Genomic DNA, 72,089 nt, shown 5'->3' on the forward strand with positions numbered 1-72,089 from the left:
CGCCGTTCCCCATGGCAACGCCAAAGAGGTTTTTTTTCATGAATCAAACAGAAACGAACAAGCAGCATTTTATTACGTCTCTTGATGCACGGAAGGTTCTTTTTTATTGCAGCTAGCTTGATTACTAGTGAATAATTGTAGTTGGACGCTCTCACGTCATCGGGATCATTTCCAAGATGCCCCACTTGTGGTTTGTACATGTTGATTGATTTGTACATGTTAATCAACTCCAGAGCTTTGATGCGTGGCTTGGTTTGGCTTAAGCCTAAGAATGCATGCTCAATAAAAGAAAGCAATTTGTGAGCCTTCTTTGGGTATTCAATATTAAATACCGAAAATGCAGCGAAAAGGCATGCCACTGCTGCAAGGGCGCAGGAAGCTTAGAACATGAGGTGGCGATCGACATACAAGAAGTGCGCACTGCCAGTAACCGTTACACAAAAAGTCAGTGGCATATCTGTCTGCTGAATCATTAAAATAAAACGAGGCAAAATGCATGGAATGAGTACATGCAGCTTCAAACATTTTCACCACTACACGTATGCAATAAATTCTACAACTTGCTTACTTTAGTGAAAATCGTATTGAAGTCTTCTCCACAGCCAGAAGCCGCGAGCTGCAATAGACATTGCACGTAGTCTCCTGCAAAATATCGATGTATTCGGAAAAGGCAGAAGCAAAGCAGAATGTATAAAGACAATTTTGCATCAAGCACTGGTTTTCAAATTAGAATTATTGCAGACACTTCTGAACTGCCAGTGCCTAGTAAAGTAGGGACTAGAGTGTAGTGACAAGGCTAAGTATGTAATCAGAAAAAGAAGTTTCTGACTGATATCAGCTTTTCCCATCTTGCACTGGTGAAATTATGTTCCTTTATAGTAAGCTTTCTCCTCCCTCGTTATTGTATTTATTGGCAGGGAAAGCTTCCCATGTTCAGTGAAATCGCGTGCTTACAGGGACAATAAAGAGAAAAACAATTATTCCTCATATTAGTGAATTACTTTTTTGTAATTTCAAAAAAAAATCACCATGCTTGCTGTGAGAAGGTGCTTGATAAGCAACGAAACACGCAAAAATAAATTGCGAGTGGCGATGCCACCTTGAAGTCAACGCACCAGTGACTGTGACGTCATAGATTCTGATAGCATCTACTAGGGCCTACGCAGTTTCTAATTGGCAAAAATGAAGTGCACTTTCTTGTGAGGCAGCCAGAGATTTAACATATCAAGTTTCAGAAAATTGCATTGAGCCAGTGTGGCCAGAATAGGAAAAAATTCTTGATGCCGAAGCACATCAACTGTCAGCATTATTCACATTTTGTTTTGCAGTAATGCTCATGACTCATGCGGAAAGTCTATGTACTGGTTTAATAATGCAAAATATTTACGAGCTTGTCAACACCTGGTTCAAAGAACTTTAATACTTATCAATTAATGGAAGTTCCGTTCACTACACCTGAAGTCTCAATTTTAGTTTGAATTCTCATATTACACATTATGTGAATTTTTAATATTTAGCATACACACTGGGCCAACTATTTGTTGGCCCAGTGTGGACCCTCAAATATAATATTTGCTAACGGATTACTTAAATTAACTTCTTACACTTCGTAAAAATTCCTGCAGCGTCAGGAGTGACAACCAAGAATTAGCTTTGTTAGTAAAAAAGTGCAGACTGCTACAATGACTATATATATTGAGAATAATTGTGCAACAGTACACAGTAGACTCTCGTTAAACAGAACCTGATGGGACCAGGAAAATATGTTCCATTTAACAGGAGTTTCATTTACTCTGAGATGAAGAGGGTTGCATTATTCAGATACGAAAGCAATCGTAGTAGGAGCAGTTCCATTTAAGCAGCAACGCCGTTTAAGAGATTTCCGTTTACTGAAACTCTACTGCAAGCTATTCTGAAAGCGCTCCAGACTATGCACCTTCTGCAAAGTGATAGGATATGGAAGACTCATGAATTATGTTGCAAGTTTTGATGCAATACTGATGGCCATTAATGACGAGAAACTGCGGTGCTGTATTATTGCTACTGCAAACTGTGCAAAATATTTTTGCCAGCACCTGGACTACCACACCATTTTCAGTTTTATTCATTTCCTTATATTAAATTCTTGGCAATCCATTGCACAGGACACGATCTTTATTTTGAGGATATGAAACTCTATAACGAAATTTTGGCATGCTGCATAAGTGCAGCAGCTTCCATGTAAAGGGGCAATAAAGTAAAACAACACGTCTGTTTAGATTGATACATTGTACTCAGAAAACTCTAATGGCGTTAATTTCACCATCGTATGTCTAATAATAAAGAAGAAAGTCAAGTTCAAAATTTTATTAAATTTCACACCGAAACCTAGGCGCGTGACATCACGGATTTCAGCGTATTTTTCGTATTTTGACGACATTGGTTCAACAAAATTTGCTGAAACTTGGTATGTGAAATCTCTGGCCCCTTCAGATGACAATGGACTTCATTTTTACCGATTAGGAACTACGCAGTCCTTAGCAAACGACATCAAAATCTGTGACATCACGGTGATTTGTGCGGAAATTTCAAGCTGGTATCACCAGCCGCTTTTTCTTTCTGCGCGTTGTCTCACTTAGCAAGAGTCTTCTCATGGCAAGTGTGATCTCAAGGTAGCGTGAAAGAGTGATTTCCTAATATGAGAAAAATCGTTTCTTTTTAGTGTCCCCTTAAGAAGTGCTTCCTGCATACCTTTCACTAAATTCATATTTTATAGAATTTTCCTGTAATGATCAAAACTGCAAAGTCAAATGAGGTTAATTAGAATATTTGCACGAGGACATAAAAGCATAAATTTACCTGACAGTGATGACAATGCAGCCGTTTCCTTTTCTGACCCATTATCGATGAAGATGGTCAACAAGTGGGCAAATTCAGTGTCCATGCTGTTTACAATTTTGCACTTGAACAAGATGTCGAACTCCATAAGCAGCTGTAAGTACCAAGTTAACATTAGTTCATGTATGTCATAAAAACCAAATCTCAGCTTACCGATGGCTCTGCTGACAAAAATGGGATAAGCACCAATGCTTCCGGTTGCCAGAAGCCGCGGTCGCAGCTCTGCATCATCAGCTATCTGTGCACACTTCTTTAGCCAGTCCATGTGTCTTGCCACCGACTCTGCCGTCTCCACAAGTACAAGGTGGCGAGAATCCTGTAACATGTTAAGCAATACAGCCAACCCTAAGCATGTGCAGTCAAGTTCTTTCAGCTTAAGAACAAACCACTTAAGACATAGCAATCATATCACTGGTTTAATACATTTTTTACCAACCCAAAAACTCTTCACACTCTCTTGTTTTGTTTTTACACACCTGTATTGGCCCCTCAAGATGAACATATTAAGTGGGATGGGGCTGTCACTTGCACATCTTTGCTGCTTTTTAGAAAACTTGTGTGCAAGTATGGCAGTGAATTTTGCTCAGTGGAACATGGGGAAATAAATTTAAAGTTGCAGCAACAAACTCAATTGAATAACGTACGCTTCAATTTTGGGCTGTGTAAAATGCAGGCAGCAAAAGATCTCATAGACAGTCAAGTTACTGCCTGCTGCTATAACAGTAACTGCAGACTAAACTGTAATCACAGAAACAGGTAAGTCAAATCATGCTTTTTTTTGGATGACTTTCGAAACACTGCAGTTCACATAAAAACTCACAGACAAGCCAGAGGTCCTTTTGGTTCTGCCTTCCCCAGAGCTTGACGTCCCGCTTGGCAACTTGTGTGAGTACGTCCGCCTGATTTCCTCCATGCCTTCTGTACAATATTCAGTCTTTTTTCTCGTGTTTTTAAACTTGTTCCGCAAGGCCAGTACCAAAGAATCCTGTCATACAAAATAAAGTCCACAGTACATGAGGAACTAGGCATAGCATTGTTATAGTTAAATAAAACACAATCATGCAACAATCACCGTTTATAATCCTTCCAAAACCTTGCTATAAAGAGTTCTGTGCATGAGGCACTCATGCTCAGACAGGCGAACAATGATTTAATAAGAGACCCTTCGTTTCTTAGCCAGTCATAACAAAATTGGTTCACTTTTATTAAATCAAGCTTCTTGCTAGTAAATTGTTTCTATGCTTTGAGTAGACTTTGAGGTCAGTCTTTCTGGTAATGATAATAATATTTGCCGGTGTATTATGTGGCAAAACCACAATATGCGTATCAGGCACACATCTACAAAGGATGAAAAGTAGAGCATAAAAGTTGACGAAGAATAGACTCGACTGACTAAACTAAATATTGCACTTTCATAAACACATGTATATATACATACGCCCGCATGATCAAAAACTGCCAAATCACACTTGCCAAGATTAAATGACAACTTGACCTGTGAAGAGCACCAATATATCAGCAAGGCTATTACACCAGGTGCATGGGATGATGCACCTTGCAAATCTGTGCTGAAACTTTTCGTACATTAGAAACTTCAATTTTGTTTATTTGCAAGTGTACTTTGGCAGGTCAGTTTCTATCATGTGGACATAAATATAAACGGATGGGAAGAACATATTTTTACATATAAGAAATGCCTGTGCATGTCACATAAAGTTTATTATTATACAAATAGACTCACAATGCCACTGCTTTGCTCGATTCTGTCCATCAGGTGAGGATATTTGTTTACAAGCTGATGTGTTGCGCCTCTGTAAAGCTGCCTCGATGGATACCTGTGGGGAAAAAAAGACACGTTGGTAGCCCACAAACAATTACAGTGTAACTGTACAGCTATGACTAATCTGAGCTTGCTGGTATTTCATGATGTCTCCCTTTAACTGTGTGAATTAACTTTCAAAATAATATTTAAAAGATCTGGCTTGGGGTATACTCTGCAAAATGCACTGCACACTGCAAGTGTGTCACTTAAAGTCTGACTGAAAAAAATGAACTATGGTCACAACTGCATGATTTGCTGACATCTTCATCATTGATCATACTTTAGTGAAAGTAACTGTACAAATGAACATATGCACTCTAACAGAGAATGTTTAGGTGCATTATAAATTAGGTTGAATATATTATGCACTTTCCTTTCAAATTTAGAGGAAGTTCACAACCAGGATAGGCATGTAAGGTTTTTGGTCAGATATGAAACAAAGCTCAGATAGCACGAAATGAAAACTTGTGCCTGTAATGCCGTGGCATATGCAATGCACTTAATGCTCCTACCAGTTAGCAATGCCATTAAAAATATAATGCTTGGTGTGGAAAAATCGTACCATGCGATTCTGTAGCACTCCTGGAAAAGCTTGTCAATAATATAGCCCCAAGCGCACTGCTTATCGGAATTCCTTTTTCAAGTACCTTCTTCAAGTCCTTTTTCAAGTGTCCTGATCCTATCCGGCCTTTGGTTAATAACTGTGTCGAGAAGAAACTCAGGCCAGTAATTTCAGATAAGGAAGGGCATTTTATAATTATGCTGGACAGTTTGTTCTCAAAAAAAGCACTAACAGCCATAAAAAAAGAATTTTAGGACGGTAAAACTTAAACCATCGGTAGTTAAGCAACGGGCTGTCGACCTTTTGTTAAGACATAACCTTGAGAGAATAGCTTGTAATGTCAAAAAGGCTAAATCACTTACTTTAGAATTGTTTTTTTAGCCAAAACACATAAGAACGAGATTCCGTTTCGAGCAATCGTTTCAGAGCAAGGCACCTGGCAAGTCGCTGTATCTAGTTATTTGCAGAACTGATTAACCTCCTTGAGTTTCAGTTCCTCTCAGAGGAGAATCCCGGCTGTTGTAAAGCTTTTAGTATGGTTATTACTCTTTGATGCATGATGACTTGTTAAAATTTGTTAATGAATGTATTAACGAACAAAGGCACGAGACGGTTTTCACCGATAAATGTGGTGTTTCTACCGGGGCTTTTCTAGAAATTCTTTCCATGTATTTAAAGTCCACGCTGGTGGGTATGAAGGAAGGCGTTTATGTGCAGAAATCAGGGATATGTACTTGTTGTAAGGTTGCTCCGGTTCTTAGTGATTTACACCTTAGCAAGATTGTCAGACTTTTGGAAGGCGCCTCAGGTAATTTGGTTATTAAGGTTTTTCGTTATGTGGACGATTACTTGATTTTTTGTAGTGGGGAGGACTTAGAAACGCTGGTAACCTCAGTAAGCGAAAAAATTGAATTAAATGGAGGTGGGCTGAGGTTTACTAAAGAGGTGCCTCAATATAATGGATTACAGTTTCTAGACATTTCCTTAACGTTTCAGAAGAACCACGTGTGCTGGCAGTATTCTCCTAGATCTTCGAAACCGCTGTTAAATTGTTCGTCGAAGCACTCGAAGGTTGTAAAAAACGGCATCGCCATGTCTTGCCTTAAGTCAGCCCTCACCAAGTCGTGTGAGCACAAAATGAGCGATAGCTTTTCTCTTTTAGATGTAGGGTATCCTCGTGATGGAGTGGCCACTGTCGCTGAACGTTTAAAGAAGTACATTATGTTAAGTCCGAGCATGGTTGCAGAAAGCGATAGGAAGAAACGTGTCGCAGGTATACCGTACATTCATTGCGTATCTCACAGGCTAAACCAAGTAGGAAGTAGATACGGCGTTAATGTTGTTTTCACGGCTGCCAATAAGCTAGGTAAGATTTGTGCCGCTGTGCAGAGAAAGAATGAGCGAGTAAAAGACAAGAAGCGGACCGATATTTGTTTCGTAAACTACACCAACAAATTCACTGATTGCCGTACAAGTGGGGCGTACAAGGTCCCTTTCAGCTGCGGCCGCTTCTACGGAGGGCAGATGGGCCGATGCATTAACCAGAGATTGTTGGAACATAAGTGATCGCTAACAGGAGGCTCACCTTCTAATCTATCTTTCCATTGTCGAGATTGTAAGTTCACGCCAAAGTTCGATGAATGCGTGGTGCAGTACCGGCATAGAAATGAAGAAACGCGCCTGATGATTCAAGCATAGCATATCGAGAACACTGTTAGCCCATGCGTGAGGCAGCCGTCGATTAACTCGCATAAAGATGAAATCAAATGCCTTAACAGTTATCTTCCACGTAGACTCCCACGCGTGCCGGATTGATAGGTTCGCCTGTTGCATGGGCGTGCGCAGATAATTTTTCGTGCCTTCTTTCTTTTCCGCCGTTGTGCGTCTCTTCAGTTAGTCGGCGTTTGTGGTGTCCTGACTTCTTGTGTCCATGTTTGCACGCCGTGTCTGTTTAGAATGAATATTTACCAACTAGCTCAGCTCTCTGTTATTCTAAGATAGAGCACTGCGCGGGTTCGGGCCTACCCGAACACCCGGGCCCGGGCTAGGCTCGGGTCTGAAGCTCCGGGCTTAGGCCCGGGTCCGGGTTTCAGGTGGCGGGCTCGTGTCGGGCCGGACTTGGAATCTGCTCAGTTCTTAAAGGGGCACTAAAGTGATACAATGAATCGGTTTAGACTGATACAGTGTACTCTGAAAACTCGAATGTAAATAGTTTCACCATCATAAGGAGAAAGTCAAGGGCAAAGTTCCATTCCTCAGCTAACGGGCTGCATTCACGAAAATTTACTTTCGCAAGGGCCAGGACAGTGACGAAGGTAGGAGTAGGGGGGGGGGATATGTTCTACCAGATGTCAGTTAACGTTGCCATTTGAAAGACCTTTTTAAGATTTCATATATGGGTCATTTCTGAAGGGCATTTGGCGGCAAGTTCAGTATATCGATACCTATCTCCAAAATGACTAAGCTCTGGACGCCAGTTCTGAAACACAGAGTTTTGTTTCACAGTTATGTATCAGCGCATGGTGGCTGCAGGTGTTGCCTGACGAAACAAATTACACCATCTCCCGCTAAAGGGACCATGAGGCGATGCGAAGCCGGAGCACTTGCACGATCGCGTTCCGTTGGCGTTCGCTGGGCATGCTACCGACCTCGCGTCGTGGAAAGCGAAGAGGAACACAACGCGCGTCGTGTCTTCCCTCCAGCCTGGCTGTTAATTCCCACAGGGCGGGCTTGGAACGCCGAATGGCGCGCGAGAAAGAGGCAGCGTAGGAGAGGAGTGAGAGGGGGAAGAGATGCGCATGCGCTGGCCCTCATCGCAGCGCTGCGCAGGAGAGAATTTCGGCATGTCGAGCCCGCATTTCAGAGGAGCCAACCGAGACAAGCGCTGGACTGAACGCGCGCAGCGCTCTACTATTTGAAGGAGAGGAGACTAGAGGAGGAGAGTAGCGTATGCGCCGTGAGAGCAGAAGCGAGAACGCAGGAGAAGCGCAAGCAGGTGCTGGTAGAGAAGTGGAGAGAGTAACGCGCAGCTGTTGGAGAGAGGGAAGGGGGAGAGTCGCGCATGCGTAGTGTGAGTGCGGGCAACAACGCTGCGTGCGGATTACGACGCCGCCTTACATACCCCCGAGCAAGAAATACTTCGCATCTAAAAAATGCTTTAGACCTGTTATGCCTGTGTAGCTCAAGAACGTATTTATAAAGTAAAAGAAATAAAAATGGAACTAAGACAGGCATGAGCGGGCGGCAGGCCGCTAGCCAGAGGTTCGCGGGCCGCGTGTTTGAGAACCCTGCAATTATAGTGCGAAAGCTACATGATGCTGCCACAGCAGTGCTGGAATGTGCAGGAATAGCATCGGTCCAATAAACATATATAATCATGTTTAAAGGCAAAATATATGAGCTTGACGAAATATCTGGCTTGAAATAAGACTCACGAATTGCACGCCGGGGGATGTCCCCTTACCTCGAATCATATGCATCCAATGAGTAAGCGTCGAGAACCTTATTCGCGCCATACTGGAATGAACCATACTGGAATGAACCCCGAAAATAGATCGCAATTTCGTGCACCTATTGCCATTCCTACTAGTGTAGTCTTACCAGCGTAGGCCACCTTTTACCGGTACAACATCGTTACGAAGTCATGCACCATTATACTACGAAAAAAAAAGAGCCCTGTGGAAGCCGTGCATAACAAACACTGCTGAAAAGTGCAGGGAGAAGCCCTCAGAGGCATTTATAGATTATATTGAAAAGTGGCACAACGTTCGAGAACGAGAGAAATGAAGAGATCAGCTGGACAGCTATTTTCATTCTGCAGATGTTCAAAAAGACGTCCTAAATTTCCTCCAGTGGTGGAAGTTAAGAAATATGACTGCCGACGCCTTCAAATTTCTCAAGGCAGATGTGCGCCCCTGCGGCTGGAGCAAGCAGTGCAAGAAACTTTAGTGCGGCAGGACATATGATGCAACGGCGCATGGTGTGCTTATATTAGAATCTCTTTAGAATTTGATTTTTTGTACAATAACATGCGAACAAATAAACTATCAGCTTTGCCACAAAAACTTATAGACTGTATATAATACCAGTGGTGTGATATATGACAAAAATGCTATGACAAATAGATGCCTTTTTCTATTCGGCTTCTTATACGTATTTCCAAAGCGCACGTGGTGCGCGCGGTTTGTCAAAATTTTTATCTACGTCATATGGCTTAGCAGAGACTTTGTCTGGGCAAGTTGGTGCCACATTGCAAGTGCCACATCAGCACTCGTCCTGTGGTTTTTGTGTCTTCAGTCCCGTCCCTTGTGCTGTTATATTTTTGCTATCTACGTCAGTGTATCTACAACAAATGTAATCAGTTTGACTTTTCACCTCCACTTCTCTTGATGTGGCAAGGTGCTACTATGATGAAGATTATGTGCTACATACCCAGAAGAGGGCACTTTGTCGTTACTGCATGCTTTAGAAGGGCACCAAAGGACGAAACGATTTGTTTCGTATTAGCAAATCACTCTTTCACAATCCCAAAATGACCACGCCTGCGGCGAGAAGACGCATGGGAAGTGCGAAAACACGCAAAAAGAAATTACGGCTGGTGACGCCACTTTGAAATTCCCGCATCAAACGCGTCATAGATTTTTACGGCGTCTGCTAGATCCTGCGCAGTTACTAATCGGTAAAAATGAAGTGCATTGTCTTTCGAGGGGGGCCATACACTTAACATAAGAAGCTTCAGGAAATTTCGACAAGCCAAAGTCACCAAAATGCGAGAAATACGCTTTGAAATCCATGTTGTCGCGCGTGGAGATTTTGGCCCGAAATTTAAAAATGAAACATTGACCTTGATTTTCTCTTTTATTAATGAATCTCCTGTTGGTGAAACAAACGACATTAGATTTCTCAGAGTACAATTTATCAACCTAAGCCGATTCGTTGTTTCACTTTCGTGACCATTTATATTTCAATGGAGAGCGCAATAAAAACAAAGTGAAGAGAGCGTTCTGTTCTCTGTCCCCTCTGTTTTTATTGCGCTCCTTATCAAAACAGGGCTCATGCTGGAAATCAATTTCCTTTCTACAATATCTTCTACAAAGCGCTCTTGATGATCCCGATTGCATTCCTAGAGAATTGCGTACAGTATTCGTGGGTTCGAAACAGCGCGTAAAGTACGAGTACACAGAAAGTAAGATAGGACCAGGTGCTGAACTGCCAACAATGCTTTTTATTCGTGCGAACACGAATAATAGCTTTTCACATGAGAGGAGGGGGAGTGATATTGAAAAAGGCATGCGCCCTACCCTATACAACGCATGAAATTAACGGTGCAGATAGCTAATCTCTGTCTGTTAACGCTATCGAAGGTGAACTGACACATGCTGACCCGACGTTATGCATTTCGTAGGCTTCATAGATTTCTCGGGCTCGGGAATCTCGGTGACTGCGAACGATGCGCGTTTGCTGAAAATCGGGGCTACACCCGCACCTAGCTCAATGGATTGCCAAGTTGCTGCCGGTCTTCGCTCCAAGATTGCTGGCGTGTTCTCGTAGGCGGTCATTCACACACCGGCCGGTCTGACCGATGTACAATCCTCCACAGGACGTCGGCATCTCGTACACCACTCCTGTTTTGCAGGGAACAAACCGAGTTGCATGTTTCTTCTGGCACGCGGGTTTCTCAGAGCTTGCCGTATTCACTCGCTTGCAGAGAGAGCTTAGTTTTATAGGCGCCGAGTAAACCACTCTTACTCCCGCTCGCGCAGCCACTTTTTTCACCCGGTGGGATACGCCATACAGGTAGGGGATGACGGAAACTTTGGCCTTGTCAACTTGCGGTGGGGCTTCTTTTCTTTGCGACCTAGACTCGCGTAGCGCCACTTCTGCCAGTCCTGCCAGGAACGGTTCTGGAAAGCCAGCCCTTGCCAACCTATCCACTTGAAGGGCGAAACATGAAGCGACTTGATGGGGACAGGAATGACCTAGGACATTCCTCATGGCGGTCAAGGCGATGGCGCGTTTAACGAGCTTCGAATGATGAGATGGAAATGGCAGTAGGTCTTTCTTCGATCGCGGGGTATAAATCCAGCAAGTATGCCGGTCGTCCAGGTGAATCGTGAGGTCAAGGAAGCGTAGTTTTTTGCCTTCAGGCAGCTCCTTAGTGAAGGAATGTCCAGGGAAGTTAGTGCAGAAACTGCTGTAAATCTTGTCTGCCGTGATGCTGGCTTCGTCAGGCGTCGCGTCGAATAAAACAAGGATGTCATCAACAAAGCGAAAAATCTTTACCCACCGGATTATCGTTAGGCTCTCCTCCAAGCGTCTGTCGTACCTTGCCAAGAGCAAGTCGCTTAGGATGGGAGCAATACACGATCCTATGCACACGCCCTCTTTTTGCACATAGTATCGCCCTTCCTGTCTTACGACCGTGTTGCTGAGGTAAAAGAATAGAAGTTCTAAAAACCTGGTTACATTGGTGCCGACGGCGTTTTGAAAACGTACTGGACCGTGGTTTAGGGTACAGTACACCACTGCCGAACAAACGTTCATCGTATCCAGTATGTCCACTCAACTGTTTCCACGGTGAGCCAGCCCCTTTTTACAAGAAAGTACCGTACTTGGTAGCGAAGCATGCGCCAAGCATGCGTAGATATTTGCCGCTCGAAACGCCCTTGCGGTCGATTCTATCTATCTTCGGGCAACACCACCTAGATTATTGGCTCGGGCCTGTGCCGGGCCCGATCTGTGGTCGGGCCGGGCCGGGCCGGGTAGGCAAAACTTTTTCTCGGGTTCGGGTCGGGCCCGGGTCTCTGTTTAAGTCGCCGGGCCGGGCCCGGGCCCGGGCGAGCATTACGGCCCGTGCAGATCTCTATTCTAAGAGAAAGATCAGTACAATGAAGTGCCTTTGAATACATGTTCCGCTGCATTTCACACACACACACACACACACACACACACACACACACGCACGCACACACACACACACGCACACACACACACACACACACACACACACACACACACACGCACGCACACACACGCACGCACACAGAGGTCATTTAAGCTTGCATATCAGAATATGTCAAGACTAATATTATGTAATTAGCCGACTTTATCACTGCAGTAACATGTTTGACTGCCACTGTTCTTGTTGCATATTGTTTCAACTATGTTGAACAAGATTACAAAAGGCCAGGAAGGAAATCCTAAAATTGCAGAGAATGACCCAAGCACACAAAATTCTGTGTAATTGAAAAATATTTGTTTTCAATATTCACTGCACCTTTCCGATGCTAAAAACTAGACTAAAGCATTAGCATAATTCGATATCTTGCCAAAGTACTTGGGCTGTATGTATTGCAAAGCATTTGAAACATCATTTTATTACGATAGCAATTATATGGACAGTCTCGGCTGGAAAATGTCCGTCCCCGTCGCCGTCATTCACCGTATATGTATAAGTATGTATATATATAGAAAAGCCATAAAGAAAAATAATTAAGAAATTCTTTCCGACGCGCGGAATCGAACGGGCGACCTCTCGATTTGCAGCCCGCCGCATTAGACGTTAGGCCACGACAGCGCCGTCTTTCAGCCTGCTAACGGCACGCTATTTATATACAACCCGTAATTCAGCATGCTTTCTTAGTGGCTACATAGATGGCGCGACGTGCGCGCGCCACTCCTGCGATCGCCGTTGCTCTTCGCTCTACAGGGCATGGTCGCTTTCGTGCGCTTATCTCGAGGAAAGAAGGGGTGGCCGGTGGGGTGCTTCGCTTCGCTCGCTGCAGCGGCCGCGTTTGCGAAAGGAGCGCGCTGTTCAAACAGAAATAAGTAACAACTGTGACAATTAGTTCGCGCTCGTCTTGTGTGTACCTGTTCGTTCGTTTCGTGCGTCCTGCTTTATGTTTGAGCAGTGTGATTCAAAGTGTCGAGCTGTGACGCATTAGTTCACGCTCGTCCTGTGTGCGTTCTTTTCGTGCGTCCTTTGGGCTCGAGCGACGCGCTGGCAATTTCGAGCTGCTTTCCATTCTTCGCGTTACATTACAATTTATTGCTATCGCATTCATTGCTTCGCCGTTGCGGCGAAACTGTGACTTTTTTATATATACTCAGACTTTATACCAAAATGCCAGTTCTATAAAATATGTCGGCTCATCAATAGTGCATTTTCAGTAACAGGACATCAAAGACAACAGAATAATTTAAGCATCTCTGATGATTACGTTCATACTGCTATTGAAATCGATTTCCTTTTTTTTTTAAATACAGTTATAGGAGACAAGGGTGCATGTATAGAGAGCTAAGCTGTTGGGATATCAGGGGCTTGGGACACTCCAATTTTTTGTGACAAAATGTACAGAGTTCAAGACCACACCAAGAAAATGAAGGCTCAAGCAACATCCTGCTTTCGATGCACTGTACCAAAATCAATAGGAGAACGATCAGGCACTTACCCCAAACTTGAAGAGCCACTTGACAGGTCAAGGGAGAGTGCAGTGACTGAGCTTGCACCCTGCAACTTTCGGAGAAAAAAAAATAAAAATCGGCACAATGGTGTTTTTACTCAGACTTGCTATTGTGCGTGTCAAACACAATCAAAAGTAACGAACGCATGCGAATGAATAAGCGCGGCCGCAATGCAACCATATATAATACCGATGTCACACGGTGGACTGATTTCATGCTTGGTGCCTAGTAATCACGAGCAAGAAATTCGCTCCGGATAAAGACACATCATGATCATTAGTAACTGTGCGACATCGGTATAATTGAACTCCTTCCGCTTAAGAGACCTGACCTAACTATATAAAGCAGGCAAACATTATAGAAATACGATTGCACAGATAGATCCTGATAAGCTTGGCGCAAAGTACTCACATCGGTCGCCGCTTTTCTAGTCACTTTCAATTTTGCTTTGTCGGGCACAGTCGTTTCTCCGAAGTCGATGAAGTATTCAAACTCTTCATCGTGTATCTGGATCTGAAAAAGAGTTATTTTTGTGTATTTTTGCTGGAGGCCGTCATACTAAACATAAAAACGGCTCGCTGCCGGTGTGCTGATGCAAATAGGTATCGCACAGATAACCAAAGCCATTTTTTTTCCTCCGTGAATCATAGCTGTAAAAAGGACGGCGAGCTCATTTGTCAGCTGCCTAGAGGTAGGCCGATATTGCAGCACACGAGCTAAAATGTTGACACTTACAGCAATTATACAGTTTTTTTCCGACACTTAGTCACCCTAATATATGTTCTGACACAGACGAATAGAAGTAGCTATGAAGCGGGTAATTTTGTTGATTTGTTAATACGCGAGGCGAAAATTGTCTCCAGAAGACAGGGGCGAGATTCATATTAGCATGAGCACCTCAGGGGCGCTTCCGTAAAGTACCAGGTTTGAAATTTCGGCTGTATTTTGCTTGCTCTTCGCGTAATATACTTCTATGATTTTTTTTAATGCAAGAAGAATTTAATATATTCTTCTGAGGAATCAAATTTGAGAACCACTCACCAGCGTCTTGTCGTCGACCGCTGTGAATTTTCCCAGAGCACTGACGATCTCGCTGTAGGCTCCGGTTCGCAGTGAAAGCTTCTTCCTATCCCCCTGGTCTAAAATTGCTAAGCATGCCACCGGGTCTTCCATCTTGGTATTTCTCGGAATAGCAACGAATGCCTGATTCAGGTCCGCCAACTTCAATGCTGGCGTCTTCAATGAAAGCGCGAGTGCGCGCGCGCGCAACAAAGGCAAAGTTTCGCTTTCGTGTTGAGCTAAACATCGCGGTAAAAGTCCAATCGCGCACTCTCCGTCCTTTGTTGCGACGCTGGCTTTTATAGCTTTTGTGGGTATCTCGTGCAGCGCCATTAAAAATATATGAAAGCGCGTCTCTGAGACAGAATTTTTATTTATTTATCGTCCTCTTTACGTATAATCACATAAGCCATGGTTTAGAAGCCTGTATCATAGTAGCAATGTACCTTTTTTCCTTCTATATTTCTGCGTTGTACTGCTTTGAGGTGAAGCTCCTACCGCACGCGAAGGGGAGCAAAAATAACAAGTGTAGAACTTATTCGTCTGGACGCTATATATCTAATCTTTCTTAAATGTTTCTTAGCACATTTTAGTACACAGCTCTTCCAATTGAATTTTTATGTCAGTAAAGCGTCGGAGCTAATGTTACAGTGTAGTATATAGTGTCTTTTTCACACGGACATACAGCATAGTGACATCAGTGGGCCCAGATATATTGCGTTTTGTGGACAATGTGAGCATTGTTTTGGATGATCTTATTGTTCATACACAAGCTCTCATTGTACATGGCCTGAGGGCCTAATATACACATCCCGGAGACACTCTCTCTCTTTTCTTTTGTTGTTATCGCTCTGCCTGCATTCGAGGCAACATTTCTTAGCTTCAGCCTTCACGAGTGGGCTTACAAATAGATCGGCCTATAGGTTCGAGTAAATACGATGTTCCACCCAGTAGCAAAATGTCAGGGCTTGCTTATGAGACGTCAGTGGCTTCCAGCAATGCCTAATTGCTTGACTTATAAGCATCAGTAATCTGTTTTTCTAATTGTTCTGAGAAAAAATGTCATTTACTAAGGGCATGTACTAGTATATAATATCATTGCCCACTGGTGCCTAACTGGTATAGATCACCTCATAAGAGCCTTTCCACTAAGAAAAAAAGAAAAGCAAATAGCAAAAAAGCGCAATTGACACTCATTGGCAATTCTATTGGTTTCAATTGGCTCCAGTTGGTTGACTCATTGTCCAACAGGCTCGAAATAGATGATCTGAAATATCCAATTGCAATGCTAACCCGTTGACTCTACCCCTGTCAAATGGTTCTCCAGTTATGCTGAAAGGGACTTTGCTTGGTCTGAGGTTATGACCCCACAGTCGAGTTTTCCTTTTCTTCTTAAACAGAACCATAATTTAATTATTCAGGGTGCAACAAATTTCAAGTAACTTTGCTAAATCTTACTTCAGATTTTTCTGGAACAATGTTGGGTGGGATAATTAAAATATATATGCTACCTGTATTTGGCAATGTTCATAGCTCATATTATAAAGGTTTCCTGAGTAGATATCCTCCTCACTTCAATGAAGAGTTATTTGAAAAATAGCAAGTGACGGCAGTGTGGTCAACTATAAAGATGAAGGAAGGCATAGATACAACATATGTGCTGCATGTTATCTGTATGAGGCATAGTCAAATTGGAGCAGATGGGTACAGGAAAGTGTGTACAAGATTGGTAATACACAAGGAGCCCCAAAGTTAGAAACTGTCAGGGGGGCTCCCATACATGATGTTAACGGGAGAAGAAACAAAATATACGTCATTCAGTGGTTACGGTATCTTCGGTGAGAAAAAAAAATGCACAGTGCGAAAAAACGAAAGTGAAAAATACATATATGTTTAGCAAGGCAAAAAAAAAGGAAACTCTAAAGAACAAACAATCGCAAGTTCCAATACAAAACATAAGGACAATATAACATGTAGAAATTGTTATCGCTACATTAAAAAGCAGTTGCTAAGATGAAGACAATTGTTGCAAAAAATATTTCTTTACTTGGTTTTTGAATGCATGTTCCGTGGTTGATGATTTTATTACGTAAGGAAGGGAATTCCACAGCTTGATTCCCGCAAATGTGGTAGTGAACTTACCGTAATTTGTGCGAACTTTAGGCAGAAGACGGTTATCAAGCTCAGAAAACCTAGTGGTATTATTATTTACAAGGCTTTCCACGACAATGCCATCTATATGCACATTCCTGCGAAAAAGCCTATACATCACAACTGATAACTTCAGCTGAAAGAGGTGATAAAGAGGATGTATATTTAGATTCTGATAAAGTGGCGTTGCATTGGTTAAGAAATGGCTGAAAGTCCTGAGTCGAAGTGCTTGATTTTGTAGGCGTTGTAGTTGATTGAGATGGGTGAAATATGTGTTACCCCAGGCTGATATGCAATAAGATAGATGGCTGTGAATATGCGCGTGATAAAGGGAGTGGATTATGTGTGGCTGAAAATATGAACGAGTTTTGATTATTGCGCGTATTCCAAAGGTTATCTTGCGAATGAGTGATTGCGCATGAAGATGGAATTTCATATGTCGGTCAAGAATTACACCGAGAAACTTTGTACTGTCAGACATTGGAATTAAATTATCGTCCAGACGCACAGATATAGATTTTGAAAGTACAGTCGGGAAGGAATGAAAGACTACAAAAACGGTTTTTGATGGATTAATTCTTAACATGTTGATTCGACACCAGGAACTTATATTATGTAGATCCACGTTAATGTTTCGTTGTAGCTCATCGACATTATTAGCATAAGTAAAAATGGTCGTGTCATCTGCATATAAGATACAGTCTGTAGCGCTCAAAACATTGGGGAGATCATTAATAAAGAGCAAAAAGAGCAGCGGGCCAAGGATCGAGCCCTGTGGAACACCCTGATTGACTTTCTTAGCTGCTGAAACATTACCGTCAATCTGAACAACTTGAGTGCGATTGCACAGATAACTAGAGATAAGTTGAAGTGGAGGGCCAGTTATTCCATACGATTCAAGTTTATGTATAAGAATGTTGTGGTTAATTGTGTCAAAAGCTTTCGTTAAATCAATGAATACGCCACCAACTACAAAGCCTCGGTCGATTGCCCCTTTTATTTTATCGGTGAGGGTTAGGAGCGCAAGCTCAGTGGAATAGCCAGGCCTAAAGCCATACTGTTTAGATGTCAACAGATTAAACTTCCTCAGGTAGGATATTAATCTTGTATGTATAAGACGCTCGACTATTTTGCTGAAAAATGGAATAATACAAATGGGCCTATAATTACTCAGAAGTTCGCGATCGCCTTTTTTGTGAACAGGTGTTATTCTACCAACTTTTAGGCAATCGGGAAATATGCCTGCTTTAAACATCTTGTTAACAATATCTGCAATGATAGGAGATAGCTCATTAGAAACTAACTTGATGTGAGATGGGCGGACAGAGTCAAGGCCAGGTCCTGTGGACCTGAGCGAAGTTATAACATGAAGGACTTCTTCTGCACTCGTAGGTCGCAAGAAGAAAGAATAAAGCTGGCGAGGTAATGTTGGTAATAGGGGATTTGTCAGAGGTTCAGAGGTACTGCTAAAATACTCACTGAACGCATTGGCGATATCAGTTGGATGGCTGTATGTCGCTGAATCAGTTTTCATTTTCGTTATCTGCTCACGACATTTATTATTTAAGAATTCGTTTATGACCTTCCAGTTGAGCCTCGTATCGTTACCATTATCCAAAATTTTTTTTCTGGAAGTATTCTCGTTTTGCACATTGAAGTGCGGCTGCAAGCGTGTTGGAATATTTCTTGAAACGAACTCTAAGTTCAGAGTTAAATGGCTCACAAATCACTCTTTTGTGAAGCTGGTTTTTCTTTAAGATACATCGAAGTAGCGCCCTTGTAACCCAAGGTTTTTCTGGGATTACTAAAGTGACGAGCTATGACATGTACAGACGTGCATTCATTGATGCATTGTGTAACTGTAGTCAAAAATAGCTCATAAGCCTTTTCAGCGCAGGATTCACTTACTACGACGGTCCAATCTGTTGATTGTACCATAGATATGAATTCTTGAGAATCATTACATATCCTCTCTTTGTGTTCCTTACACTTGTAATGTTCTGTGCCTAAAGTCAGGAATATAGGCTAATGATCTGTTATGCTGTGCTCAATGACTCCTTCTGTGTTGTCCGTAGCAAAATTGGTTAGTATGTGGTCAATTAACGCATTAGATCCTGCCATGTCACATCTGGTAGGAGTGGTTATTAAAGATTCAAGGCCGTAGCCATGTAAACACCCGAGATAATCAGAACATGACTCATTCCTAGGGTCGATAATGTTTACGTTGATGTCTCCGCAGATGATGATATTTTTGTTTTCGTTCGTAATAATGTGCAACAACTTATCAAACTGAAAACAGAACTCAGACTGTGAAGATGCTGGCGAACGATAAATGCACCCTAATACAGTGTTCCGGCCATCGACTGAGAAAACATTCTTGTCAAATTCTATCCATACAGATTCACAGAACATATTAGAAAACGAAAGGTCACTGCGGCGTTTGTATGACAATGACGATTTAATAAAAATGGCGGATCCACCGCCCCGTGGTGTAGCACGATAGCAGTACTCTGCATTGTACCCTGATAGCGCGTACAAGTTTCTATCGTCCGGCGACAACCACGTCTCAGATAAACAAATAAATGAGAAATTGTGATTAATGAAAGAAAGAAACGCAATGAGACTGTTGCAGTTTTTACGTAGACTACGAATATTCAAGTGTATCAGTGATAGTTTTGAGTTTTTATCACTGAAATGTTTTTTCAGAGCTTGACAAGAAAACATTGTTGTGCAGCTTTAGAATAGCAACACTAGTAGGCTAGGCGAAAATAGCAAGGTCACCCGCACTAGAGATACGGTAGACGCGGCTGTCGTCCGTTCTTCTGGCCTTAATCACGCAGTGGTCAGTCCAGAGATGTTTCCAGCCTTTTGCTTTTTTCAGTTCAAGTGCCTGTGCAAACAGCCGTTTCCTTTCTTGGGTGAGATGATCATTTGCATATAAGGGCTTCTGATTGTTTTGGGAAAACCCAAGGGCCGCAGTCGTCAAGCGAGCCTTGCGTACTTTTTTCAAGAACTCAGTCTTTTTTTCTCGCGAGCAGAAGCGCGCGATAATGTTGGTGTCTTTTTTGGCTGGCACACGATGCACAGTATCAACATCCTCAGGTGCAATTTTGCATCCTACAGCATCACCCATGGACTGAATAACTGCCAGACAGCTTTCACCTTTTGTTGCAGGGACACCTTTTATCTCTACATTATTTAGTCGGGAGTACTGTTCAAGTTCAGAAACCCTTCGAGTCAATTGCTTATTTTCATCTTTCAAAGCCTTGTTTTCAGTAGCGAGGTCGGAATTATGCTTCTTAACATTCTCGACAAGCTCGTTGAACATACTAAGGCTGTCACGCATCGCAGCGACCTCAGCGCGTAAACACTCTATTTCTTTTGCCAACTCAGCATTCGTCGGCATTGTGTACAACAGCACACGATTGGGCAGCAGCGGCAACGGTATTCACAGAACAAAAAAAATAAATAAGAAGTGTGGTTGGGTGGAGAAATAAGACCAACCTGTGACGAAAGTAGCAGTAGATTAGCGACTTGTTCGCGACCGCAACCGCTGCTGCCAAATGTGACTCGGTTCCAGCGATGCTTGCTTATATGCGGGAACTTGGCCGGTAGAGGGCAGGCGCAGCACACCAATCACTGTCGTGACGAAACGGTCCACTGGCGATACACGTGCAGAGGCGATATCCTTTCCTTGCTTCGGCTCGTAGACAGTTCCGCATATGCTGTCCTGTGACGAAAGTAGCAGTAGATTAGCGACTTGTTCGCGACCGCAACCGCTGCTGCCAAATGTAGGCAGGCAAAGGCAGAATTTGTCGATGCTGGCAAAAATATTAGTTGTTTAACTCCAGGAATGTATACAAAACTGTCAATTTGTACATAATGGGTAAAATGAAGTCCCCAATGATTTTAGGGCTGCATTCCCTGAAACAGCAAAGGCTGTGAACTATACAGTAGCTACAATGACTCCGACTTTGTATACCTGTTTATGAAAAGGGACTTGTAGAGTCAAAGCTCAAAGTATTCTTGAGATGTGTTTATGGTAAACAGGTGTACTATCTAAAAGCATACACTTCTTGAGTAAAACAGACACTAATGGGTTTAAAGGGGGTTTTTGTTAAGGTTGCATACAGTGTCTACTTGTCTTGACTCTTTTTGCCATACATTGCTAATTGAATTTAGCATAGTTTTCTGTTTGTACGTAATGCATTAAACTATGTGCTAACTGAAACTGATACTGCACTTGCTAGTGAGTTTAGTATAGGCCCTGAGGAAGAAGGAAGTTCCATGCGAGACACAGATGACAAGCTTTCTTAATGTACAAGAGAAGAATTACGTGGAACAAGGCAAGCATCCAGCGTAACCCACATTCAACTTGTCCAAGAAAAGCAAGATTGCCAGAGCAAAGCTGTAAAGGCTGTCTCAATGTTTCCGATCAAGTTAATTTCTCCTGATTTATTGGTTTTGCTAACCACAAATGAGAGAAAACGTGACACACAAGAAATACGTACGATCTCTTGTGCTACATAGAGACAACTATCAGCCACTCTTTAGAAGTGTAGATTAAACTGAAGTGGTCATAAGAAATGGAGAGTTCCGTCCAGTCATGGTACGCACCTGATATAAAACAGAAAATGCATATTTTTAAATAAGAAACTCCACTCACAATTAGATCATGGAGTATTAAGGCCAAACAGATACTCATTTTTAGTATGAAAAGCACCTGAAGTTGCTGGGTTGAAGTGACAAGTCTGGAGTTAAGTTTCATCCAGCCAGCAAAATCATAGTTTTGTTTACACTTCATTTTCTGTAACATTCACTGTTCTGCATCTTAAATATTACTTAATGGGAATTCCCTGCAAACTACAGTTGGTGATCTGTATCAAAGATTTTAGACATATATGTACTTTCTTACTGCACATCTGCGGTAACTCTACTTTCAAAATATTAAACCTTTGTGATTTGTAATGTCTGCATGATGACTATCATAGTTCACTTCTTTGAAAATGTCGTAGGTTGTGTAGTATACACAAGTAAAAGAAAACAGATATCCATCAGTTTGAAATATTTAGCATTCCCAGGAAAAAGCATCTCACCAAAACAGACGTATTGTCACGTGGTCGTTACGTCGATGAAGACAGCGGTCGGCGTTTTCAAGATGAAACTGTTTATTTGGCCGAACTTGTGGCTGGGAAACGAAAAGTTAATTTACAGCAATACACGCGGTATGCACTGACAGCGGCGCACAGAGCGTCGACCGTCCATCAACTCACAAGCGGTCAAGCGCGTCGGCTTTTATACAGGCGCTATCGAACTTTCCAGCGATATCGCTGGTGGCGGCGTTATCTCTCGAGAACGCTGGAACATTCGCGTGCGGCGCGAAATCTTAACAAAACGATCTACTACAATCGCGAAGCTTCCCGAACACTGCTTCGCGGACAGCGTCGAGCGTTGATAACCGTCCTTGCTTGTGAAACCCGCAAAATAAAACAAGAAGTGGGCGTGGCATTGCCCCCCTCTGAAAAAGCATCGTACCGATGCTTGTGAAAGAACAAAAGAAGAGAGAAAAAAAAACGAGTGCATACATAAATATATTACAATAACAAAGAAAAAAGTAGTCCCCAGGTTCGCTAACGTGCAAAAAAACGGCTTAAGGCGCACGACATGGACGACCTCATGTCGTGCGCGGCGTTGCTAGGAGTTCGTAATGCCGTCCGGGATGACCTCGTAGTCAAGAGCGCCGAGACGTCGAAGAACCTTGTATGGCCCGAAGTATCGCCGAAGGAGTTTTTCGCTAAGCCCACGTCGGCGTATCGGCGTCCAGACCCAAACACGGTCGCCGGGCTGGTATTCCACGAAGCGTCATCGAAGACTGTAGCGACGGCTGTCAGTGTACTGCTGGGTATTGATGCGCAGGCGGGCGAGCTGTCGAGCTTCTTCGGCACGGTGTAAGTACGCGGCGGTGTCGAGGTTTTCTTCGTCGGTGACGTTCGGTAGCATGGCGTCGAGCGTCGTCGCCGGGCTCCTTCCGTAGACCAACTTGTACGGCGTCATCTGCGTTGTTTCTTGGACGGCCGTGTTGAAAGCGAAGGTCACGTACGGAAGGACGGCGTCCCACGTCTTGTGTTCGACGTCAAGATACATGGCCAGCATGTCGGCGATGGTCTTGTTTAGCCGCTCGGTGAGGCCATTGGTCTGTGGGTGGTAGGCGGTGGCTCGTCTCGCTGTCCAGCTCTCCGGGTCTTCAAATGACGATCTACGGAAAGTCGGTGGCTCCCTTGGCTGTTGCATCACTACCGTTGTAGGTGGCAGGGAGTCTGTCATCGTCTCGACGCTCGATGTGACAGGCTTGGCCTGCCTGGTGTTTTCGGGAAGGAGCCCGTACTCTGGTTGTAATCCCTTCTGCCGGCGGCTGGCTAGAGGATCCGGGTTGTCTTTAGAGTTGTTTCCTTTGCGGCTTGTGCTTGGGTCAGCGCCCCACGTTGGCGTCCGGATCATGAAGCAGCACCTCCGCCAGATGTCACGTGGTCGTGACGTCGACGAAGACAGTAGTCGGCGTTTTCAAGATGAAACTGTTTATTTGGCCGGACTTGTGGCCGGGAAACGAAAAGTTAATTTACAGCAATACACACGGTATGCACTGATAGCGGCGCACGGAGCGTCGACGGCCGATCAACTGACAAGCGGTCAAGCGTGTCGGCTTTGCTTTTATACAGGCGCTATCGAACTTTGCAGCGATATCGCTGGCGTTATCTCTCGACAAGGCTGGAACATTCGCGTGCGGCGCGCAATCTTAACACCACGATCTACTACAATCGAGAAGCTTCTCGAACACGCGGACAGCGTCGAGCGTTGATAGCCGTCCTTGCTGGCCAAACCCGAAAAATAAAACAAGAAGTGGGCGTGGCAATATTGAAGGAATGCTCGCTAGGTTTACATGACAGATCATTTACATGTAATGAACTAATGCTTACTGTCCAGTTTGCATGCATATTTGCATGCATTTACCACATTATTGGCTCTGATATTCATTATGTGAATGCTCAAGCATCGATCTCCACCTTCATGACCTTTCCGCAGTTTCTACACGATTTTCGACTGGCCGCGCAGGCATGTTTTCTGGCTAACTGAAACACTACGCAAATAAACAATGCGTGCTAGCCGACTGGATATTTGCTACGCAGGCGTTTTTGCACGTTCACCATTGGTTATCATACAAGTTACGTAATCCTCTGAAGCCCGGTCCAACTTGCGAGAGTGCGGTACGGGAGGCGGTGAACATTTGGGGCGCAATAACGGAACGATGCCATTTCCTATTCCGATGCTTTTCGTGCTTTTCGCGCTTGGGCAGTGGTCAGAGCGATGGTCCATCCGCGTTATCAACGCTATCAGACGACCGCAAGTGGTGGATGAAAGGAATAGCATAGACTATGGCATAAGGCATCGCTCCACGATAGCACGCTTGGAGTTCATTTTCATGTGTGTCATCTTTTTCTCTTAATTTGCGTCCGGTGGAGCTTCCTTTGGATTGTTATTGCGACCAAGCACAGAATGGCTGCTGGGAGCTTCATGTTTTGCTCATTATAGACGCTCGATCGCTTCCACACGCTGCTTCACCGTTCAGGCTTATTTTTCTGTGTTGCATTCATTGTCGTACATTTTGCTTCTAAGCGGGCGCATCTATTTCTTTTGGTAGCGAAGGCGGTGCGATTGCAGCTATCTTTCGCTCGACGGATGCTTGATTGCGTACACCGTGTCGGAACCACGACATATCTCAACTAAAATTGTATGAAACTGTGCGATCCCACGGTAACTACGCCGTCGATCTTAATAGATTGACCTTAGTAGCCATCAGTGATTCTTTGGATGACCTCAAATCAGCTCATGCCACACTTGTCACCGAAAATAAAGAACTGAGGAAACAGAATGAGCTACTTTCCGTATTGCAAAACCCAGCGCCACTGGGTACAAGCGTCCACTGCCATGTCTGATTATGGGCCCAGCGTCGCGCTGGATACTGGGCCACTGGAGCGGCGTTTTACTGGGGGGCGCTGAGTACTCAAGCTCAAAACGGCTCTGCAGCGTTAAAACAGCGGTGCCTACGTTCGCTACATAAATAAATTACTAAAAAAGTCATATAGAAAGCACTAGTGCAATAAAAAAAAAGCCGTACGAAAAAAAAAAAACTCCACCACGAGGATTCGAACTCGCCACCTCTCAATCGAGTACTCTAACACTGCGCCACGCAGAAACACGTCGACGCCGCTGTAAAAGAGCTAGTCAATACAGGAAGAAAGCGTTTCGTTTCATATTTCGGTGTCGTGCATTCAAGGAAGACGCGATCTTCCTTTCCAAATCACGCTTGCTTCTTTATTAGACACAAACAGAGGGTGGCCGGCAACGAATGAAATGCCCAAAATGGGAAGAGCGCTAGGTTTCATTAATAATTCCCGTTTTAAGTCCGAAAATTATCAAATGGATCGAGGAGCCGGGTACAGTTTGACGGCTGTTACTGCCGATTTTTAATAGCCGTTTCTCGCCCTTGCTAATGATGAGCGTGTACAGAAGCTTTATGATGACTCGTTCGATAAACACGCGCCTACATGAATTCATACTGAGTAGCTTTGTCGCGCGAGCGACGATATTACTGCGGGGTGGGCGTGTCTGTATTCTGACTTGCAGTTCTAGCGATACCTACAACTATAAAACCGCTCAGCAAAAACAAATACATTTAGTTGAAAAAAGATGCCGGTGTGTTAGTTCACTAACGCGTACCAGTTGACAGGTATGTATTCTGACGTATGAGTCAGAGAAGTACCGGCGAGTGCGGCCGGCTGCTTTCGGTGAGCCTACGTTCGTTGCTAAAAGCGCGTCGCATCGATGGCCATCGCTCCTTGTGCGAACACCGTACACAAGAAAAAATGGTTAATTTAGGTTAACGAATGTCCAGACTATACTTTACAGTAAATCTTACACGTTAGAATTGCGTGTACTTAAACCAAGAAGCGCCGGTGGCGTGCAGACGGACTCGGCCGGTACGCTAGGCCTAACGCTCGCTGGGAGCCGCACTGGGTAGAAGCGATCTCGGCGCAGATGAGTTGCGATGGTTGAAGTTTCTGCATTTTAGCCTCGAAACCTTTTTAACTGATACCTAACGTATAGCTGAAGTAAGTGGAAGTGCAAGAATTGCCCAAGATGCGTTTCTGGTGTGGCGATATCGAACGACGGCTGTTTTTCTGGCCTCCGTTGGGAGGGGCCGCGAAGCCAGAGCTCATTTACTTCTTGCCAACCGCACGGCGATGTAACGATTTTCTCTGTATGTTCAGACCAACGCCTCCAGACTTAGAAACATCACAATATGAAGTCATAACCGCAACACATCACGGATGCAAAGCAAAATGATCAGTGTTGGCTGCTTTGGGTTATTAACATATTTTTCTTCACATTCGACAGGGAAACATTAAAAGTGACCGTGATTTCACATATATATGTATATCATATCGCGTATATCATGAAAATAGTGCGCACCTCCTCGTCTTTCTCTGCCAAGCTAGAATTTGTGACACATGTTTGAGACCCATTAGGATCTATAGCATCTATCGGTACCATCGAATCAGACATTCGATATTCGATATTCAACGATACCAAAGCATTCTGCCGCGCACGATACTGAAAGCAGCGCGCGGCACTGGCAGAACAGTGCAGGCTCCAGTATGTGCCAGCGCACGCCAGTGAGAATTCCAGCGTCTCCAGCGCTTCCCAGTGAGCGCCAGCGTCACAGCGGCAAAGCCAGTGGCTCTACCAGTGCGACCCAGCTCTTTCCCAGTGCTTTCACCGGAGTCCCAGTGAATTCGAGCGTATACCAGTGTTCCCAGTGCGGTCCAGCGCCAGAAAACGTACTGGTATCACGCTGGGGGTACTGGAACGGCGCTGGTTTTTGCAATAGGGTTGCCATCAAATACAAGAATTGGATCAGTATTACCGTCTAAATAACCTTGAGATACGAAGAAAGAAGTGATAATTTTAAGGGCTCGTTTTTCTTTGTTATATATAATATTAATGAGCGCTAACAGACAATAAATACGAGGCGTCCCTCATACTCAAGGAGAAGACTGCCTCCTAATAATTCAGAAAATCGGTGACAAGATTGGGCGCTCGATAAAGGTGGAGGACATTGATGTTGATCACCGAGTTTCTACGCAAGATGCTGGAAAGTGAAACCTCATTGTTCGCTTCTGCTCTCGTGCAAAACGAACAGACTTTGTTCGAAAAGCCCGTAAAGCGCGTTTGACAACAAGCAGGCTTGGTATCTCTGGCAGCAATGACACTGCAAGATATGTTAATGAACACCTGACGCCATTAAACAGGAAATTGTTTGCTATGGCACTGGAACAGAAAAACAAACCAGATGGCTTTACCTGTGGACAGAAAACTGCGTAATTAAAGCGAGAAAGAATGCGGATGGCAAGGTTTTAAAAGAGTTATCCGAAAAAAACGGTTCTCGTGAGTGAACTCCCTTCAGCTCTTCATGTGAATGCCCGAAGCTTAAGAAAGCATTTTGATGATTATTATGTATTGCGCAACAGTGGTCATAACTTTAAACTCATTTGTGTAACTGAAACATGGCTTTCATCGGGGGTACGAAACCTGGTATTCTTTCCCACAATATGAATCTGAATACTGTCACCGCGCTGATAGCCCTCATGCTGGTATGGCTATGTTTGTATCACAAACTGTATCCTAAAAAAGCCGTGCCGATCTGCCTATCAATGTTCCGAAATGCGAATCCGTATGGCTTGAAATAGAAAACTTCTTTCCTCCCCTTTCAGGGAAAAAAGCAATCATTGGCACGGTTTACCGCTCACCGTCTTCATTGATAAAAGAATTCCGTGCGGGATAATCGGAAACGCTAGACAAAAGTTCACGAGAAAATAAGAATGCGATCATTTTAGGTCACTTCAACATTGACTTATTCGACAACAAAAACCTTGCTCTTGTAGATTTTACTGGCTCTTTTGTGCGCTTCGGCTTTGAGCCATTGATTATTGCCCCAAGCCGATGTTCAAGGCAAGGTTCTAATTCATTAATTGATAACTTACTTTCCAATCTCGACATGCACCCTCATACAGAAATTCTACAGGAAGATACTGCCGATCACTGCCCAATCTTTTTTTTTTATTTCGATTTACCAATAGTCTTCCCAAAAGGCAATTACATGGAACGAAATTCAATTTGTCCTACTATGTTGAGTTAATAGAGCGCACTGATTTCTCTAGCATCGTATGCTTTTGTGATGCTGAACTAGCGTTGCGTGAGTTCACCCTCATAATTTTGAATGCGGTAAAAGTTCGCACTAAGGATGTACTTTTTACCAAGCGATATGATGCACCACGTTGCCCATGGGTGTTTGCGGGTCTCTTGAATTCTCCCGCAAGAAAGATAATCTATAATCGTTTGAGATAAGATAATCTATGATAAGATAAGATAATCTATAATCGTTTAAGATAATCTATATATCGTTTTCTGATTTCAGTGATATGTATGAGTCAAGTAGTTGCTCTGTCGAAGATTTGCGGGGTTTCTTCAAGACTCTTGTTATGAAATGCGTCTCAAGTCATGTCCCCTCAAAGATTATCAGAACGAAATCTGCTCGCCCTTGGATGACGAGGGAAGTAGTGCGAGCGGGACGCAAACTGAAGAAGATGCGCAAAAAACTGCGCCAGAACCCGTCATCGCCTCATGTATCAATATTTTCTAATATGCGTTTGCAGTTAAATGAAACCATAAAGAAGGCAAAAGACTACTTTTTCAACATATCTGTGAAAAACTCTTTGCTTTCTGCTCCTGCGAAGTTCTGGCGACACTTGTCACCTAGGAAGCAACAGGCATATAAAATCCTCATTGATGGAGAATTGGTAACTGATGAATCACTCCTTGCGTCATCGTTTAACAAATTCTTCTGTTCAGTCTACACAAATGATGATGGAAAACAACCAAATTTTGCGATTTTTCAGGACGTACCTAAAATTTCTGACTTAATGATAACTGAAGAGGGTGTTTTATCACTGCTGCTTAAAATCGATATAAAGAAATCACCAGCAATTGATTGCATACCGAACGCATTTCTAGTAAGGTATGCAGAATGATGCTCAAAGTATTTATCTATTATATTCAAAAAAACATTGTCCACTGCAGAACTCCCGAGAGATTGGTAGCGCGCGAAAGTTGTTCCGATCCCTAAGGCGGAAAATCCTTCACTAATTACGTCATACAGACCAATATCTTTACTTTGTACCTGCTCAAAAATGATAGGACATATTATTTTTACGCACTTGTCAAACTTTCTGCAACAAAATAAATTGATTGATTGCCGACAACATGGTTTCCGTATGGGAATGTCGATGGTTACCCAACTCCTTGAGACAATACACGAGTTTGCCTCAGCCTTAGATAAACAGAGTCATATCGATATAATTTTTTTGGACTTCTAGAAGGCACTTGATCGCGTCTCGCACCATAAGCTTTTGTTAAAATTAAAACCCATATTACAAAATAACTCACTTTTGTCATGGATAGAGTCATACTTATCGTCTAGGAGTCGATGCGTATCAGTTGGCGGCTCGTGTTCACGCCCGGCGCCCGAGCGATCAGGCATTCCCCAAGGGTCGGTTCTCGGGCCACTATTCTTTTTAATTTTTATAAATGATATCGTAAACGATATACCTGTCAAAATCAAACTGTTCGCGGACGATTGCATCCTTTATCAGGAAGTAAACGCACCTGATGACCAGGCATTATTAAGCAGTGCCCTGGACAAACTACATATTTGGTGTGAAAGATGGCAGATGAGCATCAATACTACAAAAACCGTTTCAATGACAATTTAAAGAAAGAAGGCACCACTTACTTTCCAGTATTCAATAAATGGTCGCTGTCTTAGTGCTGTAAATCGTTATAAATACTTAGGCTTAATAATCACTTCAGACCTCCGGTGGAATGAACATATCACTTTTATAGAAAAGAAAGCCATGAAAAAGCTTGGATATCGAGATCGTTACGACAGTCAACGCAAGAAATAAAACTATTAGCATATAAAACCTACATTCGTCCCCTTTTGGAATATGCCTGCGTGGTCTGGGACCCATACACAAAGAAAAATATTGATAAACTAGAAAACCTACAAAGAAAATCTGCTCGATTTATTTTTCGCTCATACAATCGCCTTACGTCAGCCAGTGCTTTGCTTCAGACGGCGAACTTGGAAGCTTTACATTTGCGGCGATATCGCGAAAGATTAAAATATATGTACCTGCTCTATCACGATAAGCTTGGCATTGATTCAAGTGCGTATATAGAAAAAGTCATGCGACGACCCACGCGGGCGGATCACTCAAAAAAATTACAGGAATTTTCTTGTAGAACGAACTCGTACATGGGCTCTTTTTTCCCACGAACTGTACGCGAGTGGAATCGCCTCCCTGGTGGGATTGTGGAGGCGGCGACAGTGGCGTCATTCTTATCGGAGCTAAAGAACTTATAGCATGTCTTCCTGCCATATTTGTACTCCTTGTTTTGTGACGGTGGCACGATTTTTTTTTCTTTGCTTGCTTTCATGCGTTGTTAGTACACAAGTGATGTTAGTACGCATTTATATAGGTATTATGCTATGTGCAATTGCATGTCATGCACTGTATATTTTTCTTTTTTTTTACCGCGTTCGAAACTGTGTGTCCGCGGCATTTTCTGTGCGTAATATATTGTGAAAATGCTCAGTGTGCTATATTTATATGTTACCCACTCCTGCTTATGGCCTCATTTTGAAGCCAGCAGAAATCCTGTAAATAAATAAATAAATAATAAATAAATATCGAAAAACAAAAAGGCAACCGTTCAACACCCGATTTAAAGAACGCTACGAGACTGCTTCTGCGCAGTTAGACGGTGCCCTAAAGCGAGCCAAAAAAAGATATTTTGAACGGAAAATCGGCGCATGCACAAACGTGAAACAGAAATGGAATATCATTAATGACTGAATCGTGATAATGAATGAATCGTGATAACAAGACAGCTACCGTCAAGACTATCGCTATCGAGAACAGAATAGTACAAAATCCCGAACAGATAAGTAACGTATTTTGTAATTTTTTTCGTGTTCGGAAACTAATTTAAGTCCTAGAGTGCCACAGCTGGAAAGGCAACCTCAATTTTACTTCTTACGCCCTTGTACAACTGATGAAGTGCTAACGGTAATTGCACAACTAAAGAATACAGGAGCTGGCCTAGACAACATATACTCAACACACATTAAATCGGTCAAAGACGTTACGGCTGAAGCTATCTGCCATATAGTCAACTTCATTTTTACCGCAGGAATTTTCCTAGGCAACTGAAGATCGCTGAAATAATTCCTATACTAAAGAAAGGTGATCCGACATTGATAGAAAATTACAGGCCAATTTCTATACTTCCGTGTTTCAGCAAAATAGTAGAAAAAGTAATTGAAATTCGTATCTCTAGCTACTTCGCAAAATTTCACATGCTGTCCTCGTAGCAGTTTGGTTTCCGCGCGGTTCTTTCAATAGAACACGCTGTCACTAGCTTTATGGACAGTATTCAAACAATTTTGGACAGGGGATTAATAGCCGGTGCAGTGTTCATTGATTTTAAAAAAGCCTTTGAAAACATTAACCGTGAAGCTTTGTTTTCTAAGTTAGAAATTTATGGCATTACTGGCCCGTTTTTGGTACTTCTTTAAGACTACCTTTCAAGCAGATATCAAAGTGTCTACATCAATGGCGCTTTTTCAGAACATAGGCTTATCACCAAAGGTGTAGCCCAGAGATCAATTCTCGGCCCGCTCTTCTTTCTGACATTTATTAACAATCTGCCGAATTACTTGCATAATTGCAAGTGTTTTCTGTACGCCGACGGTACGACGATCGTAGCTTCTGCCTCAAACCCCACTGAGCTTTCAGATAAATTAAACTACACTGTGCACAAGCTTGAAGACTGGTGTCTTAAGAATTATATAAGTATAAACCCTGTAAAGTTTCAGTTCATAGTTTTTCATTCTCCTCATAAACTAATGACATCTGACTTACACATGCGAATAAGCAATGTGGAAAATTAAACAAACAAGTTCTGCGAAGTTCCTAGGAGTCATTGTTGATTTCAATCTAAAATTTGACAGCCACGTTGATTCGGTGCTAAAAATATTGGCTTCGGCATAAGGGCATTAATAAAACGCGTTCAAGCTTCAGCATCGATACACTTCTCTCACTTTATCACGCCTTCATCCATACACACATCAAATATTGTATTACCACTTGGGGATATACTTATTACATGCACATATCTGGTTCGATTAGCATCCAGAAACGCGCGCTGAAAACTATAACCTTTACATCCCCCCGTTCATCATCCAAGCCCCTATTTCTAAAATTGAGTGTACCTGTTGTTTGCACATACAAAACTTGCCTCATGTTCTTGCTGCATAAAGACATCAACCGCCAAGTTTCTGTTGAGGCATTTCCATTCATCAATTCATTAATAAGAATACAACCAGGTTTGCTCTGTCAAATAATTTTCTGCTACCGAAAGTCCCTACGAATTATGGCAAACAAACTGCTTGGGTGCTATGCAGGATGGCCCGAGTTTGGCGAAACTCGGGATCTTTCCGAGCTCTGGCGACACCCCCTTTTGAACAAGCTAATAGTACGAGAAGGTGAAATCCATCCCTCAGAGCGCGCTCCGTTCCATTGGTTACGATGGAACGCGGCGTCACGTCAAGGGCGGTCGAGAAGGTTGGGTGGTGTCGTCAAACTTATTTCATTTGTTTGTCGTTCCACTGAGTGCAGAAGTGCACCCATGCAAGAAAAGTGGCAGAAAGCTCTACTAACTATATTTATGTGTGCGCGGGCCGTTTGAATTCATTTTCAAGCGTTTAATGTCTGCACTAAGTATCCTTGGGGATAATCAGCACCGTGTCCTCTGAGATTAGTTCCGACCGAGCGCCTTATAACACGGCGGCTAGAGCTAATCGCCGAGGCCACGTGTATAATCACCATGGCCAGCCTGTACATTCTAGCGCGTTGCTCGGTCGGCGCGCGCCATCGTCGTTCTCGTCTTCATCGTCTGCTCGCTCCCAGAGCACGTGCGCCCAGCTGATTAGCTAATTGGCTGGGCGGTATATCTAGCTAAGTCAGGACGTGCTATGACGAAGCTGATGGCCAAATCATGCTAAGGCCGAGCTAACTAAGCCACATCTTACTAAGACCATGCTAATGAAATCGTGTAAAGCTAAGAACAAGGTAATTAAGATCATGCTAACACGACGCTAATTAGGAGAAAGTAATTAAAACCAAGATAATCAAGACTTTACTCACCGAGATCGTGTTAATTATGGTCCTGCTAATTATGATTATGCTAATTACATCTATACTATTCAGGACCTTGCGAATTAAACCTGAGTAATTAATGCCGTGGTAATTAAGACAATATAAATTAATGTTAACACGACGCTAATTAGGAGCGTGTTAATTAGAATCGTGCTCGTTATAATTATGGCAATTATCTCTGTACTATTCACGACCTTGCGAAATAAACCTGAGTCATTAATACCGCTGTAATTAAAACATCGACAATTAGTGCTAATTAACAAGACGATAATTAGGAGCGTGTACTTAAAACCAAGATAATGAAGACCTTACTCAATGAAGTCGTGTTAATTAGGATCGTGCTAATTAGTATTATGCTAATTACCTCCGTGATATTCAGGCCCTTGCGAATTAAACCTGGGTAATTAATGTCGTGGTAAATAAAACATTAACAATTAAGAAATGGCTATTCAATATCATGTTAGTTAAGACCTTCCTAATCAATAGCACCAATATTGAGACCGAACTGACACGGTCATTACTCCGAAGCAGAGAAAGCATACGGAGTAGACGAGCCACGTAAAAAGCTGGAAAAAGCTAGGCGATCACAAGCTCCTCCGATGGCCCCAGCCTTGCACAAGTAGTGCAAGCTGACCAAATTATTTTATATGCAAAGAAGCTGCTGAGTAGCGTCCACCGCATAAAACACTTGACAAGCACACCGGCACTATGAGAGTTACGAGTGGAACTGGGGCCTTTTCAGAATCAACGAGTTTGTGCCCGAGTTCGCGCGTCAATCAATTTGATTGACAGACGCCCGCGGCGAAGAGCGGGTCCGCCCACCGCGTTTCCTCTTGCCGAGGAACAGTGCTCGCGACGCAACGCCAGCGAGCGGCACGATTCATCTATGAGCCTAATCGCACAGACTATGCACACACGCACGAAGAACTAAAGGTTATATCATCACGTGGCTACGATGTCTCGCATTCACTTTCACCGCTCTCACGACGTACCACTCACAGCTATGAAGCAAGCGGCAATATTCTAGAGATGCGAAACGAGCTGCACCAGAGTGCTGCGCGTGCGCCCTAGTTGCCTTCGAGAGTGGAAATTTCCATGCTGCAGGTGGAACGAACGAATTTTCCGAAAGAGGACAAACGCCCACGAACACGCCCGTGGGAGGCGCGATGATCAGTTGGCAAAAAGATAGCGCGACAATCACGCTGACGTCGCTGCACTGTCAAAATGTTGACTGAGTGGCGACGCTGACGCGTTCGCACGCGGTGTTCCTTCGAAAACCGCCGCAAATGCCGCATATGCGCTTGTGACGCCATTCTCGTTCTTGTAGCCGTTTTTATCAACGCTGCTATCGCGTACTCCGCACTGTCTTCCTGTCATGACCACCGTAATGCAAGCTCGGAGCAAACTCGTGTGCCCGAGAAGCTCGGGCCATCCTGCATAGCACCCCTTGTTTCAGCGCAATTTCCATTTGGAACACTTTAAACCCTGATTTAAAAACGTTATCACTAAACCGTTTTCGATCATCTTTGGAAACATACTTCCTCTCGTCACTTTAATTAGTATACCATTCCGTTATTGCATTGATTTATTAAAGTTTTGCCGTGTGATTTTATGTGTTTCTGAACATACATGCTAACATCACTTCAATTATTGTACCATTCCGCTTTTTCATTGCCTGTATTGATGTTTTGCCGAGTGTTTTTATACTGGTTTTGAACATACCTGCTTTCATCGCATTAATTCGTCTATTCAATTCGTTATTGTGTTGCTCATATTGAGTTTTTCCATACATTTTTTTATTATATCTGTGAACGTATATTACCTTTATTCTCTGTGCTTACTAGAAATTTTTTTGTCCAATTCTGATAGGAGGCCCTCCCACAGCTTTTAATTTTGGGCCTCATTCTGAAAACTTTGCACCTCGATATATGTCTTGTATACTGCGATTCTTTTTAATAAACCTGAAACTTGAACTTGTATAGTCAGACGCTCTATAAAACCGCACACACGTGTTTGGTTTGTACTTCGCCTGAAGGATTTGTGCGCTGCAACGCTAGTTTAATGCTTTTCTTGTCTACCGATTGCATGTGCTTTAAAAAAAAAACGAAGAAAAAAAGAAACTTTACATCAACGTGGATTTGAAGTGAAGGTAGGTCTCTGCCTCTGGACCAGATATGCACTAAGCGTATCAAGTGACAGCAGGGTTCCATTTAGTCATTGGGCCCCTGTGTGTTTCGTGATTTTGCTCTTTTGTAACGTAGTATTTCCCATTCCTTAATTAAAATGGTCTCGGACAGCGTGCGAGCCCCAGCCTCGCTGTTTCCCTACAAGCGCCACATGAGAGGCACCTGGGCCGTCAGCTGGCGAGTTTATGCGTACATACCCTGTACCAATCCTGCATTTTCGATTATTTTATTTAACTGAAGACAGCACATAGCCTGACGGAAGCCGGCGAGTGACGCGGTTGCCGTGAGCACGGATCCTCACGCTATCGCCGGGGAATGCGAATTCCGGATAGCCTGGAGCAAGGTTTAGCAAAGAATATTTAGCTGAGTCGCGATATGTGAAAAAAAAAAAACGATCAGCCAAGAACATTCATTAATCTCTTCGCAAACTTAGCGCACCTAACTACATAGTTTCAAGCGGGCAAGCACACGTCGGCTAACTGCACTCGGAGCTAGCTTGTTACGTTTGTCACTGGCTGTAGCGGCGTTCGATTTTATGACCTAGCACTTTCTTGGGATCTTTGCATTTCCACTTGGCCTGACTTAGCTTCCAGTGGCCTGCGGACTCCGATAAGGCTGACGACTGTGCATGCCGCCTCGAAACGATACTTCCCGCTAGGCTGTCGCCTATTATTTATATTTCACCTTGTGCGCGATTGTCACTGCATTTCCACAGCTCGCCAGAGGTCATACACCACACAGAAAGTTCGTGCAGGCACGCTCGCCATACGCTACCACTCGCGGTGTGTACACGCACACACACACGTCAGCACTCGCATGAGAAGCGATCGCAGAGTGTGCACCAATGCTGTTTACCTTCTTATTGCACGCAGCTGCAAACTGCAAATAAACTTGCTATTGAGACCGTGTATATGAACAATGATTGTGGTACATATATGTGCTTGAAACATTAGACGCAACATGGGCTGGTTGCATAGGTATTTTCTTTTTGTATTTATTTATCTTTCAGTAATAAATGAATCCGACAACTACTGCAATAAGCATACCATGGGACATGTGGGGTGTACACCTCTCTAACATGCACGAAGGAGTCCAATGAATTGAGTGCAGTAAGGGCTCGACATCTAATTTTTTGTCAGTTGAAATGTTCACTTGCAGATAAATTTATAAGCAGATTTCAAGTGAACAAATGCACTCTGTATCAACGCTGTTCAAAGGAGCAGGCACACAACAGCCACATAATGCATCTTGGGCAAGTCTGTCAGTTTCAAAACACGACTTTACCTTGAAGACAGTTAAACATAGTACAAACAGTCGTTTGTATATTTATACAGATTGAGCCTTAATTACATCTTAACTGCATATACAATTTTGTGCTGGAACAACCTAGGTCTCATATTTAAAGCACACTCTGAGCCGCAAAGGACGAAGAGGGGTCTGTGGTTCGTCCTTTTGGGGGGTAACTGCACTGCCACAACCATTACTCCCTAAATGATGAACGATTCGTCGATTAGGGAGTAACCATCAGGGGACGAACTGTTAGTCCTCAGTTGTTTTGAGGGACGAAATGTTGGGGTGTAAAAGGTACCCTTTTAGGGAGTAACTGATTTACTCCTCTTTTAGCATGGTAGCTGCGTAGGGACGAACTGTTACCCCTGATGGGACTAACGATCCTTTTCGATAAAAAAATCGATTTACTACAGTTGCTGGTTGAATTACTGAGAATTTGGTGGTTGATACACGCATTTGACGGCATATACAATTAATAAAAAGAAATAAATTCAGAAGAAATAATTCAGAAATAAATTCAGAAATAAATTCAGAAGTAAACTACAGAAAATTCACAACAAACACACAGGATGCGAACTCGTGACCACTGAATCAGCAGTCGCGTATGCTAACCACTATACCACACGCCAGTACGTAGCAGAGTGAGTATTGCCGGGGCTATATATGTATAGTCACCGTCTGGAAGCTGCGCGTTCTGCCATGTTAGTCAAAGTAGCAAGATTCCTTATATTGGACTTCCGCCTTCAGTGTCGCGCAAGCAACCATTCGGTGATGACGTTCATGAAAATGTAAAATGCGTTGGATTGTTTTTTCTGGGTGCATGTTTCGAGCGAATTTGGGCGCTCGATGATCGTATGTATATATAAACGTTCTCATATAAGCTCCCATCGCCGTGGCAAGCTTACTCGCTTCTCACTGTACAGAACACGGTTGGTTATATTGTTCAGCGAAAATGTCTGTTTAATGACAGAAAAACGAAAACGACTGAAGAAGCAACCAAGTTTATTCAACGACTCGTGTCAATTCTGCAGCATCGTGCGTACACATAAATTGAACAACTTTGTTGAATACAGAAGATAGGATGGCTTCCCTGCATTATAGGAGAGACAATGAGAAGTGCTAAAACTTTAGCGCAAAACGAGCACAGCGGACAAAGAAACGACAAGGACAAGCGCTAACTTCCAACTATCGTTTATTAAAGCAACACACACATATATACCTGTCACATGTGATTACACAGATATCAGTCAAGGCAAAACGGGACACTTATATAAATAAAAAGCAGCAAAACTACGCAGGACGTGCGGGTGAATTTAAGTAATCTAGTTCCTTTTTTGTTAGTGCGATGGATGGCTTGCTGATGCAGCTTCCATTAGCAATCCCTGCCGCCTCAATGATGCGCCTGATGCTATCCTTAGGGTGAGATGCCAACACTGACGTACTGTCAAATAAAGGCACGCATTTATATTCTGCGCAATGAGCCGCCAAGAAACAATCACTGCCTTTTTTTCACTTTCTGATTGTGCTCGAGCAATCTCCCATTCAGGCATCTGCCTGTCTGTCCGACGTAACTTTGACCACAAGACAAAGGGATGTGATACATTACGCTCTTCACACATTCGACAAATTTGTTTCGGTGCCTAATTTTGCAGCTGTTGGAAAGCCTTCCTACCGGACTGGTTCTGGCACATAACTGCGACAACTTATTAGGCGCTGAAAACACAACTGATATCCCCGCTCTTTGACCAATCTTTTTCAGATTGTGCGATATACCATGCAGGTATGGAATCACAGCCACCTTCTTACGAACTGTTGCCTGCGAATTAGTGCACGTGTCACTGATCTTCGAAAACTTGCGCAACTTCTCTGAAACAGATACCAGCAGGCGGCGTGGATATCCAGCTGCCTTCAGACGAGCAATTTGCCCGCAGAAGCTTCCTTGCATCGAATGGTAGTAAGACTTGGTCAAAGCGTTGTGTAAACAGGCACGGGCAATTCCGCGCTTGACAAGCTTGCTGTGTGCAGAGGCAAAAGGCAACAAAGGTTTTTTCGCACGAGGCTCATATTTCCAACATATATGGTTATACTCGAAAAAGACTGCCTGGTTCAAGGATTGCATGGTTCAAGGATTGCCTAAAGCCACTAACTCTCACGTACGGGATTCCTGAAAACGGATCCCTGAGATTCTTGGACCTTATCTGAAAAGGATTGCTCAAAGAGCGGGGATATCAGTTGTGTTTTCAGTGCCTAATAAGTTTTCGCAGTTATGTGCCAGAACCAGTCCGGTAGGAAGGCTTTCCAATAGGTGCAAAATTAGGCACCGAAACAAATTTGTCGAATGTGTGAAGGGCGTAGTGTATCACATCCCTTTGTCTTGTGGTCAAAGTTACGTCGGACTGACAGGCAGATGCCTGAATGTGAGATTGCTCGAGCACAATCAGAAAGTGAAAAAAGGCAGTGATGGTTTCTTGGCGGCTCATTGCGCAGAATGTAAATGCGTGCCTTTATTTGACAGTACATCAGTGTTGGCATCTCAACCTAAGGATAGCATCAGGCTCATCATTGAGGCGGCAGCGATTGCTAATGGCAGCTGCATCAGCAAGCCATCCATCGCACTAACAAAAAAGGAACTAGATTACTTAAATTCACCCGCACGTCCTGCGTAGTTTTGCTGCTTTTTATTTATATAAGTGTCCCCTTTTGCGTTACCTGATATCTGTGTAATCACATGTGACAGGTATATATGTGTGTGTGTTGCTTTAATAAACGATAGTTGGAAGTTAGCGCTTGTCCTCGTCGTTTCTTTGTCCGCTGTGCTCGTTTTGCGCTAAAGTTTTAGCATTATGGAATACGAACTAGCCCGCTTTCCACACAATGAAAAGTGCAATGTTTTATTCCGAATGGATGCTGTCCAGCCGACGTCGACAGCTGCTGAGAGCGTGTTCGTAGCTGCAAGATGTTGAAGACGCTTCTCAGGAGGCGCAACACTCTCATTAATCGATTTCCTGAAAAAGTAGTTCCAGAAGCATTCATTATTTCCTGGCAGAACTGTTCGTGCACTTGCAATTACGTCACATGGCGTCTGTTAGAAATGCAGCATGCGTAAAAATTAGACGAAAACTGCTCTTTCACAGAACCTGCCAGTGCAATTGAACAGTTCAGAACGTGTTACGAAGTTCAAAAAACCCGTCCTCGAGTTTAACGTTTCACGCTTTCACAGCGACACGCGTGAGCCCACTTATTTATCAATAAAGCTTGCTCTTCATTTGAGAGATAAAAAAATTAAATGATTCCTAGCATCGCTACAAACGAGTGAAATCGCCGATGCCGTCGCCGACTGCCTGTGTTAGCGATGCTAAGCCTTTAGCTAGACATACTGTTTTAACAGCCAATTTTCCCAAATGACTTGTTTACCTTGCAATAGAAAATATTGTGCGGAGTTTACGTGAACTTTCTTTTAAAAAGTCGCGAAAATGTCTGGCAAACAACGTTTATTTGGGCAGCACTGAAAACAAAACTATTTTTGAAGAGCTGTACTTGCTACAGCTGAAGTTACCGAGCCTTCACCGAGTTTACCATGTTTCGATGGCCCAACCATCATGCTTGTAATTCTATAGCAGGTGGGGCAGCACTCGCGACGCTCTATAGCGCGAGCTCATAAATCACGCGTGGTTTTTTCGCGCATAACGTGAATGTTAAACAAACGGTGACCGTTACATATCAACTGCACACAGGTAAAATCACGTGGAGTGATGGCAGCCTTGTTTAAACTCACCTCTCAGGCGATGCCCCGGTCACCGCGTAGCATTTCCATAGCGTAGCACTTCATTACAGTAGCGGATCACGTTTGCCACAGCGCGAAGATGATTCAGTGCACCACAAGTGACAGCAATCGCAACCACGAAAGGAAAAGACATCCACAACACCCTGCAAAACCGCCGAGTCCTTGCTTGCCGCACATACGACGAGAACACCACGCCACGCATTGATACAGCTCGGGCGCGAGCACATTTGTGTGTGTGGGGGGGGGGGGTGAGCTTTTTCACATTTGTTTATTATTATGCCATATAAACGATATTATTTTACTTCTGCCACAGTTGCCGTAGTTGACAAGACCGTTTGCATTTAAATAAACTGTTAACAGTTGATTTCTTTAGCGGACTCTTTGATTACGCGTATGATGACCATTCGTTCGAGGCCGCCACTGCGCCGGAAGGTTCCATGGGAGTAAACGTTGGTCCCTGTGGTCTAACAGCTCCTCCCTCACTTTGCACACGGCACCCTCGTCTTGCAGTTAATCCCTCCGGGGACTAACTACCTGTTTCGGGGACGAAATGGAGCACTTACTCCCATTTGCGGCTTAGAGTGCATAGTTGCAAGAACGTTTATACAACTTTCACGTCAAGTGTCAAACGAACGCATGCCCATATGAGAATCGGCACCATGCTGCAAGCATATGGCCGCCTAATTATTGTCATTAAAGCGCCCAATACAATGAAAGCTTCTGCGTTCCATTTGAGTGTTGAACCTCTGTAGTCAAGAACAGATACACAAAAACTATAATCTTTTCCACTATTGCACACTGGAGCAGCAGGACCTAACTGCCGTTCATATCATGATTAAGTGAAGTAGGCTGGACCTCTCAAAAGGTGTTCCTTGAAATACGTGGACTACTGAATTTCTACCATGAAATACAAAAAACACCTCAAAAGAGAAAATGCTGCTCAATGAAACATGCTTTATGTGGAAGACTGATCTCTACACCCTTGTTTAATTGAAGGTCACACTCGGATCAAGTGATAGAGTTATGGTTCATTCCCAGTGGTGAGGGGCAAGGGTCGCATGTCCAATTGCGACTAGCAACTGAACAGCGTCTTATTCGACTGATGTTCACAATCGCGAGTGTGACTAACCCATTGCCACGCTGAATTACCGGACTGCTCACCGCTGCTCGCAATACGATCGCTTCGTAAAATAACCGCATGTCCTGTTCCAGCACATCTAATTGGTGCACAAGCTCTGCGACTGCAGCCGGGCAGCTGAGAAGTTTTGTAACGAGTTACTGACCCAAAACTGTCACCTTTCAACGAAAGATACTGACCACATTTGATCGCAGCGCAACTATCTTGGTCATAGAACCTCTGGGAGTCAATGGTGGGAATGAATCCTGAGGCCTATATTGCCCTCCCCATAACAACTCTAGTAAGTACATGCCTGCTCTGGAGCAGTACTACCTGAAGCCAGACTCATTCACTACAGCTGTAGATTAGTATTCTCTTGGTTGAAGTAGCTATGATATCACTTTTCATTCAGAATCAGAGAGACAAAATGCCTCTACTCATGCATGTTGACAATGTTACACGTTTGCTGGTGCCCCCTGACAGTACCGATAAAATTGATGCATGTAGTAGCCACATTAGACCATGTAAGCACATGTGTCATCTCAGAGGGCGTTTGGGGGGTCAAGAAATCAATAAGTGAGTCTGGCACAAGAGGTGTCGGTGGATATGTATTGCTCATCTTGTCGTGTGCTTTAACATCCACCATACGTTGTATACCAAGGCCACCTGGCTGAGATTGCAAATGTAGTCTGAATTTTTGTGCCTGCTTTGTTTTCGCCAGAAGCCACGATAAATGGGTGGCATTTATCATCGCGTCCAAGAGAATAATTGAAGCAGGTGATAAGTGTATTAGCGTGGCATCATTTTCATTATGACCAAAAGAGTTGTTATACTTAAATGCGACTGTGCATCAATGATGTATGACAGCGCATAGTGTGTATATATACATATATATATATATATATATATATATATATATATATATATATATAGAAGCCCTTTCTGAATGACACTGTTGGAAGTGGTGCTCCGTGTGTGTGTATTACTATCCCTGTCCGTTGTCATCGTTGCCCACTTCAGAATTTGTGTAGCAAGTATGAGAGCTGTGTCCCTGAAGCCAGTCTAGGTGACTATTGACAGCTCAGATAATGTGAAGCTTGAGTATCTTCTGACAAAATAATGCGGCTTAACTGACTTGCTTTGACTGACCACTTTGATTGATCACTAGATGCATCTGTACTTGTGTGATCTTTTATGAAAACACGGCTACCTCAATGGTTTTGTAAGACCTCGAGTTGAATGAAACTGTAGACATCCATTATATATTCCTTATCCTCATACAGAAGGAGCTGCTTAAGGTTGATCCTTGCCGTGTAATCGTCATATGTAACCAAAAAACCGTCATACTGCTGCACCCTTACCATAGCTCTCTCCCTTTCACTAAGCAAATTATTTGTTATGCATGCATACCTGCAGGGAGCATTTATTGTACTTCTGTATTGTTGTGCTTAAAAGGGATGTGTAAAGTTTGGCAATGATTGGATTAGACTCCATCTTTAATTCGCATGCCCATTAAAGCTTCCCATTTTTGCTAGTGTTCAGCTGGGCGTGTCCGTCATTCAGCATATGGTGTTAATCTGGAGAGCAGTTGTTATTGTCATTGTGTCTTGATTAAGATATCAATCTAGTGCCAGTGCTTCAGTGAAAGTCACTAGCACAGCCTGACAGCACATGCATGGCTGCAATACTTGCTGAACAATGTTACAGAGTGCTACAGAGTGCCTTTCGGTGCAAACTTATCACATGGGGGGTTAATTATGATGACTTTTTCATTTTACTAAGCCATTTTTGGTCACTGCATAGAGACCGGGGATCTGTACTGAACTTCAGGCAGTGAGCATGCTGTAAGGCTACGCTAGTCAATACTGGTGTAGTTGGAACCGTTTCTCTGAAAATAATTATGCGCTAAATTATGGCCCCCATTTTTGTGGCAAGGTATGCATTGGTCGAAATGAGTGACATTTGAAAGACGAATAAAGCATGCTTGGAAAAAAAGGAAACCAAATTCTAAGCATTCACACATAGTTGTCACTATTCTTCTCTGCAGCACCAACCACAATATGGGTGTGCAGCATTACTAGGCAGGTGTACTAGAATACTGACTGAACTGGAGAGGTTTTGTTATGCATATTCTCCATTTGCAATTTTTGTAAAAGTGCTTGTATCAATTCATTTGGGTTTCATCTTGCTATTATCTGGTTTTTTTGCATCCTTTGGATGGGCTGTATCATTCCTGCATCCTGCTGACAATAAACATTTTCCTGTTAGCACATGTTCTCACAACATTTTTTACATTTTTTGTTGATGGTGAGATCTCCAGCCAAATTTGGCATCCAGAACATCAAATTTTAAGTATGTAGGCTTGTGAGATGTTCATATGCCTGAATCTAAGGAGTACAACCTCAATACCAGAATTATCCAAAGTTCCCGCTGTGAAACTGGTGGAAATGTCTCCAAAGGGTCACCTGAGTCACTCGTCCTTGCTGCTATGAATGAGCTACTGGATCTGAAAAAACTTCCTTCCTTAATAACCTCTTGAACACAAATGCAGCTGTATGCGCGCCATGTTTTGTAAGAATTCCCATTTCCTTGGAGTACACCTGTTTTAACATCATTGTCTTGAGTCATCTGAGCACAACTAATAACCAAGGCTCTAAATCAGTACAGTGAGTCTGAGCCCTCTACCACATGTAAGTAAAAAAGCCTAGGAGGGCAATACTTTGGGCAAGTTGGTGATTCATTATGTGACTAACAATACAAAAAAGACGGGGGGCAAGGAAGAAACACAGACGAGCGCTGACTTACAACCGAAGTTTATTTCCGAAACAAGACAGAATATAAGGAAAACGGCACGTGAACAAAAAAGATTGCAAAGCACTATTTGCAAAAAAAAAACAACAAAAAACAACACAGCCCGCAAGTGATGTGGGCTGATAACACTGTGTTGTGATAACACAGCGCTGGTCTGTGTTTCTTCCTTGTCCTTCGTCCTTTTTTGCGCTGTTAGTCACATAAAAACCCTAGGATGTAGGACACTGTGCAAAAAAAGATATTGATAACATATTCTGATAGTGCTTTGAAAATATTTTATTTCCAAAAGTGTAAGTAATTAGTTATAATGTTACAAATCATTTGTGCCATTACACAGACCTTCTCTTCTGCAGCAGCACCACATTGCTCCCATGCACCTAATCATGTGTCCCTTATATCATGAAATGATAAATCTCATAGATGTAAAATTAGTGGCTCGAGTTACTGCTGAGGTGTTAAAACAAGATTTTTCACATTGGTGCAAAACAAAAAAGGAAACAAGAAAATTTTTCACTTCACTGCATAAAGGAAAGGAAAGCAAAAATTTCTCACAGTAGTAAAAAGCTTTCTTGTTTTTTTTTTCTTTTATGCAGTGAAGTGTAAGTAATATCAGAGTACATATTCACGAGCACATACATATCAGCACACAAACATATCATGTAACTCAAACATTGGAGTTTCCAATAAGGGGGAAAGGCAGCAGCACCTAGTCTAGGTGGCTTTGGGAGAGGTGTTCCCACATGTGTGTGTACAAACAAGCACACTGTCTGGGGCAACCGTAGCCATGCCACCACCTTACCCTCCCCAGAAAGAAACCAATGATGAAATCCTGGTTTCAAATTAAAACTGGTATGTGCAAGTTGATTAACAGAGGCACAGTAAGACGGACACGGACAGGCGCATGTCCGTGTCTATCTTACCGTGTCCGTGTTATCATTTGCACATACCAGCTTTAATTTGAAGTATGAACCAACTCGCCCAGCTACAAGTTTTACCGAAAAATCCTGGTTGCATCCTTGTCATCTTACTACTTCAAAGCCTGATAATGTCGTGAAATGGGCAGGCCTGTCTGAAATTATTCCATTTGTCCTTACTATCCATGGCCATACTTACGCATTACAAATGGCAGAATTTAAGTCGACAATGTGGATGCGTTTTGAAGACGCGGACAGAGGAGAGACGAAACTAGTGATGCAGAACTATCGATGGTACTATCGACACTATCGATAGCTGAGTCACTATCGAACTATAGATGGTAAGAAATACTATCGATAGCGCTATCGATAGTATAAAATCAAGAGCGCGAACTAATTGCAGCATCAGCTTTGTTCCCCACGCGCGTGGTACATAGGGGAGCCGGAGGGCAAGAAAGTTGACATGTTTGTGTTCTTCACCAGAGTGCTTCGCTGGCACATGATTCAAACTATTCAGCAGTAGCTGAAGGGAAGCCGTTACATGTGCCGAGACTGTGCGGCTTCAAATTTACATTGCATTTTATTATTTCAAAAAAAATGCAGAACTAAATTTGTTGATGGTAAAATGTCTGTTTGCTTTTGAATGTGAATTTATTGATGGACATATGCGGCCATTTTCACTGCGGCAACAATTTCTCTCGCCGAAAATTGATCATAAATTAAGCGATGGTGACAGTAGGCTATCGCAAATATTTTGGCAATATGGACAGCTAGCAGCAGCGTCATTATTCGCACCACTATGGATAGTTTTTCACGCGGTTGGGACGGTGAAGAATGCTGCAGCAAGACTGGTAAATACGAAGCTCTTTATTTGGGCGAACTTGTGCCCAGAAAATCAAAACTCTAAATATAAGCGATACACGCTGCGCACTGATAGCGGCGAGAACAGTCACCGGCCGTCCAGTAATCTGATAAACGGTGGAACGCTTCGTCTTTTATACATCAGACATCGAACCTTCCGGTGTTATCGCTGGCGCTCGCGTAAGCTCTCGAATAAACTTGAATATTCGGGTCCAGCGCGTAATCTTAGCAAAATGATCTGAAAGAATTCTGAAGCTTCTCAAACATTGCGGCGCGATCTGCGTCAAACGTTGCTAACAGTCTTTGTGGGTGAAACCCGAATACATCAAAACAAAGCAATAAACACGCATGGGAGTAATATCGCTAGTAATATTACTTGTGGTACTACCGACTGGACTATCGATAGTTTGCTTGCACTATCCGTAGTTTCAGAAAAACTATCGATGCTATCGATAGTCAATTTACCGATAGTTCTGCATCACTAGACGAAACACATGCGCTGTGTGTGTTCCGTCTCTTCTCTGTCCGCGTCTCCAAAGCACATCGTCGACATGCTGCATCAACTAGCCCAACTAAGTGCACAGAATTTCAGTATTCATATAGAGCACAGCACAGCCAGAAACATTTCTTTCTTTTTTTTGGGCGGGGGGGGGGAGGTCGACCTCCATTTATGTAGATTTGTGTGCGTGTGCATATATACACACACGAAATGTAAACATTACAAGCGAGGAGACCCCAAACCACCTTTCTGGCTATGCCACTAACGTAGATAAGAAAAATAGTACACTTCCACTGCCCGAAACTACCACACTGAATGAAAAACCGATGTTATATCAGACGGTGATTTCTAATAATGGTCCTAATTACGATGTACTACGAGAGCTCTCCCCCGACCTTACCAGAATTCATACAGCTGAGCAGAGGTGCTTAGATACAGCGTTCGCGCTGCTCATGATGACTCATTCATTTTTTTAAGAGACAACAAAAAACCTACACATCCAAAAAATGATGGAACCCACCGGTTTGACGGCCAAGTCTCAAGATTCTTTCATTAGAAAGCTATGGCTGACAAGACATTAAGCTTGAGATAAAGAACCATGCGGGACTCGCTCCTTTTGCCAGACGAACTGAAGTGTCTGAACACACGCTAGCATAGAAATTGTGCGTGTTCGGTGCGGACAATACACAATACACAGACAGCCCACGAACACTTAACGCCGGAGCTAAAACGACCTATGTAATACAATAAAGTGCAGCATGAACAGTTGCTAATACAAAGGGCGCAGTTTCAAAGGCGCGCTTTATAGAACGTACGAGGGCGATACGTGTGGCTTCGCTGTCAGCACACGGATCCCAGAAAGACGGTGGCATCCAATGCTGCTCATATTGTCTGTTCCGTAAAAACGCAAGTGCTATATATATATCTCTATATATATATATATATATATATATATATATATATATATATATATATATATATATATATATATATATATATATATATATATATATATATATATAATTGCAGTGGCTTAGCTCGGCTATGCCAGGATATACGTAGCGTTAGCAAAGGTTCAGCTGATAATTCTTAGCTTTTCAGATTGTCTAGGATCAGCTTCATTGTCACGCTTACTGCTGCTCCAATGACACACACACGGTATACGTAATATGTGGCACATGCATATTTATTTTTGCTCAAACTCAGGTTGCTTCTCTATTGCCACAAAGACGGCTCGGTGGTCAGGGAAGTAACACGCTGCCGTCTCTACGGCCCCAACACAGTAACCGCTAATTACCAGGCAACTACTTCGGGATGCGCTGAGATAAGCTTCTCGGCTCTTCTGTGCCATCGAGCAGCTTTTGCGCTCTCCTTCTCCATAGCGTTACCCATCTGCAAACGCCAGTCAGAGGCGCTATCAAGCGGCCCCAGCGCAGTGTCAGACGGCGACTGCACAGCGAAGGCGAATAGCTGCGCGTGCACTGGCGCCACTGTGTCTGCGACGTCACTCCTCTCGAATGCGGCGCAGACCAGCAGCGGCGAGCCGCGCGCGGCGGTGTCGGAGAGCGCGTGTGATGCCAGCTCCGGTGACCCAGCTGTGTGTCATCACTGATCCTCGCGCATGCGCAGCACGACTCATGACGCTCCACGCGAAATCGGCTCCGGCTAGGCAAGTGTAGCTAACGCTACAAAAGAACACAACTGGCGCGGTCTGCAGCGCACTCTGCCACTCTACCTTATAACCCGACTTCCGCGCAGACGAACACGACGCGCACGCACACAAACACACACACACACACGCACGCCCGTGCGAGAGCGTCAGGTGTCGTCACATCCAACAGATCGACGCTTCGCTGTTCCATTTAGCTTTTGATTGATGGCAAACGACCAAAAGCGTGGTCGTTCTGGCGCCACAAGTCCTCCTGGATTGTCCGGCCTCCAAGCAGCACTGCAGTGTTGCAGCACAACAGGAAGCAGCGGTGCGGTCGATGAGCTGGACATGTGTCGTCTACTGGCGCGTTTGATTTCGTAATTACAGTTTGGCACTGTGTGTCTTCGCGCAAAGAAACAAACAAAACTAATCCGGCCCGTTTACATTTCACACGCGTGCATGTTGCCCACATTTGACGCCAACGCGATCACCCCAACACACACAAAACAAAACTCCATTTACAAGTAAGGAAGTATTTTCCATGTAAACTCCATATTCGAAATGATGCAAAATCGTGGATTTCCCTCCTTTTTCAGTCCCATTTTTGGAAGGAAGCAAAATGGAAGACACAGAATCTTTTTATTCCATGCCAATTACACCCTATGGTAGTATGGCTCTTGGGAATGTAGTTTTAAGGGAGGCTGCAGCCCTTAAAACGCTTATTCCGGCTTATTTGCGTTGGCAGTGCGGGGATGCCCGGGCCGTTGGCCAGGCGAGCGAGACGGAGACGCGTCACTTCGGCCATCGTATCGACAGTATGCGCTCCCCTTCTGCGGCAGTGTGATGTTGTTGAGAGCGTGTGAAAAGGTGGACTAACAGTGCGATGGAGTGAGGAAAGACGATAGGGCACCTTAATTCTCTTTTTTTTAACGCTAGCGTGCGTGTTGACGTTATGGTCGTGTTGCATATCGTGCTTTGTGGTGTTCTAATGCTGCCAGACTGCTCGCACTGAGTTTAAAATGTCGCAACCAGAGCAAGGGCTGACGTGATGTATTTTGAGCCAGGTAGTACTTTGAGCCATTTAGGTACTGTTGCGAATATTGCTTTTCGTGCTGCAAAGTCTTCGTTAAGTGCGTCATGAAAATTAAAAGAAAGACACCGATAATTAAAAAGGATGCGAAAAATAAACGTTTCGGCTTGAGTGACGGGGGCCTTGCTCACAATAACGGAAGCGTTCTTCACTGTTTTTTTTGTGATCGGTGTCCTTCTTTCAATTTTTATGATGTTACTTCCCGACCGGAAGTGCTTCCGTCAAAACCTCGGCTTCATTAAGTGCGAGAAGTTCATAGTACTGAAACATTGTCAGTGATGGTCTTGTTCGAAGGAATACAAGCAAAGTGCGAAAAGATGTTCTCTACGAATAGCGTGACGATTGATGCATGCGATGCTGCGTGGAGCAATGCGTCTGGCAAAATGTAGGTGCTGATAAAATATCGCCTGAGTGTCCGTAAGGGCACATAGTCGCGCAGTCTCGACTACAGGAGCTGCGACTAGGCACCATCCGCATGCACCTGGACAGATGTCAGCCATGGCCGGGGGGAGGAGAAGCAAAAGTGCCCCCAGGCCACACACCTGGGTGAAACTTTTTTAGCGCGCACAAAAGACGGAGGGCACAGAAAGAAGGTACAAAACGAGCGCTTACTCACAACTGATTTATTTTTTGAAAGGGACTAAACATATAAGCACAAATAATCATCACAAAGCATGCGATTACAGCAAGTTAACCACAGTTCAAAAAAGACATTTCTTTATCAGTAAGCGCCACCGATGGTTGACTGATACACTTTATCCCACACCTAATTATATGGAAAGCTTCCGTGACTTCACGTGTAAGTTTATCATTATGAGCAAACAAAATGTCCGTCTCACTGAAAACAGGATTACAATGACATAATTTGTAATGATTGGACAAGTGCGAAAAAGTTTCTTTTCCCAAAGAACTTTTATGTTCTTTCAGACGTGCATTGATGCAGCGACCTGTTTGTCCGATATGCATATTTCCACAAGTTAACGGTATCCCATAAACAACCCCTTTTCTGCACCTTATGAACTTAGAGCCTTCCTTCAGCCCACAACTACATTTTGTCTCTTTTATGTTAAACTTTTTGGCAACTACCTGGCACAACTGTTGCACTTATATAGGAGCGCTGAAAACAACGTCAACGTCATACCGTCTGCCAGCATTGTTCAACGCTTGCGAAAAATGATGAACGTAGGGCACAACTGCACAGCGCTTTTGCACCCTGTTCAGGCTGTTCCTTGAAGATGAATGCACATCCTTTACTATGCGTATCAGTTTATCAACCGCTCTGGTGATAACCAGTTCTGGGAAACCCGCTGACGTTAACCTACCCACTTTTTAGAAAAGCTGTCTTTCATTAAGTGACCGCAGGACTTCACTATAGCCCCTTTTAGGCACGACACTGCTATTCCGTTTTTTTACGATTTTTGAATGCCCGGACTTGTAGTGGAGTAAGGATTCTTCTGATCTAGGGCTGTACATCCAGCACATGTGGTTAAGTGAAATTCGCAATGATAGGTCTAGAAACTGTAGTTGTTTATCTTTTGCTATCTCATGGGTGAAATTGAGACCCAAGCCACATTCACGAAACATTTTTAATACCTTCACCGTGTTAGGCCCATAATCAGCCCCATCAAATATAACCAAGAAATCATCAACAAAACGGAAGATTCTTTTTGCCAGATCGTGTACACGGTCTTTTGTGCGCGCTAAAAAAGTTTCAACATGAATTCATGCCAACTCGCCCAGCTTTCAGTTTTACCACACACCTTGGTTTTGCAGCCCTAACACTGTATGCTTCATGATCATGCTTCATTTTGTTGTGACTATTAGAATAAATTCTGCGTGAATAAAGCAGTAATTAAAGCGTGCACTGTCTGCGCAGAGCGCCACGATGTTCGGCGACGAGTGTGGCCAGGATGAAGAAGAAACTGGCTCCGTAAACTGTAAGCAAAAAATAGCCGAGATTGGGGTTTTGCGGCTTGTCACACACGAGCGTGTTATAAAGCGCTCGTGACCGCTTTCAAGCAGCTGCGAGACAGAACGGCGCAAGCCGCGCGCCCAAGAAGCGCGAAAGACGAAAAAACAAGCATCAGAAGACGCTGGCCCGCCGCATCCTCTTCACCCACTCGAGCCAGATGGAGACAACGCGATCAAACGCCCAGCAATGCCTGGAAACATCTAGAAGGAAAGGGTAACACATCGCCGATCATGCCGCCGCGGTTTGAACGTACGAGAAAGCTCTCGCCCTTTCTCTAGCCTTAGCTGTACTGCACGCCGAAGAACCCTCCCGACGCTTCTAGAAACCGGGGAAGAAGGGATAAAAGCGTGCAAACGAAAAGGCAGGGAGTCAGTCGAGAAGAAGTGAAGTAGTGAAGGAGTGGCCCGGTGATGGTGAAGTTATGCTAAGTGTGGCTCCGTTAGCCAAGAAGACGTGTTTATGATGGTGTGCGGTCTGTCGATCGTCGATCTGGAAGAATCCGATGACGACACCCTGTGAGCCGTGACAAGTCACGACGACGGTTGAGCTACGACGATCAACGCTGGAGCTGGAGTGAGTGTTTCCTTGAAGAGAAGCATTCGATTACCGTCCAAGTATTGTGGACTGGATACGCCATTATCTATTCAGGACTTTAACTGTCGTTGAATAGTTGTAATGCATGCGATTGCATTCGTAGCGTGTGATCTGTTTGTTTAGCTCCCGTTGTGTAAACCCCATCTGAATTGTATTGTGAAGTTGTAACTGGTACCAACCGAGTGTGCATGTGTTTATATTATTTGTATTGCCTTAACTGAGAATATACTTCGTTTTCGTTTGTATTGTCGACTCTCGGCTCTGACTCGGTCTTTGGACCACAACCGGCGTTCGCTGGCGCACCAAAGGACCAACTCTAAATTGTCCGCGCTTTCGTGGTGCGTTTTCGGAGGGCCGTGACGCCAGCCCTTAGAATCCGCCCGGCGATTGCCATCCCCATTAACGGGATGAGGTACAATTATTCTGGTGTCCGCGACGGGACCTTTTTGGTGCACAGTGTGTCCAAAGTAGGGAGAAAGAGCCTTGAGGCGTTGATAGTGCTTGCGAATGATTTTTGAGTGTTGCACTGCGTTCACGCTAACCTGTGTGCAGAGAGTATTTTGGTATTCGAAGTTAGGCAGAGGTTTTGTGCACGCGGTTGGTTTTTGTTTGACGGGCATTATGGATCTTGAGAAGTTAGTTGCCCTTGGTGAGACGATGGGTTTGTCTGGGGCCGAACTACGAAAGTGGGTCAGCCAAAAGGAAAAAGAAGAAAGAGAAAGAGCTAAGGAAGAAAGAGAGATGAAGGAACAACAGCTGAAAGCAGAGCTTGAACGAGAGAGGTTGGCGGTTGAGAGGGCTAACAAACAGAGAGAAGCAGAACTTGAAAAAAAGAGGTTGGCAGCTGAAATAGCCAAAGAGGAAAGAGAGCAACAATTGAAACTAGAGCTTGAAAAAGAGAGGTTAGCGGCTGAAAGGGCCAAGGAGGAAAGGGAGGCGAGAGAGCGACAGATGAGGGAAGAAAATAAGCAGAGCTTGAGAGAGAGAGGCTAGCGGCTGAGAGGGAGAAAGAAGAAAGAGAGGCGCAAGAGAGACAGATGCAAGCTGAGATGGCTGAGAGAGAAAGGCAACGGCAGCATGAATTGGAACTCGAACGGCTCCGTTTGCAGCAGCGCGCAGGAACTCCCGTCCAGGCTAGAGTGGAGAGCAGCGAAAGGGAAGATCATAGCTTCCGTTTGAACCCAAGCAAACTGCTTGTGGCGTTTTATGAGAGGAAAGATGACCTTGATGCATACCTGCACAGGTTTGAGACGATAGCTAGAAGCCAAAATTGGCCGGAACAGCAATGGGCAACGGCTTTGAGCACTTGTTTGAGTGGCGAAGCGCTCAGTGTGTACGGTAGGCTGACACCTACCGATGCAGCTAATTACACGAAAGTAAAAGCTGCTTTACTGAAGCGGTTTAGAGTCACCGTGGAAGGCTTCCGAGATCGGTTCCGTACGGGAAAGCCAGCTGATGGCGAGACGGCAACGCAGTATGCCGCGCGGATCAGCCATTATTTTGACAGGTGGATCGAACTTTCAGAGACGGCGCAGGAGTACGGTGAGCTTAGAGAGCTTCTTATCAGAGAGCAATTTCTCACCAGTTGCCACCCGAGCCTGTCGCTGTATCTAAAAGAGAGAAGAGCTAAATCGCTCGAGGATATGCTTGAATTGGCCGATCAATTCTTGGAAGCACAAGGTGGCACGAATCTAGCCAAAGTAAAGAAGGAAGTTCACGAGGAGTCGAAGAAATCGGCACATGAAGAAAACAAGCGTGCTCCAGAGAGTGTTCCGCGATGCTTTCTGTGTAACCGCGTGGGTCATCGCGCTAACAGCTGTCGGACCAACTTCTCACGCCCCAGTGTGATGAAGTGTTTTAAATGTGGTCAGACTGGGCACAAAGCAGACGCATGTCGAAACGATGCAAGTAAGGCCCACCAAGCAGCTTGTGCGTATGCCCCGCCAAAAGAGGAAGCGGAAGGGACCAATGATGAATTGGCCGAGCTGAAAAGCGGGAAGAAGATGCATTTTATTGGTGCTGCGATGACACCAGACACAACGAAAGGAATGCCGACACATAAGGGGAAGGTTGGTGGAAAGGAAGTCACAGCACTAAGAGATAATGGATGCACTACTGTGATCGTACGAAAGAAATTGGTCCGAGAGAGTGAGTTCACAGGCAATACCCAACCGGTTTGCCTGTTTGATAGTTCGATCCGAATACTTCCTGAAGCCAAGATTGAAGTTGAGACCCCTTACTTCAGCGGGAGAGTTACTGCCCTGTGCATGGATAACCCCCTGTTCGACCTAATCGTGGGAAATATCGCCGGAGTGCGAGGGCCTTACAATCCTGAACATTTGGAAGAAGCCCCGAAGATGGAGGCCTCGTCAGTTCAGGAACCGCGACAGAAAGGAACCGCGGAAGGGAATCCCATGAAGGATGCCGCTCGAGCTCAAATTGATGCCGAGGTGTCACGGAATGTTAATGAGGGAGCACCAACGGTCGCTGTACCGCCTGTGAAGACGCGCCGAGCAGGTGACATTGCCACCAAGCGGCCACCACCACCCGTGAGTGGAATGATGACGAAGGTGGTCGTCCAGGCAAAAACACGACGCGCAGAAGTTGGCGAAGCACCCCGAACGTTCGAACGAACGCGACCACGCCTTGCCGGTGTCGAATGTGTCGACGGCAGCAGAGACGCCACCTCCGGCGCCGTCAAATGGAACGGCTCGCAAGAAAAATAAGAGGGACAAAAAGAGAGCGAGCGAGCACCGAAAGAAGGGGCGCAAGCGCGACACGAATTTAACAGGATAGGGTGTTGGAATCGAATTTGTTTGAAATGGTTTGAGTTTTGAGTGTGTTGTATTATTATACCCTGTGTCGAGTGTGTATGGCTAGTGAGCCGAAGTGTTACTTGCGTTATTTTATGTGTACAATGCTATTCATATAACGGTATAAGCGTTGTAAAGGAAGAGCTTTGTTTTGTGCGTTCGCATTGTTTTATACGAAATGTATGATGGCGTTTTGTACTTATGTACTTGTGTTTATCTTTCATATGTAGTGACATTGAAATGCCCTGTGAATTGTATTGTGTATACGACGTGCATTGTGTGGACTGAGTTATGGACTCTGTATGTGGGACATTTTTGGATGCGTATGTGCGCGCTCGTTTGTGTTGTTTGAATATTATGTGATAATATTCTTGAAGTGGGGGCAGTGTCACAAACGAGCGTGTTTTAAAGCGCGCGTGGCCGCTTTCAAGCAGCTGCGAGACAGAACGGCGCGAGCCGCGCGCCCAAGAAGCGCGAAAGACGAAAAAACAAGCATCAAAAGACGCTGGCGCGCCGCATCCTCCTCACCCACTCGAGCCAGACGGAGACAACGCGATCAAACACCCAGCAATGCCTGGAAACATCTAGAAGGAAAGGGTGACGCATCGTCGATCATGCCGCCGCGGTTCGAACGTACGAGAAAGCTCTCGCCCTTTCTCTAGCCTTAGCTGTACTGCACGCCGAAGAACCCTCCCGACGCTTCTAGAAACCGGGGAAGAAGGGATAAAAGCGTGCAAACGAAAAGGCAGGGAGTCAGTCGAGAAGAAGTGAAGTAGTGAAGGAGTGGCACGGTGATGGTGAAGTTATGCTAAGTGTGGCTCCGTTAGCCAAGAAGACATGTTTATGATGGTGTGCGGTCTCTCGATCGTCGATCTGGAAGAATCCGATGACGACACCCTGTGAGCCGTGACAAGTCACGACGACGGTTGAGCTACGACGATCAACGCTGGAGCTGGCGTGAGTGTTTCCTTGAAGAGAAGCATTCGATTACCGTCCAAGTATTGTGGACTGGATACGCCATTATCTATTCAGGACTTTAACTGTCGTTGTATAGTTGTAATGCATGCGATTGCATTCGTAGCGTGTGATCTGTTTGTTTAGCTCCCGTTGTGTAAGCCCCATCTTAATTATAGTGTGAAGTTGTAACTGGTACCAACCGAGTGTGCATGTGTTTGTAATATTTGAATTGCCTTAACTGAGAATATACTTCGTTTTCGTTTGTATTGTCGACTCTCGGCTCTGACTCGGTCTTTGGACCACAACCGGCGTTCGCTGGCACACCAAAGGACCAACTCTAAATTGTCCGCGCTTTCGTGGTGCGTTTTCGGAGGGCCGTGACGCCAGCCCTTATAATCCGCCCGGCGATTGCCATCCCCATTAACGGGATCAGGGACACGGCTCATTACCTCCGAACACTCCCTCGCTCCTAAAATTACTACCTCGTGTTGGAGTAACAGTGGTACATGACATAGTTTTACCACCACCTCTGAGGAATGTAGTAAAAAGGATGTCATATTCCAATTTTACTACGTCGGCAGTTTGCTGTCACGTGATTTTTAACAACCGCTTGAGAGTTTATTACCATGTGACCTCAATATCCCCCCCCCCCGCTCCCCCTGCTTCGGCGGCCTTTGTCCACCGATGAGTGCCGCTTACAGTTCCAGTGAAGGTATGCGAAAACCACAAATGTTCTTTCTTTTTTTTTCAAAGGTAGTATGGCATTTCGCGCCTCATGGTTGACCCTCAACCTACGCACTTTCACTGTAACTGCAGCTGCAGAAGCACAGCGAGCGAGAAAAGCTATCTGTGAACGAAAGGGCTTGCCTGAAGAAAAAAAAACCTGCTGGAAAGCCGTATTGCACATTTTCGCATATCGTTGGCGTATGTCGTCTAGTGGCCCTAGAGACAGGCAAGTGTAAGAAGCTTGCCCTGTATTTGTCTGGTTGCGGTGATGGCAAGTTCAACTCGCGCCGGCGTCCGGCTGCGCACAGCAGGCTGGATCTCACGTGCTTTCTATCATCGAGCGGCCGTGCGCGTACGAGCGCAAGCCTCCGAGCCTGGAGGCAGCGGATACCTCGCTTCCGTGCCGAATCGCGAAGGGCTATGGGGAACACTCCCAGCGGCAACAAAATCAAGCTAGTGTGATCGTCCGTGGTTGCGTCCTGGAGAGTGACCGGCTACAACTTCAAAGCGATCTGAAAAAAATCACAGTTTCGCCGCAAGGGCGAAGCAATGAATGCGATAGGAAGAAACTAATGCTATACGAAGTGAGGCTCGCCAATGGATACTCTAAGTTTGAACAGCGCTCCTGTTGCAAAGGCGGCCGAAGAAGCGAAAGAAACTAGCGCCCTTCAAGGGTCGAGCTGTGACACTTGATAGTTCGCGCTCATCTTCTGTTTGATAGTTTATCGGCGTCTCTTGAGCTCGAGTGACTTTCGTACGCTCTGTAACATGAGCGCGGACATCACTATGAAAGCTTGAAACATCCCTCTTGCCCGCACAACGAGAAAACCGCGCGAGCAGACAGCGGCAGGCCAAGGTTGTCTCTGCGCAAATATAAGAAGAAGCGAGCGAGATCGCCGACGACTTTTAAATGCGCCCGTCGCGCTCCTAGCGCCATCTCGCTGGTAATGAAGAAACGCTTATAAGCGCCGGCCGTCTCTGAGTCCGTCCAGCGGTAAAGGGTGTGTATATAACGCTCGCCGTTAGCTACGTGGACGACCTGCTTTCCGTGGCGTAGTGGTTAGCGCCACTCGCTGCGGAGGAAGTGGTCTCTGGTTCGATTCCGCGCTTCGGAAGCATTTTTCTGAATTATTTTTCTTTGGGGCTTTATATATATATATATATATACGTACTTATACATATACGGTGCGTGACGGCGACGGCGACGGCAAAATCCAGCCGAGACTGTCCATATAATTGCTATCGCAATAAAAATGCTTCGCTACGTCGTCGGCACGGGGCCAGCCAGCGGCCGATGTGAGTGCGTCGCCGGAGTAGCTGAAACAAGTGTCGCATAGATTTTGTTTCACAGAAAACACTGTCCGCTGGAGTACAGTGCGAACTGTGTATTTCGCTCCATGCGGCCACCGCTGTGAAACGTCTATATTGCGGAAGGCGAGCCCCGATACGACGCAGACGTAACGAACGTGCGGCCGCCGGTGCACTGCGAGTACGAGCACGGTGGAAAGCGGGCCTGCGAGCCGTCTCGTTCGTTGTAAGTGCATCGCTCCGTAAGACGCCGCGAATAGCGGACACGGATTTTTAATTTGTGTCTAAAATAACGACTACAAAAGTTGCACAGGAGATGCGTTCTGTGATCGCCAGCTCTCGTTCATCGCATAGCAGTGCTCCTCGAAAAGGCCGATTGACGCCGTCGGTAAGAAGCCGGTACAGGCGCGGTGCCGCTCTTCTTCGCGGGAGTTCCTGGATATGTGCTGCTACTGTGTTTGTGCACCGCTGCTCAATGAAAAAATTATTGAGTGGCAGTGGTTTGTGTGTGCTTAGGTTTATTTTGCGGGTTTGTGCATCAGCACTGCTGACGCGCGTGCGGACAACACGGAGTGCCCGCGAATAATTGGATAATCAAAATGGTGAGATAAGGCGGCTTTATACTAAAAGGTTGGTGTGACTCAAGGCGACTTGCCGCCAACCGTAAATGTTTACGCGTACGCTGTAAATCTCTATTGTTCAAGCACGCAAAACACAAGTCTCCTACGGGCACTACATGACAGGTCAAGATGCGGTGCCTATATATACCGGGTGGCCGGTGTACGGTTGTGCAGCGCGAGTGGTCGGTTGATGTGGTGCTTTATTTGCGTTGGTAGGGTGTCTGTATTTGTGTATGCGTTTATCTCTGTACATGTTATGGATACTAAGTTTTCTACGTTGATTAAATACGAATTTCGATGGACCATGGTGCAACCGCACCCCTTAATTTTCTTTTTGTAGCGTTAGCTACAGTGGCCTAGCCGAGCCAGTTTCGCGCGCCTCCTCACGAGCCGTGCTGCGCATGGGCGAGGATCAGTGATGTTATACAGCTGGCGCACCGGAGTATGACCGGAGCCGGCACCTCCCGCGCACTCCGCCACCGCCCCGCGCGACTCGCCGGCGGCGGTCTGCGCGTTCCAGAGGAGTGACGTTGTAGCCGTGGCAGACGTACTGGCGCCAGCGCGCGCGCAGCTATTCGTCTTCGCTGTGCAGTCGCCGTCTGACACTGCGCTGGAGCCGCTTGATAGCGCCTCTGACTGGCGTTTGCCAGTGTGGTATAGCCATGGAGAAGGAGAGCGCAAATGGTGCTCAATGGCGCAGAAGAGCGCAGAAGCTTAACTCATCGGATCCCGAAGTAGTTGCCTGGCAAAGTAAATATACATGCGCCACATATGTATACCGTGTGTGTGTGTCATTGGAGCAGCAGTAAGCATGATAATCAAGCTAATCCTAGACGATCAGGAAAGCTAAGAATGATCAGCTGAACCTTTCCTAACGCTACGTTATCCTGGCATAGCCGAGCTAAGCCACTGCAATTTTTTAATTTTTTTAACCACCAGGAGTAGCTGCGAGAACTGAGCTACGGGAGTAAATAAATACTACTGCATCAGCCACAAGAAACTGTCGACCGAGATATAATTCTCAGTAATCGCCGTAAAAACTATGTAAAGGCAGTAAAAGATTACTCTGACTGTACTCGCTGAAACCCTCAGGGGAGGGGGGATAAATAATTACTACAGTTTCTGCGTTCAAAAACTCAGTTAGCATGAGAGTAAAATTTTACCTCGACTGGTACGTAGTAAAATATAACCAGACAAGGGAAGTCGCTACAGTTCAAGCGGCTTATTCCATTCTCTGGTTATTTTTGTTTAGTGTGTTTAGTGTGGTTATTTTTATTTAGTGCGTCAAGAAAGACGACGGCAAATTGCTAGAGCATGGACTGAACGAGGACGCGTCGACCCAAAGTTTCGAGCAAAGGAAGTCGAGGCGACAGCGGATAGACGAAGACCCCGAGTTTAGAGTGAAGGAGGCGGCGTCGCTGCAATGGTACTACAAGGCTCATCGGGAAGAGAGACGTTCGGCCGCCCAACAACAAAGGGAATGCGACCCTCTCTATCGAGTCCGGGAAAATTTCCGTCTCCGAGAAAGAGTGGCTACAGCCGGAGCTCAGGACGGTTTAGTAGCATCACATTATCATCGACCTACCACAGCTAAAATAGTACTTGATAAAAGAGACCCTGCATCCGTTGTTTAGTTCAGTCTTGGCGACGTTAAGTCAGGGAAGCTGCGCTAAATTTTGCTTTTGAATATTGCATTTGCGCGCTGTGACATGCTGCTCATGCAGTCCTTACTGTGTTGTCGCAATGTTCACTGCGATTCGAATACACTGTGAAAGTAGCATAACAAATCATAACACTGCCGCAGAAAGAAAGCTGCGCCCACGCAACCCAACAACGGCCGGAGCGCCGCCTCCTCGACCGCTGCGTGGGCGCAGCGCTCGGAACAGCTCTATGTACTACGTGACTTGTGCAACGCGCTCAGACACGCTGTCAAAGTACTCTCCCGTTTTCCGCGTGTAATGCGCGTCACCACCCAATCGGTCGAGTTTTGCAGTCGGCGTTTCTGTATACGGAAGTGTGCCTGCGCTCTGTGCTCGTGCTTTTCTTTCTGCCAGTGCTGCTTATTACGAAGATGCACATATAGTCAAGGGGACACCTGCAGCTTCATATCGTGGAGCACTGAAACGGTATGTACTGCTGTCACGTTGCGACGGTCAACGCTTTAACTCCGAGGGCAGGATAATAATGCCGTTAACTAAGGTTTTCTTAACTGGTGACGATAGGTGAGCTGAAGCAAAACCGCTAGCCGGCCTAGTTGGAACGAATTCATTGCGGTACTTGCGCCAAAACAAGCGGGGACGAATAAAGGTGTATACACGGACAAGCGCAATCTAACAACTGATTTATTTTTTAAACAAATGTTTGCTTTAAAGCCCAACGTGATCTGCGCTATTCCGCCAGGGAGCATACACCATCCGCGCATATAACAATCACTCTAAACAACAATGCCCCAGATCATCGCGTCCACACACATACACACACGCGAAAAGAAACACATAAAAAGCATACCAAAGGCACGTACACTGACCAAATGAAAAGAAAACGTCATTAAAAATACGCAGACAGCAGCGAAATCTATTTATCTAACAAAGCAACGGAAGGATGGCTGATGCACTTGCCTTTTAGTCTATCAATCCAAAGGGCCTCAACTATTTCTCTCGCAGTCTTGTTCCGATGTTTGAACGAAATGCCAGTGCCTCCAGGCTGAGGTATACACCCACATTCTTTACAGTGCATGGCCATATGCGTACTAGGGCGACCTTTCAGGCTGGACAAATGTTCTCTTAGTCTTGTGTTGCAGCAACGTCCAGTCTGCCCCACGTATGCGTGGCTACACGTGCATTGTCTTTGTGCATTTCTTCAATACTACTATCATAATGATGGGATAGCCGGCTCGAACATAGCCTACCTTCCCATATTTTTTTTTTCATATATAAGTTTAAAAAAAACTATTTTGGTGTAATAATAGCTGGGTTGTGACGGTGCCTGTTAGCTCTAAGCGTCAACCGTGTCTAAGGCGCGTATGCTTGGACCTGTTGATAATTCGCGTGCACTTTATTTTCGCACAAAAGGACCAAGGACGGAAAACAACGACGTGTTGTCTGCGTCGTTGTTTTCCGTCCTTCTTTTTGTGGGCTAAAACTACCGTGATACTCGTGTTGATGCGTGTGGGTCATTTTGCCGCGGCATATTGCTGCGTGTTAGGTACGCCTCGTGAAGCCCTCCTAAGTGCCCATACATTCCATGTCGTAGGGATGGTAACATCGATGAACGATTAATCGATTAATTTTGGTCATTTAATCGATTAAATGTCCACAATTAATCGATTGATCGTAATTGATCTCCGCGTTTCGGTTAATCGAATTAATCGATTAAAACTTCGATTAATCGTTTACGGCAACCCCAACTCCCGCCCCCCACCTCACCCCTTGGCCGGAGCGCATGGCTGCGAGGCGCGCTATTCTGAGACGCAGATGTCGTGCACATCGCCTCTCACTGCTTTCACTACAGAGCATATTTCTGCGCTAGCAGAACGGGCCAGGAGCTAGCGGCGGCCATACCCCATAGAGAAAAATATGAACTCGCCCTGATCTCCGTCGCGTACGGCGTCCAACTCCAAGCACTCCCCAATGCTTCAAGCCAGGGCAGGAGGGGGCTCCAACCCATCGAGGCAGAAATGAACTTGCCCGCTTCTCTCCGGCTCACAGTCTACTGCTGCTACCCTGCTACTGCCTTCACCTCCTCTCCGTTAAGCTGGTTGAGCGTCGCCTGAGTATACCTGGGGCTTGCGTTGCGTTGCCGTTCTGTTTTGCACTTTACCAAATAAAATATTGTTTACCATTGAAAGAGAGAGACAAAATATATTATAAGGCAGAGAGGGTGGCCTGAGCAAGTACGCCCCTACCTGCTACTCTGCGCCGGGAAGAACTCAACGGGGAAAAAAGAGTGATGAAGTACGATGATGGGGAGAGGATTGGGTAATCCGTATATACATAATTAGACACGTTTTCTAGCGTAAAGAGGACAACGACGCTTGTAACCATCTTTTATCATGCTGTATACCAACTAGCTCAACTGACCGTCTTACAGGGTATATCCCATTTTCATAATTGTTCAGCTGACTTTCCTGCGATGCAGTTAGCCCTGTTAATGGCCGCTAGTCACTTCTTCAAACAGAGTGCTCACGCGGTTTGCTTGCGCTGGGACACGGAAAATGTACACTCGGCTCTCTCGACACGAACACGCATACTAGACAGCACGCGCCACTACGACCTCGTCTCCGCTTGAAGCACGAAAGTTGCTGTCATTAGTTGAGAGAAAATGCGCACTCGCGAATTCGAAGGAATGCGCACTCGCGAATTGTGAAAGGGGTCTTATAGACCCTTTATGCAATCCACAACTTTACGCGTCGGTTTACCAAACGTCTAGTATCCAGTGCATTACTATTGAAGATGTGACCTTGTAGCATTTAGTAATACTGTATGGTCGCATATTTAGGGAGAAATGCAGCTCTCAGCTGAGGCCCCCGCTTTCTGCTGTGACAAGAAAGAAGGACAGTCGCGACATTTATGTTGTAATGTCTCATATACTAGATAGCGCTCACAGTTCAGGCTGTACGCACAATTGAAAAGGTGCGAGTGGCGCCGTGTTAAGGCGACGATCAGATGAAACCCGCGGAGTATACTGGCGCACCCGCTGTTCATTCTAGCCGGGAGGCAGAAACTCATGTCACTCTATTTCCCGCAGTTGCCTGTACCCATAGTATGTTTCAGGCCAGTATGTTTCTGTGTAATCTCTGCATGGGTGACCTCGAGGAAAAGATCGCATCAGTCCGCAATTACAGTATTATGTAGGGCTTCCACAATATCTCACCGACAAACCGAGAAAAGATGCCGTGCTTACGAGAGCGAGCGTCTTATTTAATTCCTCTTCCTCCTCGTCTCTATTTTACCTTTCTCGGGATTTCCTCAGCCTCCGCCACACTGCATGCTTCAGCTGCAACTTTTCAACTAGTGTGGTTCTCGAACGCGCCTCCAGTTTCGATGAGCTCGAGTAGGAAGGCTTCGAGAAAATACGACCTGCTGCCGAATAGTCCAGGGATGATGGCACAGATGCTTGAATCCGCGACATCAACCAACGACGATGGGACCCTTGTGTCCAGTGTGCGAAAGTGGGAATTTTCGCACACTGGACACAATGGGCCCGTCGTCGACACTTTCGAAAGTGGGAATTTTCGATCGTTGGCGCGTCTGATAAAAAGATTCGGGGCCATATCAAACACGAACGATGCCTCTCAAACAAAGAGATATCTGTTTTAAAGCGCCCATAAAAAATGCCGATTAATCGATTAATCGATTAAAACATTCCAACGAAAGCAGTTAATCGATTAAAGGCTAAATCGATTAACTATTAATCGATTAAAAATTTTAATCGACCATCCCTACCATGTCGTTAAATTTGTAATAACGTTTTAATTCATCCGCAACAGGTTCTTGTTTTACACCCCGCATGAGCAGGCCAACTTTTTTGTCTTCAGCCATCCCAGCGTCGGCCTGATGGAAAAGTCAAGTCATCTCTTCCGTGAAGATGGTGGCGTTTTCGTTTAGCAGCTGCACCCGGGTCTCCAGCAAAGAAACGGCCCTTTCCCTGCGGACGACGCTTGCGAACCTGTGCAGGAATGCGCTGCGGAAAAGATCCCAGGTCCGCAGTGAGGACTCCCGATCCTCAAATCAGGTTCTTGCCGCGTCTTCGAGGTAGAAGTAGACGTGACGTAGCTTGTCTTCATTGCTCCAGTTGTTAAAGGCAGCGACACGGTCATATGTTTCAAACCAGGTTGCCGGGTCTTCGAAGGACGTTCCGCGGAAGGTTTGCGGCTCCTTGGGCTGCCAAAGAGGGATCGGCGCAGGCTGCACCGGGTCGGTCATCGTCGCTACGGTCGATGTTGGGATCTGCGGCTGCCTGTCTTTTTAGGGAAGGAGCCCGTGCTCTGGCTGCAGTCCCTTCTGCCTGCGGCTTGTTCGACGATCCGGGTTTTCCCTGCCGTCGTCCTCGTCGCGGCTTGGGCTTGGGTCAGCACCAAGCGGTGGCGTCCGGATCATGAAGCAGCACCTCCACCAGATGTCACGTGGTCGCGACGTCGATGAAGACAGCAGTCAGCACGTCCGAGATCAAACTGTTTATTTGGCCGAACTTCCGGGAAACTGAAAGTCAAACTACAACAATACACTGATAGCGGCGAACAGAGCGTCGACCGTCGATCAACTGCTCGTGGCTGGGATGCGCCGTCTTTTATACATCACGCATCAAACTTTCCAGTCTTATCACTGGTTGTTGCGCAAGCACTGGAATAATCTAGACTATTCGTGTCCTGCGTGCAATCTTAACAAAACAATCTACTACACTCGCGAAGCTTCTCGAAGGCGGCGGCGCGGTCAGCGTCGAGCGTTGATAACCGCCCGTTCTGGTCAAACCCAAATACATCAAAATAAAAGAAGAAGCGGGCGTGGCAATAGGTTGCCTGATACTGCCGGAACCCGTGCATGTGGTGCGGTTCGTTAAACTTGAATTGTGTTCGAGCGGATCTTTCATGTCTATGTATAAACGAATGGCCTTACCTGAACTGTGCAAGCGCTAGTTTGAAGGGCCAGAGTTGGGGCTAGTTGGTTGTGCATAGCTGACACTTGTGACGCGCTGTTTGAACAAGCAAAAAAAAAGCGCACACACGTAGTACACAACACACAATGACATTTTCTGATAAATGACAATGTTTATCAGATGTTGTAAATACTCGTCACACACTACAGATGTTAAAGAGAATTGGGCTATGGTAAGCATATAAATATTTTATTTATGCACAAAACTCACTATATTGTTATACATACTGCACGGCATGCATGAATGTGTTCCTGCTAAAATGTGAAATTGGGCAATGTTTTCATGTGAGAGCAAAACAAATCTAGAATGCTTTTTTTCAGGATCTTACAATTATAGAACTTCATAGATCAAACAATTATAGAACTTCATAGATCAGTTTCACAGAATGATTATTGTGTATTACTAAATTGCGATCAATAGCTTACAGGATTCTGGTGGCTGGAGATTGTCGGAGAAGCTTACATACTATATTGTCATAGCATGTGGTTCATGATTGGGTCCTTGTAAGTATCGCCATTTCTCTCTTTTTTCCCGCACAGCCACTAAACAGCCAATGCTGGAATAATGAGGAGTACTGCCTTTTTTAGCTGACCAGAATCATTGAGACTAATGACCCTAATGTGGCAGTACACAAAGTTATTTAGTGAAACCAATTTCTTACATTATATAATCGTATCAGTGTGAGCCGCCTGAAGAAAACTACTTTAGTTGTATTCGCAAGTAAAAACATAATTTAATTCTACATGTTCCCTGCAATGGATACATGATGAATATGATTATCGTTATGTATGCACAATGATATTGTGCTTTCGTGCAGTCAATAAAATATTGACACGGTGCACATAGCATTGAATTCCCTTTAATGAACACGTCGTATGAGTACCATGGTATATCTACAGAAATACACAAGTGCCAGTGTGGGTGCATACTCATGCATAGAACTTTCACTTAGACGTGGTCGATGCATACAGCTAATGGGGCATCTTCGCCTAGGAGCCTTCGCCTTTGCATTGGTGTGCGAGCAAGCTTAATGGCTAAAGGGAGGTTCAGATCTTCGGCATCAAAGATATAAAATGTTTTGCCACAGCCCGCTTTTTATTGCATTTATTCCGCAGCATGCCCTTTTTGGCATAGCTTACTGTGTGGAGTCCTTTGCCGCTGTATATGTAATATGCACTGCATTTATACCCACACAGAACTAAGAAAGCAATTCCGTCATGACGGGAGCATATTGCTTGTTACACTTCTTGTGAGACTTTTGGTCATTACTCCATTTCTTTATCTTAGGTTTCCGGGAAGGAATATACTGTACAGAAAGAACATCCTGGCCCCACTTCAGTCGAAGGAATCTGAGCATCTAAAGATGGATTGTGCAACCAGCAGTGAAGACCTGGTATTTTGTAACGAGCAAGTGGTATGCAATGCCTTGGAACTCTGCAGTGGGTCGTCCTCTCCAGCGCCTTCTAGTGGGTCGCCCTCTTCAGCTCCTTTCGGAGAGAACGCACATCGTGCTGAGAGTTCGCCCCCGCCTTGACTGTCGCTGTCGTGCATCGTCGCCGAGTGCCCGCCAATAAACGTGCCCCAACCATGCCGCAAGATGCCGCCCAGCAAACGCCGCCTCCCGCACCGACCGCGTGTCACGGTGTCCTCCGTATCCGCGACCCTCCTGTCTTCACCGGCGCGGAGGGCACCGACGTGGAGGACTGGCTCGCGATTTACGAACGCGGGAGTGTCCCCAATAAATGAGACGAAGCAGCCAAACTGAACAACTTGGTTTTCTACCTCGCGGGTGTGCGTTCTGACATATGCTTGTCGTTCCACTCTGATCCGCAGTGTGCGCACTTAGGGTATCGAAAACTTACCACCGCATTCGCCAGCGGTACTTTTGGCGAGGGATGTACCGCTACACGCAGAAGTTTGTTCACTCCTGCGTCGATTTTCAGCGCCACAAAACTTCAACGTACCTATTTCCGGCAGGTCTGCAACCTCTACCTTGCCCTTACCGACCGTTCGGGCAAGTTGGCATCGATTTGTATGGGCCACTTCCTCTGACGTCCGCTGGTAACTGCTGGGCCATCGCCGCTGTAAACCACCTCACGCGATACGCTGAAACTGCCGCCCTCCCAGCGGCTACAGCGTGCGATGTGGCCTCCTTCCTGCTCGACCGATTCATGCTCCGTCACGGTCCACCCCAGGAACTGTTCAGTGATCGAGGCCATGTCTTCTTGTCGGAAGTCGTCGAAGCCATTCTCAAAGAGTGCAACGTTGTTCACCGCAAACCTACTGCTTACTACCCGCAGACGAATGGCCCCATCGAACGCTTTAAAGGGAGACTAAAGAGCAAAGCGATTTTTCTCGCATTAGTAAAGTAGTCTTCCACGATACCAAAAACACCACGCTTTCTGCGCGAAGACGCTTAGTAAGCGAGAAAACGCGCAAAAAGAAAATAAAGATGGCGACGCCACCTTGGCGACGCCACCCACACCATTTGCCGTGACGTCACATATTTTTAAAGGCACCTGCTTGAGCCCACGTAGTTCCTAGTCGGTTAAATCGAAGTATATTGTCCTCTGAGGGGGCCAGAGACTTGACATAACGAGTTTGTGGAAATTTCGTCGAGCCAGTGGCGCAAAATACGTTAAATGCTCTTTAAAGTCTTTTACGTCAGGAATTACAAAGTTCGGCGCGAAATTTAAAAATGAAACTTTGAACTTGGTTTTCTCCTCTAATAATAAACCTATGGTGGTGAAATAAACTACACAAGAGTTCTCCGAGCACACTTTATCAATCTAAACCAATTCCTTGTTTCTCTTTAGTGTCCCTTTAACCGTACGCTCGGCGACATGCTCTCTACACTCTAAGAAAAATAAAAGTCAAAAGAGGGTCACGGCCGCGTGACTCTCTTCGAGTGTCCATTTGACCCCTTTTGGTAGGTGGATGAAGAGAAAGAGAGTTAGCATTTCGGCTGGAGTCACGGGACTCTCCTGGAGCGCGTTTCGATTGACTTCCGTGATGAAGGCGCCGTCGTATACGCCACACGTATCGCGCGTTTGCCGTTAGGCACCTTTCTGGCGCGGTGGCTCGCCGACGGAGCCAGCCGGGCTGGCGCCGCACCTCGGCCTTCTCTTTCACTCTGCTCGGTCTCTTGGAATGCGTTGCGCCGGTAGCGTGGGTTGCGTCAGTTACCTGTCGTGCAGTTTTGTGTTCGAACAAAAATGCGCATCTTCGGTGGCGTTGACGCCAGGCTCCGTGCTCGAAGTCACGTTTGGAGGGCGGAATAATCATGGAGCTGCGGACACGGACAACGTGCGCCCGTTAACGGTGAGTGTACTGCTTTCGTAGGTACTAGTTATACAGTAGCTGGGCGTCTGCAGCAGCTCTGCGGAAGTTATCTGCCAGCCATTTCGAACAGCAGCCTGCGTCCGCGGGGCTGTTGCCGATGCCCAACTAAAGTTGTCAGTTAACGGGTTGACGTCGTTATGCGCGTCGCTGTACAAGCTCCCATAAAATGAGCGATGCAAACAATTATCAAGGGTCATTTTGTGCTTATCGCACATTGTGTCTGCACTGCTGAAGGTGCAGGATGTCGTTTTGAGATGCGCTTTAGTCAACTTCATAACATTTCCATCAACCTTGAGTGTGCAGCGTGAAAAAAAAGCCCGTCCACAGAACGCTTAGACAAACCATATATATGGTTTTTCATGCCTTAAAGACGGTAGTTTGAGGTGCAGAGATAGTACGATGCTTCCAGCACGTACACGTTAGTCACTTAAGTTGGACACGCCTCGCCGGTAAGGCGAAAAAGCTAGAGACTTTCGACGGCGCGCGTTCTTGCGGTCGCCGCCGTGCACTTTTTTTCTTCGTTTTTGTTTGCTGTTTTCGTGGTTTGCCAACATCTGCGATGACACTATAACAGAATGAAGTCAGCGTACGGAATTGTGGGAGTTATGTGCGCTAATTCTCGCATATGACATGTCTGATCTCGAAGTAGACGCCGTCCGCGCGCGCTGGGCGTCGTTCGGGCGCTGGTGCTCGAATGTGTTTGCTGAGTATTTAAGGATGGGTTACGTTTGTAAAAAATGCGGTCAGTAACCGCTCACGGCGTGGCCCTGACTGGGTGTCGAAATATGTTGGCGCAAAGCCGTGCTTATTCTGAAACGAAATTTTGAAGCGATTGCTCAGAAAAGAAGTGCTTTCATTCGTGCATAGCCAGTGCGTATTGCGAAACGATGTTCTCGCTGCGTTTTACGTGAAAATTTGTTTTCGTTGGGAAATTATTTCTAACGAAACACGCGTGTCAGATGTGTCTACAGTAACGGTGTGTTGAGCTAAGGGTGGTTTTAAATATAAATAAGCAGTGTGTATGTTTTGGTTATTTCAAGAATCCCGGATCACTTCTTCCGCCTCTTCACTCCAGTTGACAGCCACACTCGGGGAAACGAAGGTGTCGCTCACTGCTTGTGATGGAAAAATCAACAGCGGCGTTCGCCCTGTCAACCGAACGAGGCAGTCGGTCCTACATTTTTTTTTGGTTGGACAAGGCGACATAGAAAAAGACGTGAATGGCACCCACGCAAAGGAGCTTAAACCAATTTCATTGTTTAAAAGAGGCTTATATGATCTTGTGCTGCAAGTTTGTCGCCAAGTGACGTGTTACAAAAGCTACTATTTGCAAGTTGTGTTTTACACGATGACGGCAAAAAACTCGGTTCCTTACCATGCCTGTTTGCCCGTGTCCGTGTGAACTACTTATTGTGTAGATTTTGCAAACACTTACTGCAATTTCATTTTCTCATCATAACATCACCTCCTGCTTTTCAGATACCGTTTTTATGGTGCCTCACGCTGAACAGGAGCGACAGCCTAGCAAGACACAAGTCTGATGCCTCCAGCCGTCACCACTTTTTGGTTTATTCTTGATCGTGAGGAATAAAGATTGAAACATGGTGCCAATTTCTGCAGTTTATTTTGCACCATATGACACTATGCACATCAGTCACACACTTTAGTTGGCTATACTTAAATGCAAGCATGTAAATGAGGAATACCTAAACTTCTTAATTGGAAATCGCAGACCATCTTCTCGCGCTTTCTATATTACTTTGCTGCGATAGGTGTGTTGTTTTGACTAGGTTTATTCAAATAATGCTAAAATTGAACTATTCTTTTTTTTTCAGTCGCTGGGCAGAACGGCAAGTATTATCGAACTTGCTTAAAATGAATACTTCACTATTTTCGAGAGTAGTCGCGCAAAAGTAGAGCAAGGGTCAAATGAGTAGGTTAAAATAGTTGTGGAGTCGCTTGACGATTCGGTGTGGGTCACTTGACTCCCTATAAGTGGTAACGTCATCCTTCGGATAAGAGTCTTACCACTCTTCCTTGAGGGTCAAGGAACTCTCCTAGAACGTGCCGACACTGAACCACCAAGAGAGTCACCGTGACTCTTTAAAGAGCGTCCTATACGTGGCAAATCAGAGCTCTCAGAAAAGAGTCACGTATACGCTTTTTTTTTCTTAGAGTGTATGTACGTCGCCACCGATCACACCAATTGGGATGCCATTCAACCCTTTGTAACCTACGCCTACAATGCCGCCCCTCAGAGCACTACTGTTTTTTCCCCTTTTTCTTACTGTATGGCAGGCACCCGTCGCACACAGTCGACACAATCCTTCCATAAAAGCCGAATCGATCTGAGTGTGCGCCTATTTCTGCCACGGCCAGACTAGCTGAAGAGTGTCGCGACCTTGCCAAGACGTTTACTACACATGACCAAGAGCGGCAGAGGGGCATTCGCGGTGATACAACCACTTCTGATCCCACGATCCTCCCTGGAGCGCTCGTATGGTTCTCATCCCTACCACTGCAACTGGCCTCTCTTCAAAACTACTGCCCAAATACGAAGGTCCCTACCGCGTCGTCGAATGCACATCCCCTGTAAGCACCTTATCGAACCCATTGAACCATCTTCGGACATGCGCCGTCGAGGGCGCGACATTGTCAACGTGGAGCGCCTCAAGGCCTACCATGACCCGCTCATAGTGACAAGTTCTTAGGTCACCAGGCGGCTCCCTTTTCGAACCCGGGCTACTTGTAGCGAAGTCTTGGAACTCTGCAGTGGGTCGTCCTCTCCAGCACCTTCTAGTGGGTCGCCCTCTTCGGCTCCTTTCGGAGAGAACGCAGCTCGTGCTGAGAGTCGGCCCCCGCCTTGACTGTCGCTGTCGTGCATCGTCGCCGAGTGCCCGCCAATAAACGTCTGTACAGATCAATCACATTACGTTAATCTAACACCAATTATATTACCTTGTCAACTGTTGCGATTTTGTAATGCGCATGTTTATACTACAATAAATATAGTCAGCTCTCAATAAGACTTGGGCAAGTTTGTGGCCATGCATGTTGGCAGTGTTTATAGCGCGCATGTTCTACAAATAGTACCGCTCTCTATTCCTATCCAGTTGTTTTTTCTGTTGTATACGGGTCATGCCACGCCAACCGTGCCAGCCGTTTTGCCAGCCGTGTCAAATGTTCGCAAGAGGTTGTGCGGGTTTATTGCAGTGAAAACGATGAATTTCCAGAATATTTCAGGGAAAAAAATTTGGCTGCGTGGGAGCCATCGAAATTTCGCAGAATGCCGTCAGTCTTGTTTGTCAGAAAATTTTGCCTGAGAGTATTGTTTCTCGCTTCAATACTCAATTTATAGACACATTGTGCGAAGGTGTCCTGAGTAAGATGTTTGAAGCTCAGTAATGTTACTGCGCTTTTTCGGCCATATACGCCCACAGATATTTCGAGAAAATGTTCCACATTTTCATTTTTTCTATTGCAATACTGTGCTATGTATGAATATAGTAATGAATAATTACCCTACGAAAGGTATGTTTTGTGTGAGAAATACTTTCAGACCACTGAAG

Source organism: Rhipicephalus sanguineus, chromosome 1 (assembly GCF_013339695.2).
Source record: "Rhipicephalus sanguineus isolate Rsan-2018 chromosome 1, BIME_Rsan_1.4, whole genome shotgun sequence".
In the NCBI taxonomy this organism is placed as follows: Eukaryota; Metazoa; Arthropoda; class Arachnida; order Ixodida; family Ixodidae; genus Rhipicephalus; species Rhipicephalus sanguineus.